At 56.0% G+C, this 55,560-nt stretch overlaps 2 protein-coding genes across 5 annotated transcripts; both read right to left on the reverse strand.

Moving 5' to 3' along the window:
• Positions 1–322: 322 nt before the first annotated feature.
• SLC35F6 (solute carrier family 35 member F6) lies at positions 323–8,760 on the reverse strand. 3 transcript variants are annotated; one of them, XM_064411487.1, is made up of 6 exons: positions 8,604–8,760; positions 6,913–6,985; positions 4,977–5,146; positions 4,658–4,845; positions 1,516–1,626; positions 323–1,407 (listed from the first exon to the last, which is right to left on the reverse strand). In XM_064411487.1, exons 1-6 carry the CDS (start codon positions 8,744–8,746, stop codon positions 908–910), a joined length of 1,185 nt encoding a protein of 394 aa, XP_064267557.1. In that variant the 5' UTR covers positions 8,747–8,760; the 3' UTR covers positions 323–907. The 3 variants fall into 3 exon arrangements, with proteins under 3 accessions (XP_064267557.1, XP_064267556.1, XP_064267558.1); XM_064411486.1 differs by having other exon boundaries at positions 4,658–4,870; positions 4,969–5,146; XM_064411488.1 differs by lacking the exon at positions 8,604–8,760 and adding an exon at positions 5,876–5,945 and having other exon boundaries at positions 4,658–4,870; positions 4,969–5,146; positions 6,913–6,931.
• Positions 8,761–13,266: 4,506 nt separating this feature from the next.
• On the reverse strand, positions 13,267–34,467 carry KCNK3 (potassium two pore domain channel subfamily K member 3). 2 transcript variants are annotated; one of them, XR_010357840.1, is made up of 3 exons: positions 34,093–34,467; positions 14,360–15,863; positions 13,267–14,105 (listed from the first exon to the last, which is right to left on the reverse strand). XR_010357840.1 is itself a non-coding variant. In XM_064411489.1 (2 exons), the coding sequence occupies exons 1-2, from the start codon at positions 34,373–34,375 to the stop codon at positions 14,995–14,997; spliced, it is 1,152 nt and encodes a 383-aa protein (XP_064267559.1). In that variant the 5' UTR covers positions 34,376–34,467; the 3' UTR covers positions 13,267–14,994. The 2 variants fall into 2 exon arrangements, 1 of the variants encoding a protein (XP_064267559.1); XM_064411489.1 differs by having other exon boundaries at positions 13,267–15,863.
• Positions 34,468–55,560: the final 21,093 nt, after the last annotated feature.

Here is a 55,560-nt window from a genome sequence, read left to right on the forward strand (position 1 = left end):
TCCCAATCCAGTCTCAATCCCATTCCAATCCCCTGGGAATGGGGTAGAGGCTCTGGCACAGCCGTCTGCGGCCCCAATCCCAATCCCAAGGGAATGGGGCAGAGGCTCCGGCACAGCCGGCTGTGGGTCTGTATCCCACCGGGAAGAGCTGGCACAGCCTCTCCACCCCTGGCTGACATTTTCTGCGGGGACAATTCCCAATCTCAATCCCTGGGGACAATCCCAAGGGCACATGCTGATGGGACACCCTTGGGGACAGTCCCTGTCCTCTGCCATCCCTGAGAATTCCCAGATTTCTGCAGGATCCCCCCAGAGCTCCCCATGGAATGGGCAGAGAGGCTTTATTGGGAACATGGGTTGGGAAGGGAGTTGATCCAGGCTCAAACCCATCCCAATCCCAAACCCAATCCTAATCCCAATGCCATCCCAATCCAGGCCCAAACTCATGCCACTCCCAATCCAGTCTCAATCCCATCCCAATCCCCTGGGAATGGGGCAGAGGCTCTGGCACAGCCAGCTGCGGCCCCAATCCCAATCCCAATCCCAATCCCAATCCCAATCCCAATCCCATCCCAATCCCCTGGGAATGGGGCAGAGGCTCTGGCACAGCCGCCTGTGGCCCCAATCCCAAGGGAATCAGGCAGAGGCTCAGGAGAGCTGGCTGCGGCCCCAATCCCAATCCCAATCCCAATCCCAAGGGAATCGGGCAGAGGCTCAGGAGAGCTGGCTGTGGCCCCAATCCCAATCCCAATCCTCTGGGAATGGGGCAGAGGCTCCGGCACAGCCGGCTGTGTGTCTGTATCCCACCGGGAAGAGCCGGCACAGCCTCTCCACCCCTGGCTGGCATTCCCTGCAGGGACAATTCCCAATCCCACTCCCCGCCACGCCGATCCCAAGGAACACCCGCTCATCCCTGGCTGTTGTCACCGTCCCCATCCCCTCCCAGCAGCGCTTCCCTCTCCTGGCCGCTGTCCCCGCTATTCCCGCTGTCCCCGTTATTATTCCCGGTGTCCCCGTTATTCCCGGCGCCGTGCAGGGCGCGGTGCAGGCCGTTGTAGAGCGCGGCTCCGGCCAGGAGCAGGGCGAACCCCGGGATTTGGAGGGCATGGAAGCGCTCCCAGCTGAGCGCCAGGCTGAGCGCCCAGACCAGCAGCGTGCGCAGGCTGTCCAGCACCGTGCGCGTGGTCGCGCTCAGCTCCCGCGTCACGCTGAGCCCCGCGAAGTTGAAGAAGGAGATGCTGCCCACGTTGGCCAGCAGCGGCGCCAGGATCCGGGGATCCCGGCGGATCTGGCACCAGGCGTCCGCGGGATCCTCCAGCGCGCCGCGCGGGTTCCCGGAGAGCCGGCCCGCCGGGATGAAGGACAGCGGCGCCAGCAGCAGCGCCAGGATGGAGAAGCCGAAGAGACCTGCGGGGAGTTTCGCGTCTTTTCCGCGGATCTTTTCCGCGGATCTTTTCCGCGGAATTCCCGCTGGAGGGGATTCGGGGATTTCGGGGAGCGGGGCGGATCGCGGACCTTCGGTGCCCACGGCGCGCAGCGGGTGGACGTCGTGGCTGAAGATGAATTTCTCCTCCAGCACCATCTGGATGGACACGATGCCTTGGGCCAGCAGGATCAGGAGGTCACCTGGGAAAAGAGGGAAAAACGGGGTAACAACGGGAAAATCGGGATAACAACAGGGAAAAGAACGGGGAAAGCAACAGGGAAAATCGGGATAACAACAGGGAAAAGAATGGGGAAAAGAACAGGGAAAATTGGGATAACAACAGGGGAAAAAAAAACACGGAAAAGAACAGGGAAAACAACAGGGAAAATTGGGATAACAACAGGGGAAAAAAAAACAGGGAAAAGAACAGGGAAAAAACAGGGAAAACAACAGGGAAAACAACAGGGAAAACTGGGATAACAACAGGGAAAAAACACCAGGGAAAACAAGGATAACAACAGGGAAAATCGAGATAACAGGGAAAACAACAGGAAAAATAGGGATAACAACAGGGGAAATCGAGATAACAGGGAAAACAACAGGAAAAACAGGGATAACAACAGGGAAAAAACAGGGAAAACAACAGGTAAAACAACAGGGATAATGACAGGGAAAAATGGGATAACAACAGGGAAAATCAAGATAACAGGGAAAACAACAGGGAAAACAACAGGTAAAGCCAGGATAGCAACAGGGAAAAAAGGAAAAAACAACAGGGAAAATTGGGATAACAACAGGGAAACTAGGATAACAACAGGGATAACAACAGGGAAAAATGGGATAACAACAGGGAAAACAACAGGGAAAACAATAGGAAAAACAGAGAAAACCAGGATAACAACAGGGAAAATAGGATAACAACAGGGAAAACAGGGAATAACAACAGGGAAAACCTGGATAACAGCAGGGATAACAACGGGGAAAACAGGGAAAAGGAAGAGAGGAGGAAAGTGGGGGAAAAATGACCCCCCCATTCCAAGGAATGACCCCCCCTCAACTCCATGGAGTGATCCTGCGTTCCAAGGAGTGACTCCCCCCATTCCATGGAGTGATTCCCCCCATTCCAAAAAGTTTTCCCCCCATTCCAAGGAGTGATGAGCCCAGGGTCCAGCTGGAAATGTAATTAGGCTAATTGAAAAGCGCAGGTGAGTGGAGGGGCCGGCTGGAAATACAATTAAGACAGTGAAATACCGCATGTTTTAGTTAAGATCGTTAATGAGTTAAGTGAGAAATGTCTCTGGCAGGAATCTCGTACTCTGGTTAAAGAGCAACAAAAATATCAGGAAAACTAAAACTAGGAGCGACAGGGGACAGATGGAGTGTGGTAAAAGGGCAGGAGCCATAAAAAACCCGGCCTTAGGAATAACCTAAGAGTTAGGACGGGCTTAGAGCGTGACCAGCAGGTCAAAAGGTCCGACTGGCCGTGGGTGAAGAGTTCACCGTGAGGAAGATGATTTTTTTCCTCCCACATGCTTTGTCCCTCATTTCAAACCCCACCGACCCAATCAAGGGAGAACAATTATGCAGCCGTAATGAATATTCAGCTAATTACAGTACAAAGCAGGCAGGTAATTAATACGTATTATGTGTCCTTAAAAACCTGGTGGATACGTAAAAACATTTTTGGATAAACAGAGCAGGAGTCTGTGACTCCCCACCATGGCTTTGGGAAATATTCCAATATTCCACTCGTGCCCACGCTTCTTTGCAGCTTTAATTAGTTGGGAAGTCGTTTGTCTGTGCTTAAGTGATCCCACCAATCCTTGGAGTGATCCCACCAATCCATGGAGTGATCCCTCCATCCCAAGGAGTGATCCCACCAATCCTTGGAGTGATCCCACCAATCCTTGGAGTGATCCCACCAATCCATTGAGTGATCCCACTAATCCATGGAGTAATCCCACCATTCCAGGGAATGATCCCCCATTCCAAGGAGTGACCCCACCGTTTTCCTGCCATGCCAAGGAGTAATCCCCCATCCCATGGAGTGATCCCACCAATCCATGGAGAGATCCCACCAATCCATGCAGTGATCCCACCAATCCATGCAGTGATCCCACCTTTCCATGGAGTGATCCCACCATCCCATGGAGTGATCCCATCATCCCAAGGAGTGATCCCACCAATCCATGGGGTGATCCCACCAATCCTTGGAGTGATCCCACCAATCCTTGGAGTGATCCCACCAATCCATTGAGAGATCCCACCAATCCATGGAGTGATCCCACCAATCCATGGAGTGATCCCATCATCCCAAGGAGTGATCCCACCAATCCATGGGGTGATCCCACCATCCCATGGAGTGATCCCACCATCCCAAGGAGTGATCCCACCATCCCAAGGAGTGATCCCACCAATCCATTGAGTGATCCCACCAATCCATGGAGTGATCCCACCATCCCATGGAGTGATCCCTCCCAATTCCATGGAGTGACCTTGCTATTCCAAGAAATTTTCCCACCATCATATAGAGTGATCCCACCATTCCAACGAGTGATCCCACCATTCCAGAAGTTTTCCCACCATCCCATGGAGTGATTCCGCCACTCCAAGGAGTGATCCCAGCATTCCAAGGATTTTTCCCGTCATTCCAAGGAGTGATCCCACCATTCTAAGGAGTGATCCCACCATTCCAAGGCCATCCCACTGCCCCGGCATTCCCGGGATACTCGTGATGCCAGCCCTTGTCCCAGTGCCCCGGCATTCCCGGGATACTCGTGATGCCAGCCCTTGTCCCAGTGCCCCGGCATTCCCGGGATACTCGTGATGCCAGCCCTTGTCCCAGTGCCCCGGCATTCCCAGGATACTCGTGATGCCAGCCCTTGTCCCAGTGCCCTGGCATTGCCGTGATGCCAGCCCGTGTCCCAGTGCCCCGGCATTCCCGGGATACCCGTGATGACATTGGCCAGCCCGTGTCCCGGTGCCCCAGCATTCCCGGGATACCCACAGTGCCAGCTCGTGTCCCGGTGCCCCGGCATTCCCGGGATACCCGCGGTGCCAGCTCGTGTCCCGGTGCCCCGGCATTCCCGGGATACCCGTGATGACATTGGCCAGCCCGTGTCCCGGTGCCCCGGCATTCCCATGATGCCAGCCCATCTCCCGGTGCTCCGGCATTCCCAGCATTCCCGCGGTGCCAGCCCGCGTCCCGGTGCCCCGGCATTCCCGGGATACCCGTGATGACGTCGGCCAGCCCGTGCTCGGTGCCGCCGCTGCCGCGCAGATCCGCCAGCCCCACCAGCGCCAGCCCCAGGATGGTGAGCAGAATTCCCGACCAGTGGCTCCACTCCAGCCGCCGGCCCAGGAACGCCACGGACAGGAGCCCGGTGAAGATGATGAGGGAGCCCCGCAGCATCTGGAAGCTGGAGGCGCTGGTCATGTTCAACGCTGCGGGAAAAGCGCTCAGGGCCCGGCGGAAACTTCCAGAAATTCCGCGGTTCACGGGATTCCGTCGGATCCCGGCGGGAATCCCGCGGCGGACTCACCCACGTACATGATGCTGGTGCCCGCCATGTCGCACAGGGCCGGGGGCAGGAACAGCAGCGGGTGGAAGGGTCGGGATGGGGACGGGGCCGGGGTGGGAGCCGCGCGGCGCCGATCCCGCAGGAGCAGCAGGTGGAACACCGGGAGGCAGGAAAGCTCCCCCAGGAACATCCCGGCGGCCTGGGGGATGAGGGACACGGCGCCGGCTGGGAATGGGGGCTGGGAGGTGGGAAAGGGATCGGGGGTAGGAATGGGGGGGGAAATGGGAATAATGGGGTACAAGTACAGGAATGGGGCTGGAAATGGGAATAATGGGGTACAAGTACAGGAATGGGGCTGGAAATGGGAATAATGGGGTACAAGTATAGGAGTGGGGCTGGAAACGGGAATAAGGGGATACAAGTATAGGATTGGGGCTGAAAATGGGAATAATAGGGTTCATCCACAGGAATGGGGCTGGAAATGGGAATAATGGGGTCCACCTGTAGGAAAGGGGGCTGGAAATGGGAACAATGGGGTACAAGTACAGGAATGGGGCTGGAAATGGGAATAATGGGATTCACCTGTAGGAATGGGGCAGGAAATGGGAATATTGGGGTTCATCTGTAGGAATGGGGCTGGAAATGGGAATATTGGGGTTCATCTGTAGGAATGGGGTTGGAAATGGGAATAATGGGGTACAAATACAGGAATGGGGCTGGAAATGGGAATAATGGGGTACAAGTACAGGAATGGGGCTGGAAATGGGAAAAGGGGCTGGAAGCTGGAATGGGATTGTCACTTACAGGAATGGGATTGGAAGCAGGAAATGGGGCTGGAAGCTGGAATAAGGGGGATCACCTGCAGGATTGGGATTGGAAGCAGGAATGGGATTGGAATCGGGAATGGGGCTGGAATTGAGAATCTCACCTGCAGGAAGGGGTGTTGGGATTGGGAATGGGGCTCAAATCCAGAATGGGGCTGGGATCGGGAATCTCACCTGCAGGAAGGGGCGTTGGGATCAGGAATGGGGTTGGGATCAGGAATGGGGCTGGGATCGGGAATTTCACCTGCAGGAAGGGGTGTTGGGGTCGGGAATGGGGCTGGGATTGGGAATGGGGCTGGGGTCGGGAATGGGGTCGGGATTGGGAATGGGGTTGGGATCGGGAATCTCACCTGCAGGAAGGGGTGTTGGGATCGGGAATGGGGTTGGGGTATCTCACCTGCAGGAAGGAGTGTTGGGATTGGGATCAGGAATGGGGCTGGGGTCGGGAATGGGGTCGGGATCGGGAATGGGGCTGGGGTCGGGAATCTCACCTGCAGGAAGGGGTGTTGGGATTGGGAATGGGGTTAGGATTGGGAATGGGGCTGGGATCGGGAATCTCACCTGCAGGAAGGGGTGTTGGGGTCGGGAATGGGGTTGGGATCGGGAATCTCACCTGCAGGAATGGGGCTGGGGTCGGGAATGGGGCTGGGGTCGGGAATGGGGCTGGGATTGGGAATCTCACCTGCAGGAATGGGTGCTGGGATCGGGAATGGGGTTGGGGTATCTCACCTGCAGGAAGGAGTGTTGGGATTGGGATCAGGAATGGGGCTGGGGTCGGGAATGGGGTCGGGATCGGGAATGGGGTTGGGGTCGGGAATCTCACCTGCAGGAAGGGGTGCTGGGATAGGGAATGGGGTTGGGATCGGGAATGGGGCTGGGATCAGGAATGGGGCTGGGGTCAGGAATGGGGCTGGGGTCGGGAATCTCACCTGCAGGAAGGGGTGCTGGGGTCGGGAATGGGGTTGGGATCGGGAATGGGGCTGGGATCAGGAATGGGGCTGGGGTTGGGAATGGGGTCGGGATCGGGAATGGGGCTGGGATCGGGAATCTCACCTGCAGGAAGGGGTGTTGGGGTCGGGAATGGGGCTGGGGTCGGGAATGGGGTCGGGATCGGGAATGGGGTCGGGATCGGGAATCTCACCTGCAGGAAGGGGTGCTGGAATTTGTGCTCCGCCGTCCCATCGCAGCCGGGAGCGCTGAAGTTGTCTGCCCACCTGGGAGGGGCCAGGGCAGGGATCGGGATCGGGATCATCCCGAAATAATCCCGAAACGCGGGGCCGAGCCCTGGGCCAGCAGCGCCCCCAGGTGACACCTCCGGGCCGGGATGTCCCCAGGGAAGGGGACACCGCTGGGGCTGCCCCGGCCTGAGCCAGCCTGGCTGGGATCCCGGGACTGAGCGACAGCCGGGAACGGGACACCGGGAACGGGACACCGGGACTGAGCGACAGCGGGAACGGGACAGCGGGAATGAGTGACAGCCGGGAACGGGACAGCGGGAATGAGTGACAGCCGGGAACGGGACACCGGGAACGGGACACCGGGAATGAGTGACAGCCGGGAACGGGACACCGGGAACGGGACACCGGGAACGGGACAGCGGGAACGGGACACCGGGAATGGGACACCCCATGTCCCAAAACTACGGATCTGGGATCCCAGGATTGAGTGACAGCCGGGAACGGGACACTGGAAAAAGGACATCCCATGTCCCAAAACTCTGGATCCTGAGTGACAGCCGGGAACGGGACACCGGGAATGGGACACCGGGAACGGGACACCGGGAACGGGACACTGGGAATGGGACACCCCATGTCCCAAAAATCCGGATCTGGGATCCCGAGACTGAGTGACAGCCGGGAACGGGACACTGGAAAAAGGATATCCCATGTCCCAAAACTCTGGATCCTGAGGGACAATGGGAACAGGACACCGGGAACGGGACACCAGGAATGGGACACCTCACGTCCCAAAATTCTGGATCTGGGATTGAGGGACACCAGGAATGGGACACTCCCCGTGTCCCAAAACTCCGGATCCTGAGGGACACCAGATCCATAAAACCACTGGATGCCCCAGCCCAAATTTGGGCTAAATCCCCCCCTTTTTTTTTTGGGTGCTCCAAACCCCTTTGGCCAAAGCGGGACCCTTTGGATGCGGCTTTCCCTTTCCACAGACCCCAGATGTCCCCAAACCCAGCCGGGAATGTCCCCGACCCCCTCGGGACCGCTCCCATCCCGGTTTTGCGGCAATCCCGGGGCGCTCGGGGCTGACTCATTCCCGGGGTGTCGCAAGAGGCTTTTTTGGGACCTCACGTGTCCCCTCCGCCTCAGTTTCCCTTTCCGGTGCTGGGATCGGCCGGGATCCGATGGGATCGGCCGGGATCAGCTGGGATCGGCCCGGATCGGCCGGGATCGGCCCGGATCGGCCGGGATCCGATGGGATCGGCTGGAATCTCGCCGGGATCGGCCGGGATCCCCGCGGGATGAGGATGAGCCGGCCCGGCAGGTCCGCCCTGCCCGGGCGGATTTTGGGATGGCCGCGGGTTGGCAGTGACGTCACCGCCGCGCTCCCCGGGATTTTGGGGCGCGGGAGGAGCCGCAGAGGGAGCCGGGCGGGCTCCACCCCAAAACGGGCTGGAGGAGCCCAAAATTCCTTCCCCAGCCCCGAAAGGAGCCGGGTCCCCCCAAAAGGATCCCCCGCCTTGGGGGTGGGGACAGCGAGGTGACCCCAAAGCCCCGGGGGGGGCGGGGAGGGGACAAACCGCGGGGCGCCGGGCTGGGGGGCGGGGCGCGGGGGATTTTGGGGGGATTTCGGGGGATTTTGGGGACTCACTTGGCCGCCAGGGTGTTGATGGAGCCGGTGAGCAGCATGAGCGCGGCCAGGCCCAGCTGGTACCGGGACCACGCCATGGACCCCCGGCACCGCCGGCCGCGGGACACGCCCCCGGACACGCCCACAACGGGACACGCCCCCATGACACGCCCACAGAAAGGGCACGCCCACCGCGCGCGCCCCCAAAGCGGGACACGCCCCCAATGGGAAAAACTCCGCCCCTGCCCGAGCTGGCCACGCCCATAGGGCAATGGGAGGGAAGACTGTGTGGCCACGCCTACGTATTTGCATAGCCACGCCCCCACCCCCTCCTGCCGCTCCGGTGCTGCCGGTCCTGGGAATTCTGTCCTGGAATTCTGTCCCGGGATTCTGTCCCGGGATTCTGTCCCGGGGATTCTGTCCGGGGATTCTGTCCCGGGAATTCTGTCCCGGGAATTCTGTCCCGGGAATTCTGTCCCGGGGATTCTGTCCCGGGATTCTGTCCTGGGGATTCTGTCCCGGGATTCTGTCCCGGGAATTCTGTCCCGGGATTCTGTCCCGGGATTCTGTCCTGGAATTCTGTCCCGGGATTCTGTCCTGGGAATTCTGTCCCGGGAATTCCCATCCCGGTGGTTCTGTCCCGGGAATTCCCATCCCGGTGGTTCCTGTCCCCGTCCCTTGTCGCGTGTCCCCGCGCGCCCGGCAGGTGGCGCTGTCGGAGCGGGGCCGGGATCCATTCCCGGGAATCGGGACCCGCAGGGCCAGCCCGGGATAAACCCGCACGGGATAAACCTGCCCGGGATAAACCCGGGGTAAACCTGTCTGCGATAAACCTGTCTGTGATAAACGCAGCATAAACCTGTCTGATAAACCCGGGATAAACCTGTCTGCAATAAACCCGCTCAGGATAAACCTGCCCAGGATAAACGCAGCATAAACCTGTCCGGGATAAATCTAAGGTAAACCTGCCTGGGATAAACCTGCCAGGGGTAAACCTAGCTGAGCTAAACCCAGGATAAACCTGCCTGGGATAAACCTGGCTGAGATAAGCCTGGCTGAGATAAACCCAGGATAAACCTGCCCAAGATAAATCCAGGATAAACCTGCCCGGGATAAACCTGTCTGCAATAAACCTGCCTGAGGTAAACCTGTCTGGGATAAACCCAGGATAAACCTGCCTGAGATAAACCTAGCTGAGATAAACCCAGAATAAACCTGGGATAAACCTGTCCGGGATAAACCTGGGATAAATCTGTCTGCAATAAACCCACTCAGGATAAACCTGGCTGGGATAAACGCAGCATAAACCTGTCCAGGATAAATCTAAGATAAACCTGCCTGAGGTAAACCTGCCTGGGACAAACCTGGCTGGGATAAACCCAGCATAAACCTGCCTGGGATAAACCTGGCTGAGATAAACCCAGGATAAACCTGTCTGGGATAAACCTGGCTGAGATAAACCCAGGATAAACCTGTCTGGGATAAACCTGGCTGAGATAAACCCAGGATAAATCTGTCTGGGATAAACCTGGCTGAGATAAACCCAGGATAAACCTGTCTGGGATAAACCTGCCTGGGGTAAATCTGGGTTAAACCTGGCTGGGATAAACCTGGCTGAGATAAATGCAGAATAAACCTGCCTGGAATAAATCCAGGATAAACTTGGCTGGGATAAACCTGGCTGAGATAAACCCAGGATAAACCTGCCCAGGATAAATCCAGGATAAACCTGCCCAGGATAAACCTGTCTGGGATAAATTTGTCTGGATAGACCTTTTCAGGGTAAACCCAGGATAAATCTGACCAGGAAAACCTGTCCGGGATAAACCTGGCTGAGATAAATCTAGCTGAGATAAACCCAGAATAAACCTGCCTGGGATAAATCCAGGATAAACCTTCCCAGGATAAACCTGTCCAGGATAAACCCAAGATAAACCTGCCCGGGATAAACCTGCCCAGGATAAACCTGCCCGGGATAAACCTGCCCAGGATAAACCTGCCCAGGATAAACCTGCCCGGGATAAACCTGCCCGGGATAAACCCAGGATAAACCTGCCCGGGATAAACCTGCCTGGGATAATCCCAGGCAGCTTCTCTGTGCCCCCGTTCCCCCACTCTGGGCCTCCCCAGCAGCCAGTGACGAATTGTTCTTCCATCCCTTTTCCAGCTCCTTTCCATCCCTTTTCCCATCCCTTTTCCATCCCTTTTCCATCCCTTTTCCATCCCTTTTCCATCCCTTTTCCAACCCATTTTCTACCCCTTTTTCCACCCTCTTTCCAGCTTCTCTCCATCTCGTTTTCAGCCCTTTCCTAGCCCTTTTCCATCTGTTTTTCCACCCCTTTTCCATCCCTTTCCCATCCATTTTCCACCCCTTTTCCATCCCTTTACCCACCCCTTTTCCATCTCTTTTGCAGCCCTTTTCCCACCCCTTTCCCATTCCTTTCCCAGCCCTTTTCCATCCCTTTTCCATCCTTTTTTCCATCCCTTTTTCTAACCCTTTCCCAGCCCTTTTCCAGCCCTTTCCCAGCCCTTTTCCATCTGTTTTTCCATCTCTTTTGCAGCCCGAGAGATCCAGATGGATGGATGGATGGATGGATGATGGATGATGGATGGATGATGGATGGATGGATGGTGGATGGATGGATGGATGGATGGATGGATGGATGGATGGATGGATGATGGATGATGGATGGATGGATGGTGGATGGATGATGGATGGATGATGGATGGATGGATGGATGGATGGATGGATGGATGGATGGATGGATGATGGATGGATGGATGGATGGATGGATGGATGGATGGATGGATGATGGATGGATGGATGGATGGATGATGGATGGATGGATGGATGGATGGATGGATGGATGGATGATGGATGGATGGATGGATGGATGGATGGATGGATGGATGGATGGATGATGGATGATGGATGGATGGAGGGATGATGGATGGATGATGGATGGATGGATGATGGATGGATGGATGATGGATGGATGATGGATGGATGGATGGATGGATGGATGGATGGATGGATGGATGATGGATGGGTGGATGGATGGATGGATGGATGGATGGATGATGGATGGATGGGTGGATGGATGATGGATGGATGGATGGATGGATGGATGGATGATGGATGGATGGATGGATGGATGGATGGATGGATGATGGATGGATGGATGGATGGAGGGATGATGGATGCATGGATGGATGGATGGATGGATGGATGATGGATGGATGGATGGATGGATGGATGGATGGATGGATGATGGATGGATGGATGGATGGATGATGGATGGATGGATGATGGATGGATGGATGGATGATGGATGATGGATGATGGATGGATGCATGGATGGATGATGGATGGATGGATGGATGGATGGATGGATGGATGGATGATGGATGATGGATGGATGGATGGATGGATGGATGGATGGATGGATGATGGATGGATGGATGGATGGATGGATGGATGGATGGATGGATGGGTGGATGGATCCGTGGATGGCTGGGTGGATCCATGGATGGATCAATTCATGCCCCTCCAGCGGAATTCCAGGGGCAGAAATAAAGGAGGGACATGGAGCTGCTCTGGATGCAGGCTGGGAGAGCTGGGAATGTCCAACCGGAGAAGAGAAACATCCCGGGAATCCTTGGAGCCCCTTCCCAAGCCTAGAGGGTCTCCAGGAGAGCTGGAGAGGGACTTGGGAAAGGGCTGGAGGGGCAGGACAAGGGGAGGGGACCTTAAATCCCACCCCATTCCAACCCCAGCCCTTCCCTCCATCCCAGGTTGCTCCAAGCCCCGTCCAGCCTGGCCTTGGCCCTGGAGTCCCTTTTCCCGAAGGATGCCAAATCCCTGGATGAGCTCCGAGCCCCATCCTCTCATCCTCTCCTCTCCCTCATCCTGGGAAAAGTCAGGATTTGGGTAGAGCCTTATCCCAGAGGAAACCCGGGGTTTCCTGGTCTCTGCAGAGCAGAGGGAATGGATCGGGAGTGTGGGGGATCCCAGAGGATCCCGATCCTCGTGTTCTTGCCTGCAGATCCTGAAGAATCTCCTCCAAGGTCCTGGGGATCAGGATCCTCCTTTTCTACATCCCGAGGAAAGAATTTCCTCCACGGTCCCAGGGATCACGATCCTCCTTTCCCAGATCCCAAGGGAAGAATCCCCCCAAGGACCCAGGGGGTTGGGATCCTCCTCTCCCAGCCTTGCTTCCTCTCGTGGATCCCAAGCGAAGGAGCTGGGATCCCACAGGATCAGGACCTTCCTTTCCCAGATCCTGAGGGAAGAATCCCATCTTCCAGAAGATTGGGATCCTCCTTTCCCAGATCCCAAGGGAATTACAGGAGGCAAAGCCAGGATCCCAGAAGATCGGGATCCTCCTTTCCCAGATCCTGAGGGAAGAACTGGAGGTAATTCCCAGATCCCACAGGACCAGAACTCTCCTCTCCATGATCCCAAGGGAACTACTGGAGGCAAAGTCGAGATCTCAGAGGATCAGGATCCTCTTTTCCCAATCCTCACGGGAAGCAAAGCTGAGATCCCAGAGGATCGGGATCCTCCTCTCCCAGATCCCAAAGGAATTACTGGAGGCAAAGTTGAGATCCCAGAGGATCAGGCTCCTCCTTTCCCAGCCCCTCCTCCCTCTCAACATCCCTCGGGAAGATCCCAGACACTCCCGAGCTTCCAACAATCCTTTATTTCTCTCTCCAAGGAATTGAACCCTGCGGGACACATCGGCTTTGGCATGAGAACCAGGGAACCCTTCCTGGCGGGAATTGGGCACCCCTGGACGAGGAAGATGCAGAAATTCCTCCCTGGAATCGTCGGGAAGTGTCCCCCGAGCCTCCTCTCCGATGGATATTTCTGGAATTCCGTGGATAGCGCCGTTGGTAGTAAATATCCTCTGGAATCTGACAAATGTGCATCTCAAGGATCAGAAATCCATGGATTTTTCCTCTCTGGAAAGGTGACAGAACATCCCCAAAGTCCCCCCTGCCACCTCCAGGCCCCCAGGAGGGTCCCCCCCGTGTCCCCTCTGTGTCCCCTGGGGGGGCCTTTGGGTGCTGGGAGGGGAAAATCCCGTCCTGGAAAGGTGGGAATGGGAAAGGAGGGAAACTTTCCTTCCCAGCTGGGGTGGTGGTGACAGAGGTGTCCCCCGGGATATCACCGGGAATTCCGGGAGCGTCCCCGGGTGAATGTGGTAGTGGGAAGGGTTCTGGAGGAAAGGATGGAGAAGTGTTGTAAAATCCCAGATTTCCCCCAAAAACCTCTCTGAGGGAAAAGATTCCATCCCCGGAAGATGGAAATGGGGATCCCAGGGGATAATTGTCCCCAAAATTCCTCCCTGAGGGAAAAATTCCATTCCCAGAGTCCCAGTGAGGATGGAGATGGGGATCCAAGGGGAAAATATCCCCAAAAAAAACCTCCCTGAGGGGAAATAATTCCATCCCTGGAGCCTTGGGGAGGATGGAGATGGGGATCCCATGGGAAAATATCCCAGATTGTCCCCAAAATGCCTTCCTAGGGGGAACAATTCCATCTCTGGAGCCTTGGGGAGGATGGAGGTGGAGATCCAATGGGAAAATGTCACGAATTTTCTCCAAAATACCTTCCCAGGAGGAACAACTCTATCCTCAGAACTTTGGAGAGAATGGAAATGGGGATCCCATGGGAAAATCTCCGGGATTATCCCCGAAAAAACCACTCAGAGCCTTGGGGAGGATGGAGATGGGGATCCCATGGGAAAAATCCCAGATTGTCCCCAAAATACCTTCCCAGGGGGAACAATTCCATCCCTGGAGCTCTGGGGAGGATGGAGATGAGGGTCCCATGGCAAAACATCCCAAACTGTCCCCCAAACACCTTCCCGAGGGGAACAATCCCATCCCCAGACCCTCGGCACAGAGGGATGTGGAAATCCTGTGGGATCAACCAGACTCCCACGGATGATTCCCGCTAAATCCCGAGGACTCCCAGCTCTGCCCCGCTACGAATTTGGGTTAAGACAGCCCCAAATCGCAGGGTTTGGAGCAGCCTACGTGACTCCCGGCTGCTTTTCCGGGCGGCTGATGTGGAAAAGCTCCGGCTAAGCCCCTCTTAGCCTGATTTCCGCGGCCATCGGGTCCCTCTGCGCTTCCCGGGGAATTCCCGAGGATCCGGAGCATGGAGAGGCCACAGTGGGAGATGCTCCCCAATCCCACCGGATTCTGAGGCTCTCCTGCTCTCCCAAGTTTCACATTTTCAAGGAGTGGGGGAATTTTTTGTGTGTGAAATTAAAATCCAAGAGGTTTTAAATTAAAATCCATTCTGGAGCGAACCGGGACAGCCCCGCTCCGGCGTCGTTCCCGAGTCCAGAGCGGCTTCCTCCCGCTCCGGGAGTGATCCGGGCTGGGGGGCGTGAGGGGGCTACACGGAGCTGCGGCGCTTGGCGAATCCCGGGAACGCCGCCAGGCTCTGGAGCCCGGTGGACACGGAGCTGATGGCGGAGCGCCGGGAGCGGCAGAAGCACCGGTGCTCAGGAGTCTCGGGACAGCGGGCGGGCGAGGAGTGGCTGCGCTCCACGCCCGTGTCCGAGCTGGACAAATCCCTGGGAATGATCATGGGGATGGAATACTGCAGCTTCTCGCGGCTCTTGTACCACAGGCACGAGCACACCGACTGGAAGTGCAGCACCTCGGCGTAGACGTTCCGGAAGCCGCTGTCGGCCGGGGCCACCGCGGAGGCCTCGGGGACGGCGGCCACGGCTCCGGAGCGAGCCCCCCGGCTGAGCAGCGCCCGCTGCTCGGCGTCGCGGCGCTCGTCCTCGGCGTTCATGGTCATGAAGCGCAGCACCACCAGGTTGAGGAAGGCGCCGATGACCGTCAGCCCCGTGAGGATGTAGACGAAGCTGAAGGCCACGTACTGCGGCTGCGTCTGCAGCGCCTCGTCCTTCTGCAGCGCCACGTAGTCGCCGAAGCCGATGGTGGTCAGCGTGATGAAGCAGTAGTAGTAGGCCTGGAAGAAGCTCCAGTTCTCGTAGTGCGAGAAGGCGGCGGCGCCGATGCAGAGCGTGCTGACACACGAGAAGAAGCCGATGGTCACCATGTTGGCCATGGACACCTCCGGCCGCCGCATGCCCAGGCGCTTCTTGAGGCGGCGCAGCAGCGAGCGCACCAGCGTGTTGATGCGCTCGCCCAGGCTCTGGAACATCACCAGGGTCAGGGGGATGCCCAGCAGCGCGTAGAGCATGCAGAAAACCTTCCCGCTGTCCGTGCTGGGCGCCGCGTGCCCGTAGCCTGCGGGGAAAGGGAGAGCGGGGTCGGATCCGTGATCCCGGCGGGAATCGGGAGTGGGGAATGTCGGTGTGGGATCCCGAAGTGGTTGGATGGGAGCAGAGCTTAGAGCTCATCCCATTCCAAGCCTGACACCTCCAATGATAGCAGGGTGCTCCAGCCTGGCCTTGGACACTGCCGAGGATCCAGGGATTCTCTGGGAATTCCAGCCCAGCCGGGAATTCCTTCCCAAGATCCCACCATCCCAAGCTCCCCTTTCCCACTGGAAGCCATTCCCTGGCTCCTGCCCCTCCAGCCCTTGCCCAAATCCCAGCTCTCCTGCAGCCTCTGGAAAAGGCTCCAAGGATTCCCTGGATCCTTCCCTGATCCAGCTGCACATTCCCAGCTCTCCCAGCCTGGCACTGGATCCATCCCCACCCCGATTCCTCCTTGAGAAGGATCCAGGGGCTTCACTGGGAATTTAGGACTCCAGGAAGGATCTCCCACCCCTTTTCCTCCCTTTTCCATCCCTGACTTCCATAAAAATCCCTCGGGATGGATTCTGAGTGTCCTTTATCATGGAATCATGGGGCGGTTTGGGTGGGAAGGGATCTCCAATCCCATCCTATTCCAACCCCAACTCCTTCCACCATCCCAGCCTGCTCCAAGCTCCTTCCAGCATTTCCTTGGACACTCCCAAGTCTCCAGGGGCAGACACAGCTCCTCTGGGAATGCTGTGCCAGTGACAATGTTTGGGTGGACCCTTGGGTGGAGGCACCTACCCCAAGCCTGGGTTTGGGAAAATTCCCAAAATTCCCGTCCCAGACTCGCTGGAGATGGGGATAACCAGGATTGTGGCTGTCTCCAGGGCCGAGCGCTCCGTCTGTCCCCTGTCACCCCCCTGTCCCCGTCCCGGTGCCCCAGTTCCTGCCACCTGGGGGCTGCATCCGCATCCGGCCCCGGGAACAGCTGTGCTCCCGTAATCCCCCCTGCTGCAGATGGGATTTATCCCGCCCCGTGCCCCCGGATCGGCTCTCCCGGATGGACCCCGGGATGCCGCGGGCATGGGGGCCTTGGTGGGGGTGGCAGGAACCAGCTGCTCCCTGTCCCTGTCCCTGTCCCTGTCCCTGTCCCTGTCCCTGTCCCTGTCCCTGTCCCTGTCCCTGTCCACTTTTTCCTTTTCCTTTTCCTTTTCCTTTTCCTTTTCCTTTTCCTTTTCCTTTTCCTTTTCCTTTTCCTTTTCCTTTTCCTTTTCCTTTTCCTTTTCCTTTTCTTTTTCCACCCTTTCCCTCTTCCTTTCCAATCTCTTTCCTTCTCCTTCTCTTTCTTACTTTCCCTTGCTCTTTCTTCTTTCTCATTTTCCTCTTTTCCATCTTTTCCTCCCTTTCTTCCTTTTTCTCTTTTCCCTTTTCCTTTTTTCCTTTGCCTTTTTTACTTTTCCTTTTCCTCCTTTCCCTTTATCTTTCCCTTTCTTATATTTTTCCCTTTCTCTTTTTTCTTTTCTTCCTCTTCTTCCCCTTTTCCTTTTATTTTTCAATTGCTTCTCCATTCCTTCTCTTTCTTAGTTTTCTCATTTTCCTCTTTTCTTCCTTTTCCTTTTTTTAAAAATTTCCTCTTTCCTTCTTTATCTTACTTTTCCTTCCTCTTTCTTTTGCATTTTCCTCCTTTTCCTTCTTTCCCTCCTTTTCTTCCTTTCCCTTTTTATCACTTTTTTTTTTTTTACTTTTCCTCCTTTTCCTTTCCCTTCTCCTTCCCCTTTTCCTTTCTCTTTTCCCCTTCCCTTTTCGTCTCCCAGGAAAACCAGGAGCGGGCAGGAACAGGAAGGAAACTCCAAACCTCTTCCCTTGGACTTGGAGCATTCCTGGGCTCCTTTTCCAGGGCCTATCCCAGCTGTGATCCCAAACCTTTGGGAACACTGAGAAGGGCTCATCCCGTCCCTAATCCCGATCCTGTGTGCTTAATCCCAATCCTGAGTCCCTGATCCCGATCCTGAGTCCCTAATCCAAATCCTGTGTCCCTGATCCCAATCCTGTGTCCCTTATCCTGATCCTCTGTCCCTTATCCTGATCCTGTGTCCCTTATCCTGATCCTGAGTCCCTAATCCCAATCCTGAGTCCCTGATCCCAATCCTGTGTCCCTTATCCCGATCCTGTGTCCCTTATCCTGATCCTGAGTCCCTAATCCCAATCCTGAGTCCCTGATCCCGATCCTGAGTCCCTGATCCCAATCCTGAGTCCCTGATCCCAAGCCTGTGTCCCTTATCCTGATCCTGTGTCCCTTATCCTGATCCTGAGTCCCTTATCCTGATCCTGAGTCCCTAATCCCAATCCTGAGTCCCTGATCCCGATCCTGAGTCCCTAATCCCAATCCTGTGTCCCTGATCCCAATCCTGAGTCCCTGATCCCAATCCTGTGTCCCTGATCCCGATCCTTTGTCCCCCTCACTGCCACCCTTGGGGGGACACGGATGGAGCTGAAGCGAGGGGGAAATTTGGATTGTGGGATCTCCTCCAAGGAGGAGCTGCTGTGGGATCTTCTCTGTGGGGAGGGAATCCATGGAGAGGGAATCCATGGGATGGAATCCATGGGAGGAAATCAATGGGAAGGAATCCATGAGAATTAATCAATGGAGAGGGAATCGATGGGAGGGAATCGATGGGAGGGAATCGATGGGAGGGAATCCATGGAGAGGGAATCAATAGGAGAGAATTGATGGGAGGGAATTGATGGGATGGAATCCATGGAGAGGGAATCCATGGGGGGAATCGATGGAGAGGGAATCCATGGAGAGGGAATCGATGGCAGGGAATTGATGGGAGGAAATCCATGGGAGGGAATGCATGGCGGGGAATCCATGGAGAAGGAATCCATGGGGGGAATCCATGGAGAAGGAATCCATGAAGAGGGAATCGATGGGAGGGAATTGATGGGATGGAATCCATGGAGAGGGAATCCATGGGGGGAATCCATGGAGAAGGAATCCATGGAGAGGGAATTGATGGAGAGGGAATCCATGGAGAGGGAATCCATGGAGAGGGAATTGATGGAGAGGGAATGCATGGAGAGGGAATGCATGGAGAGGGAATCATGTGAGAGAGAGCAACATCTGAGAGTGGCATCTGAGAGCATCGCTGGAGAACACCTGAGCATCACCAAAAATCATCACCAGAGCAGCACCTGGGAAACACCTGGGAATCACCTGGGAAACACCTGGGAAATACCTGGGGAATACCTGGGGAACACCTGGGAAACACCTGGGGAACACCTGGGAAACACCTGGGAATCACCTGAGAGCATCATCTGCACATTGCTGCAGAGCAACACCTGAAACCATCCCCTGAGCATCCCCTGAGCATCACTGGAGCATCACTGGAGCATCACTGGAGTATCACCTGACAGCATCACCTGAGAGAATCACCTGAGCATCACTGGAGCATCACCTGAGCATCAGCTGGCAGCACCCCCTGATCCATCCCTGCCCTGTGTTCCTCCTCCCTGCTCTGAGTGTCCCTGTCTCCCTGTTCCTTGTGTCCCTCCCTGCCCCTTGGGTCCCTCTCTCCCTGTTCCTCATGTCCTTCTCACTCATGTCCCTTCCCTGTTCCCTGTGTCCCTTCCTTGTTCCTCGTGCCCTTCTCTCCCTGTTCCTCATGTCCCTTCCCTGTTCCTCATGTCATTCCCTGCTCCTCGTGTCCCTTCCCAGTGTCCCTCTCTCCCTGTTCCTCATGTCCTTCTCACTCCTCATGTCCCTTCCCTGCTCCCTGTGTCACTTCCCTGTTCCTCGTGTTCTGTCCAGTTCTCCGTGTCCCTCTCTCCCTGTTCCTCATGTCCCTTCCCTATTCCTTGCGTCATTCCCTGCTCCTTGTGACCCTTCCCAGTTCATTGTGTCCCTTCCCTGTGTCCCCTCTCCCTGCCCCTCCTGTCCCTCTCTCCCTGCTCCTCCTGTCCCCCTCTCCCTGCTTCTCATGTCCCATCCCCGTGTCCCTCTCCCAGCTCCTCCTGTCCCTCTCTCTGCTCTTCACGTCCCTCTCTCCCTGTTTCTCGTGCCCCTCTCTCCCTGCTCCTCATGTCCCTCTCTCTGTTCCTCATGTACCTCTCTCCCTCCTCCTCAGCCTCCTCATGTCCCTCTCTCCCCGTTGCTTGTGTCCCTCTCTCCCAGCTCCTCGTGTCCCATCCCTGTGTCCCTCTCTCCCTGTTCCTCATGTCCCTCTCTCCCAGCTCCTCATGTCCCTCTCTCCCTGCTCCTCATGTCCCTCTCTCCCTGTTCCTCATGTTCCTCTCTCCCAGATCCTCCTGTCCCATCCCTGTGTCCCTCTCCCTGCTCCTCATGTCCCTCTCTCTGCCCCTCATGTCCCTCTCTCCTTGTTCCTCATGTCCCTCTCTCCCTGCCCCTCATGTCCCTCTCCCCGTTGCTCCTGTCCCTCTCTCCCTGCCCCTCGTGTCCCTCTCCCCGTTGCTCCTGTCCCTCTCTCCCTGTTCCTCATGTCCCTCTCTCCCCGTTCCTCCTGTCCCTCTCTCCCTGCCCCTCGTGTCCCTCTCCCCGTTGCTCCTGTCCCTCTCTCCCAGCTCCCCATTCTCCATCCAGCCTCACATCCCGATCCCTCATCCCTCCCCTCACCATCCCCATCCCAGGAATTCCCAACCCTCCCCATTCCGGCTGTCGGGGTGGATTTTGGGATGGGCCCTGCGGCGGTGCCCGGGCTGCCTTTCCAAAGCCTCCCTGGGCACCTCCTGCCCTCTCCAGCCCCTCCGTCCCTCGCCGGCCTCCCGGAGCTATTTTTAGCGCTCTTTCCCGAGGGAAGGGAGTTTATGAGCTCTCCAAGGCCGCTCAATCCCCCGATCCCCCCCCGTGCCCGGTTTTAGCTGGAGCTGCCTGAGCTCCGGCACGTCTGAGCCTGGGGGGAAGGTCGGGAATGGCAGGAGAGGGAAAACCCCGGGAAAAGGCACCGGGGGTGACCCCCAAATCCCTCTGGGACCCGCGGGTGGCGAGGGGTTGTGTTGGAGAGGAGGGCACGTCCCAGCGGGGAAATCCGCCGGGAATAACCCCTGGAATCCCGGCTCCTTTCCCGCCTCCGGCCCCCCGGCCCTTCCCGGTGTCCCGGGGGTGTCCCGGGAGCCGAGGGGCGGCGGGGCCGGGATGAGCCGGGATCCCGCTCCGGGCAGGGCCGGGAGCCGGGATGGCGTCCCCGGGGAGGGAGGATGACACGTCCCGCAGGAACGCGGCCGATCCTGGCCTTTTTAGGGCCGGAGGAGCGGGGCTGGACCCGGCCCCGGAGCAGGTGCAGGGCTGGCCCCGCGCCTGGAGCGGATCCCGGCTGTCCGAGCCGCGATGGATGGCCGGGATTAGCGGGACAGCTGCGGGAACGCGCCGGGAACGGGCCGGGGGGAGGACGGCACACGGCCGGAGGGCCGGGAGGGCAGGGAAGGATCCTCGGGAATGGGGCTGGAAGGGTGGGAAGGGGATGAGGCCGCCGGGAGGGGCAGGGGATGGGGCAGGGATGAAGGGAGTGGGGCAGGGATGAAGGGAATGGGGCAGGGATGCAGGGAATGGGGCAGGGGGTGCAGGGAATGGGGCAGGGGGTGCAGGAATGGGGCAGGGATGAAGGGATTGGGGCAGGGATGAAGGGATTGGGGCAGGGATGCAGGGAATGGGGCAGGGATGAAGGGAATGGGGCAGGGATGAAGGGATTGGGGCAGGGATGAAGGGATTGGGGCAGGGATGAAGGGATTGGGGCAGGGATGCAGGGAATGGGGCAGGGATGCAGGAATGGGGCAGGGATGCAGGGAATGGGGCAGGGATGAAGGCAATGGGAAGGGATGAAGGGAATGGGGCAGGGGGTGCAGGGAATGAGGCAGGGATGCAGGGAATGGGGCAGGGATGAAGAGAATGGGGCACGGGATGAAAGGAATGGGGCAGGGATGAGGGAATGGGGCAGGGATGAAGGGAATGGGGCAGGGATGAGGGAATGGGGCAGGGATGAAGGCAATGGGGCAGCGATGAAGAGAATGAGGCAGGGATGCAGGGAATGGGGCAGGGGGTGCAGGAATGGGGCAGGGATGCAGGGAATGGGGCAGGGATGAGGGAATGGGGCAGGGATGCAGGGAATGGGGAAGGGATGAAGGAGTGGGGCAAGAATGCAGGGAGTGGGGCAGGGATGCAGGGAATGGGGAAAGGGGATAGAAGGAGCCTCCTCGTGCCAGCCCTTCCTTATATCCCACTGCTCCCAGTAAAGACCAGCATCCTGCTCCCAGCAGGGATCACTGTCCCACTGTTCCCAGTAGGGATCCTTCTGTTCCCAGTAAAGATCCCGCCGTTCTCAGCAAGGATCATTATCCCACAGTTCCCAGTGAGGATCCCGCTGTTCCCAGTAAGGAACCTGCTGTCTCCCAGTAATGATCCCGCTGTTCCCAGTATGATCCCACTATTCCCAGTATGATCCCACTGCTCCCAGTATGATCCCTCTGTTCCCAGTAAGGATCCCATTATTCCCAGTATGATCCCGCTGTTCCCAGTGCTGGGACTGAGCCGGGCCATGCCAGCTGTCCCCAGGCCGGGGGAGGGGACGCAGCTGTCCCCCGGGAGACCCCCGCATTCCCGGGAGCAGCAGGATGGCGGCTGGGAACGGCAGCAGGTGCTGGTGGCCGCGGAATTCCAGCCTGGCCCGGAAAAACACGGAGGGACACCGAGGGACACGGGCAGGGACACGGGCAGGGACACGGGCAGGAGACACGGGCAGGGGACATGGGCAGGGGACACGGGTGGGGACATGTGGAATGTCCCGAGGGGTTGGGCAGGGGGACACGGGCAGATGACACGGGCAGGGGACACAGGCAGGGGACACCTGGGTCCTGCAGGGCCACCAAAATCCCTGGGTGGGGCTGGGGGACACAGGAGGGGACATGGGGACACCAAAATCCCTGTGTGGGACTGCGGGCAGCAGGAGGGGACACAGGGACACTTCCTGCAGCCGGAGCAGAGGGATGGGATCTGGGACGGGCTGAACTGGGAATGAAGAGATGGAGGAACCCCTGGAACTCCCAAAATCCCGACTGCCCCTGTCCCAGCTGTTCCTTGAATCCACCCATCCACCATCCATGGATTCATCCATCCATGGAACCATGGTTCCATCCATTGAGCCATGGTTTCATCCATCCATCCATCCATCCATCCATCCATCCATCCATCCATCCATCCATCCATCCATTATCCATCCATCCATCCATCATTCATCCACATCCATCCATCCATCCATCCATCCATCCATCCATCCATCCATCATCCATCCATCCATCCATCATCCATCCATCCATCCATCCATCCATCCATCCATCCATCATCCATCCATCCATCCATCATCCATCCATCATCCATCCATCCATCCATCCATCCATCCATCCATCCATCCATCCATCCATCCTCCATCATCCATCCATCTATCCATCCATCCATCCATCATCCATCCATCCATCATCCATCCATCCATCCATCCATCCATCCATCCATCATCCATCCATCCATCCATCCACCCATCCATCATCCATCCATCCATCCATCCATCCATCATCCATCCATCCATCATCCATCATCCATCCATCCATCCATCATCCATCCATCCATCCATCCATCCATCATCCATCCATCCATCATCCATCCATCCATCCATCATCCATCCATCCATCCATCCATCCATCCATCCATCCATCCATCATCCATCCATCCATCCATCCATCCATCCATCCATCCATCCATCCATCCATCATCCATTCATCCATCATCCATCCATCCATCCATCCATCATCCATTCATCCATCATCCATCATCCATCCATCCATTCCTCCATGGATCCATGGATCTCTCCATGGATCCCTCCATGGATCCATCCCTGGATCCGTCTCTCCCTCCATCCCCCCCTCCATCCCCATCCCCAAATCCCCTCTGCTCTGTCTCCCCCCTTCTCCCACATTCCCCCCGGAAAAGGGGGATGCCATTCCATGGGGATCAATCTGGGATCCCCCCACAGGATCCCAAGGCTCAGGGACGCCCAGGACCCCCCATTCCCAGTGGGATTTGTGTGGGGGGGGTTGGATGTGGGGAAGACCCTGACTCCCCCTTTTATCCCCCATCCCCCAGACTCCTTCGCCATTCCCAAAGGGACTCGGCTCCACAGCGGGATCCCCCCCCGGGATTTTTTTGGGGTGTGGGGGGTGCCTGATTACCCCTCCCCCAGCGCCTCCCGCCGCCGGGGGGGTCGGGATGGAGTCATGGAAAATCCCGGCGCCGGCCAAGCTCCCTGTTTGCGCCAAAACTGGCAATTTTTCCTTGGATTCTGGGGCCCCGCCAGGCCCCTTCCCGCCCCCCCGTGCCGCCTCTCCCTGGAAAAGGGGGGGCCCGCAGCGGGAGGGGGGGTCCGGAGCTCCGGGATGAGGTGGGATACCCCGGGAACGGCACGGGGCACCCCAAGGGGGGCGGCCCCCATGTCCTGGGGGGCACGGCTCCAGCGGGAATAAAATCCCTCAGGGATTTTAGATTTGGGGTGGATTTTGGGGGCGGATTTGGGGGTGGATTTTGGGGTGGATTTGGGGGTGGATTTTTGGATGGATTTTGGGGGTGGATTTGGGGGTGGATTTGGGGGGTGGATTTGGGGGTGGATTTGGGGGTGGATTTTGGGGGTGGATTTTGGGGTGGATTTTAGGGCAGATTTGGGGGTGGATTTTGGGGTGGATTTGGGGGTGGATTTTGGGGGTGGATTTTGGGTGGATTTTGGGGTGGATTTTAGGGCAGATTTGGGGGTGGATTTTGGGGTTGGATTTTGGGGTGGATTTGGGGTGGATTTTGGGGTGGATTTTGGGGTGGATTTTGAGGTGGAGTTGGGGGTGGATTTTGGGATGGATTTTAGGGTAGATTTTGGGATGGATTTTGGGGCAGATTTGTGTCCCAATATGGACAGGGATTGGTGTCCAGGTCCTTTCCAGCCAATGGGATCCTGTTCCAGGCAGGGAATTCCCGCCTGGAGCATCCAGGGGGTCCTGAGCCCCTCTGAAGGGGGACAGAGCCCCCAGACCCAGGCAGGATTCCAAAGGATCCCGGGAATGGGGATGGGGATTATGGCACGGGGATGTGGGATGGGGATATGGGATATAGGGTGAGGATATGGGGTGGGGATGGGGATATGGGGTGGGAATGGGATATGGGGTGGGAATGGAATGGAGATTATGGGATGTGGGATGGGGATATGGGATGGGGACTGGGATGGGAATATGGGATGGGAATGGGGGTGGAATTTATGGGATGGGGATGTGGAATAGGAATATGGGATGGAGATGAGGAATGGAGATTGTGGGATGGGGGTATGGGTGGGGACTGGGATGGAGATTATGGGATGAGGATCTGGCACTGGGATATAGGATGGGGTTATGGAATGGGGATTGGGGTGGAGATTATGGGATGGGAATGGGGATGTGGGATAGGGATGAGGGATGGATATTATGGGATGAAGATGCGGGGTGGGAATGTGGGATGGGAATGGGGATGTGGGACGGGATGTGGGATGGGGATATGGGATTGGGATGTGGGATGGGGATGCGGGATGGGGATGGGGATGCAGGACAGGAGTGAGGAATGGATCCCGTCCTTTTCCCCTGGGAGCTGCTGATTCCATCCATCCATCCCAGAAATCCCATTCCAGGCTCTCGGATCCACCCCGAGCCCGAACCCCCAGCATTTTAAAAACCGGGAAAAACTCCCAAACCTCCAGAAATCTGGGATGGCTTTCCCTGGCCCTGATCCCCCTGGTTCTCATTCCTCACCCCCAGTCAGGATTTGCTGGGATTTCAGGAGGAATCAGCTGGGAAAGGCCAGGAGCGGGAATTAGCGGGAATTAATTAATGGTGTCACTCCTGGGTGGAAAAAAGCTGGGAATTTATGGCCTGGGAGGGAGAGGGGGATGGGGAGGGAGGATCCAGAGGGGCCCTGATCCCGATCCTGATCCCAACCCCGACTCTGACCTCGATCCCAATCCTGATGCCAACCTGCCAATCCTGATCTGGATTTCAATCCCAATCCCAATTTTGATCCCAATCCTGATTCTATTCCAATCCCAATCCTGATCATGACTGTGATCCTGATCCTGATCCTGATCCCAATCCCAATTCCCATCCTGATCCCAATCCCCATCCCCATACTGATCCCAATCCTAATCCAATTCCAGCAATTCCTGGGGATGGGATGCCCCAACAACCCCCGGGATCGGGATGGCCAGGATGGCTTTCCCGGGAAAACCCAGGAGGGAATTCCAGGAATATTTCCCCTTCCATCCAGTTAATTCCAAAGCCTGTGGATGGTTTGGGAGGTGCCAGCACGGATTTCCATGGAAATGTTTGTTTTTGTGGAATGGGAGCAGGAATGGCCGGAGGGGTTGGGAGGAATTCCTGCCCTGGAATTGGGGCAGAGTTTTCCCCTTTCCCTGTTGATCCCAAATCCCGTTCCCTGTTCCCAAGGAGCCACCAGCAATTCCCATGGAAATGGGTTTTTTTTGTGGAATGGGAGCAAGAATGTCCCGAGGGGTTTGGGAGGAATTCCAGCCCTGGAATTGGGGCGGGAATTCCCTGGAATTCCCCTTTCCCTGATGATCCCAAATCCCATAGCAAGGAGCGATTTCCATGGAAATGTTTTGGGTTTTTTTGTGGAATGGGAGCAGGAATGTCCCGAGGGGACGGCGCGGCGGGAGCTCCTTATTCCAGCAATTCCCAACAATTCCCGGAGTTTCCACCCCCGAATCCCGGGAATTTCGGTGCCTTTCCCGCCGCCACGGAAGTGACAGGAGGGGACAGAGGGACAGAGGGACAGGGGACAGGGGGACAGAGGGACAGAGACACATGGGGACAGAGGGACAGGGGGACAGAGGGACAGAGAGGGGAGTGAGGGGATTGAGGGGACAGAGGAGACAGAGGGACAGAGGGACGGGGGGACAAGGGGACAGAGGGACAGAGAGGGGACAGAGGGACAGAGGGGACAGAGGGACTGAGGGACTGAGGGACAGAGGGAAAGAGAGGGGACAGAGGGGACAGAGGGGACAGAAGGAGGACAAGGCGGGTGACAAACGGGGACAGAGGGACAGAGGGACAGGGGGGACACGGGGACGGAGGGCACAGAGGGGTCAGGGGGTGACAAACGGGGACAGAAAGGGACAGGGGGAGGCCGAGGGGGACAGCGGGTGACAAACGGGGACAAAGGGCCCGGCCCCTCCCGGCCGCGCTCCGGGCGCTGCTCCCGTGACAAAGGCCCGGCGGTGACAGATGGTGACACCGCGGTGGCATTTGCCACCTGCTCCCTCTGCTCCCTCCCCGCGCGCGGCCGCGGGGGAGGGGGTGGGGATCGGGACTTTCGGGATTTTGGGATCGGGGTTTTTGGGGTTTTTGGGGTTTTTGGGGTTTTTGGGATCGGGGTTTTGGGGGTTTTGGGATCGGGGTTTTTGGGGTTTTTTGCATCGGGACTTTTGGGATTGGGATTTTGGGATCGAGGTTTTGGGGTTTTTGGGACAGGGATTTTCGGGATCGGGATTTTTGGGACCGGGGTTTTTGGGATCGGGATTTTTGGGATCGGGGCTTTTGGAATCGGGATTTTTGGGATCGGGATTTTTGGGGTTTTTCGATCGGGATTTCTGGGAGCCATCCAGAGCCAGCGCAGCCCGCTCTGGCTCGGGACAGCGGCAGAGGTGACCAGGGACACTGCCACCCCCCCGGGGACATCCCTGCCTCTGGAATTGCCGGATGGGGACAGAGGGGACATCCCTGCCTCTGGAATTTCTCAGGAACCGCGGGAAAGCTTTGGAGCAGCGGCGGGAGCTCCTCTCCCGTTTTTTTTCATGGATAAAGGGGGAAAAAAATCCCAAATGGATTCAAACTTTTCCCAGCGGGATCTGTAATCCCGGATTTTCCCCCACCGGGATCTCCCCCGCCTCAGGAACCACTTCCCAATCCCAGTCCGGCATTTCCCTGTCGCACCAAGAGCTGGGTGGTGAATTCCTGGAAAAATCCCTCTTTTCCTGCCCTGGAAAACCCAATTCCATGGGAATCATGGGAATTTCTCCCCCTTTTCCCTGGATTTGGAGCAGTCTCCTCTCGTTCCAGCCCCATCCCAGAACTGCTGCCATATCCAGCCACCCAAATTGTGGATTTTGTGGGATTGTGGGATTTTGGGATCTTCCTGGTCATGTCCCAGCCCCTTCCCCACATCCCTGGAAATTCCAGGAAAACCGGGCTGCATTCAGGGAAAGCCATTTGGGGCCATTCCCTCTGCAATTCCCACATTTGGGATGCTGGGAATCCTCATCCCAATCCCAAAACTCCCATGTGGAGCCCAGCTCCAGGATTTAAGGTTGGGAGCACCGGGAGCAGCTGGAATTTTTGGGATGCGACCTTTGGGTTGGGATCAGCCCCGCTCCAGCATTCCCAGCAGTGGGATTGGGAATTCTGGGTTTGGGAATGCTGGGAGAGGCCGAGCGGGATCCCACTCCATCCTTGGGGTGGATCCCAGCGGATCCGTGTCCCTCTCCGGCATTCCGGGATCCTTGGGATGGGCTGGATCCCGCTGGATCCCGCTGGAGATTCCCAGATCCCCCCTTCTGTACTACACCGGGGAATCGGACGCAATTCCAGAGTTTTTTCCAGCTGCTCCTGGCAGCCGGGAGAGGCCAGAGCCGGGATAATGGGAATGGCAAACACCGGGATAATGGGATAATGGGAATGGCAAACACTGGGATAATGGGAATAGTAAACACTGGGATAATGGGAATGGTAAACACTGGGATAGTGGGATAATGGGAATGGCAAACACTGGGATAACGGGAATGGCAAAAACCAGGAAAATGGGAATGGCAGACACCGGGATAAGGGGATAATGGGAATGGCAAACACTGGGAGAATGGGAATGGCACACACAGGGATAATGGGAATGGCAAACACCGGGATAAGGGGAATAATGGGAATGGCAAACACTGGGATAATGGGAATGGCAAACACCGGGATAACGGGAATAATGGGAATGGCAGACACTGGGATAATGGGAATGGCAAAACCCAGGAAAATGGGAATGTCAAAGACCGGGATAATGGGATAATGGGAATGGCAAACACTGGGAAAATGGGAATGGCAAACACCAGGATAATGGGATAATGGGAACACTGGGATAATGGGATAATGGGAATGGCAAACACTGGGATAATGGGAATACTAAACACTGGGATAAGGGGAATAGTAAGCACCGGGATAATGGGAATAATAAAGACCGGCACAACAGCCCTGGGAACAGCAAACACCCTGACACCGGGATCATGGGAATAACAAAAACTCCAGGAATAATGAAACACCCTGACCCTGACACCGGAATAAGAACTCTGGGAATAGCAAACACCCTGAGAGTGGGAATAACAAGTCTGGGAATGACAAACACCAGGATAACAGCCCCGGGAATAGCAAACACTGGGATAAAAATCCCCAGAATGACAAACGACCTGATACCGGGATAATGGGAATAATGAACATTGGGAAAACAGCCCCGGGAATAATGAACGCCCTGAGGGTGGGAATGACAAACACCGGGATAACAGCCCTGGAATAACAGCCTGACACCGGGATAAGAGCCCCAGGAATAAGGAACACCCTGAGAGTGGGAATAACAACTCTGGGAATGACAAACACCAGGATAACAGCCCCGGGAATAACAGACACCGGAAAACAGCCCCGGGAATAACAAACACCCAGACACCGGGATAATAGGAATAATAAACATTGGGAAGACAGCCCCGGGAATAATGAACGCCCTGAGGGTGGGAATGACAAACACCGGGATAACAGCCCCGGGAATTGCAAACACCGGGATAAAAGCTCCGGGAATAACAAACACCCTGACACCGGTTTAATGGGAATAATGAACATTGGGAAATCAGGCCCTGGAATAATGAACACGGGAATGACAAACACCGGGAATAAGGAACACCCTGAGAATGCAAATAACAACTCTGGGAATAACAAACACCGGGATAACAGCCTGGGAATAATGAACACCCTGACAATGACACCGGGGTAATGGGAATGACAAACACCGGGAATAAGGAACACCCTGAGAGTGGGAATAACAACTCTGGGAATGACAAACACCGGGATAACAGCCTGGGAATAACAGACACTGGGAGAACAGCTCCGGGAATAAAAACCAGCAGGATAAGAACTGCGGGAATAACAAACACCAGGATAACAGCCCCGGGAATACCAAACACGGGGATAAAAGCTCCTGGAATAATGAGCGCCCTGAGGGTGGGAATGACAAACACCGGGATAAGTGGAATAATAAACACCAGGATAACTGTGCCGGGAATGACAAACATCGGGATAACAGCCCCGGAAATAATGAACACCCTGAGACCGGGATAATGGGAATGACGAACACCGGGATAGCAGCTCCTGGAATAACAACCTGCCTGTGGGATAAAAGCTCCAGGAATAAGGAACACCTCGAGAGTGGGAATAACAACTCTGGGAATGACAAACACCGGGATAAAAACCCGGGAATGACAAACATTGGGACAAGGGCCTCGAAAATAACAAACACCCTGAGACCGCGATAATGGGAATGACGAACACCGGGATAGCAGCTCTGGGAATAACACCGGGATAACAGTCCTGGGAATTATAAACACTGGGAAAACAGTCCCGGGAATAATGAATGCCGTGAGGGTGGGAATGACAAACACCGGGATAATGGGAATAATAAACACCGGGATAACAGCCCAGGTAATAACAAACACCAGGATAAAAGTTCCGGGAATAACAGCAGGATAAAAGCTCCGGGAATTCCAAACACCAGGATAAAAGCTCCGGGAATGACAAACACCGGGATAACAGCCCGGGAATGACACCGGGATAAAAGCCCGGGAATAACACCGGGATAACAGCCCGGGAATAACAAACACCAGGATAACAGCCCGGGAATGACACCGGAATAAAAGCCCTGGGAATAACAAACACCGGGATAACAGCCCGGGAATAACAAACAGCAGGATAACAGCCCAGGAATAGGGAGCACCCGAGCCCGCTGTTTCAGCTCCGGGAATTCTTTTGCCTCCCCACACCGGGATTTCGGGCCTGGGAAACATCCCAGTATCCACACCCCAAAATCTGGGAACCCATGAGCCCCCCGATAGCCGGATCTGACCCCGGGAACCAACAGGCACCCCGGAATGCCTGTCCCCATCCTGGGAACGCAGGGACACCCCAACATCCGCGTGACACCCTGGGGACACAGGGACACCCCAAAATCTGTTTGACACCCCAAGATCAGTGTGACACCCCAACATCCACGTGGCAACCCTGGGGACACAGGGACACCCCAAAGTCCGTGTGACACCCCAAGATCAGTGTGACACCCCAACATCCGTGTGACAGCCCTGGGGACGCAGGGACACCCCAAGATCTGTGTGACACTCATGGGGACACAGGGACACCCCAACATCCGTGTGACAGCCCTGGGGACACAGGGACACCCCAAAATCTGTCCCAAAGCTGGTGTCCCCCATCCCACTGTGCCATTGTCCCATCCCTCTCCTCTCTCCGTGGGACCCGTGGGAATGGTCACCAGGGCCCTCTGTCCCCTCACTGTCCCCTCTCTGTCCCCACCCCTCAGGCCCTCCCTGAGGCTGAGCTTGGGGGGCAGTTGGGGGCCAGAGGACAGTGGGTGACCCCCAAGACCAGAGGGGTGACAGTGGGGGTGACAATGGGGGTGACAGTGTGGGTGACAGTGTGGGTGACAGTGTGGGTGACAATGGGGGTGACAATGGGGGTGACAGTGTGGGTGACAGTGTGGGTGACAGTGTGGGTGACAATGGGGGTGACAGGGGGGTGGGTCCCAAAGGGGGAACCCCCAGTGACACTTCCCAGGGTGGGGACAGGGCTGGGGACATCCTTGAGCGTGGGGGACAGCGGTGACACCCCCTGGGAGAGCCTGGCAGGGTGGGGACACGTCCCTGTCCCCTGCCCTGGGCTGGGGGACCCACAGGGACATGTCCCTGTCCCCGTGGGGCTGGGGACCCTGCAGGGACATGTCCCCAACCCGGGGTCCCACAGGGGGGTCCCACAGGAGCAGCAGAGCCACTGGCGGGGGGTGACAGCGCCTTGGGGACACATCCCGGGGCCGGGAGCATTCCCGGATCCCGGGGGGCGTGCGGGGGTTTCCCGGTGGGAGAGGTGACAGTGTGGGTGACAGTGCGGGTGACAGGGGGGTGACAGTGTGGGTGACGGGGGGGACAATGTGGGTGACAGGGGGGGACAATGTGGGTGACAGTGTGGGTGACAAGGGGGGACAATGTGGGTGACAGTGCGGGTGACAGGGGGGTGACAGTGTGGGTGACAGGGGGGGACAGAGGGGTGACAGTGTGGGTGACAAGGGGGGACAATGTGGGTGACAGTGTGGGTGACAGGGAGTGACAGTGCGGGTGACAGGGGGGTGACAGTGTGGGTGACAGTGTGGGTGACAGGAGTCCCGGCACTGCGGGATCAGGGATTTGGGGGGGCTCTGCCGGGGAATCGCCCCCAAAACACCGGGATGGGAAACGGGAATCGGGGCAGGGGGATCGCCCCAAAACACCGGGATGGAAACAGGGGGATCATCCCCAAAACACCGGGATGGAAATAGGGGGATTGGCCCCAAAACACCGGGATGAAAACAGGGGGATCATCCCCAAAACACCGGGATGGGAAACGGGAATTGGGGCAGGGGGATCGGCCCGATCCCACTGGGGTGGGAAAAGGGAATCAGGGCAGAGGGATCATCCCCAAAACACCGGGATGGGAAACGGGAATCGGGGCGGGGGGATCGCCCCCAAACACCGGGATGGAAATAGGGGGATTGGCCCCAAAACACCGGGATGGGAAACGGGAATCGGGGCAGGGGGATCGCCCCAAAACACCGGGATGGAAACAGGGGGATTGGCCCCAAAACACCGGGATGGAAATAGGGGGATTGGCCCCAAAACACCGGGATGAAAACAGGGGGATCATCCCCAAAACACCGGGATGGGAAACGGGAATCGGGGCAGGGGGATCGCCCCCAAACACCGGGATGGAAACAGGGGGATTGGCCCCAAAACACCGTGATGGAAACAGGGGGATTGGCCCCAAAACACCGGGATGGGAAACAGGGGGATCATCCCCAAAACACCAGGATGGGAAACGGGAATCGGGGCAGGGGGATCCCCAAACACCGGGATGGAAACGGGGAGATCGTCCCCAAAACACCGGGATGGGAAACGGGAATTGGGGCAGGGGGATCGGCCCGATCCCACTGGGGTGGGAAAAGGGAATCAGGGCAGAGGGATCGGCCCCAGAACACCGGGATGGGAAACGGGAATCGGGGCAGGGGGATCGCCCCGATCCCAAGGGATGGGGGAGAGGGGGGGCCGGGCAGGTTTTTCCCGGAGGCGGAGAGGGATCGCCCCGATCCCCCTGGGATGGGACACAGGGGGGTCCTGCAGGGTTTTCCCGGAGCCGGAGGAGCCGGGGAGGGATCGCCCGGATCCCACCGGGATGGGAAACAGCGGGGTCCGGGCAGGGGGATCGCCCCAATCCCAAGGGATGGGAAAGAGGGGGATCAGGGTAGGGGGATGCCCCCGAAATTACGGGGATGTGAGACAGGGGAGTTCGGGCAGGTTTTTCCCGGTTCCGGAGGAGCCGGGGAGGGATCGCCCCGATCCCAAGGGATGGGACACAGAGCACGGAGGGTTTTTCCCGGTGTCGGAGGAACGGAGCAGAGGGATCGCCCCGAAAACACCGGGATGGGAGAGGACAGGGGGGTTCGGGCAGGGGGATCGCCCCCAAAACACCAGAATGGGACACAAGGGGGTCCTGGGTGGTATTTCCCGGTCCCGGAGGAGCCGGGGAAGGATCGCCCCGATCCCAAGGGATGGGACACACAGCACAGAGGATTTTTCCCGGTTCCGGAGGAGCCGGGGAAGGATCGCCCCGATCCCAAGGGATGGGACCCAGAGCACGGAGGGTTTTTCCCGGAGCCGGCGGAACGGAGCAGAGGGATCGCCCCGGTCCCAGCGGGACGGGCGGCGGCGGCGGGGGGGTCTCGGGCGGCGAAAGCGCCGAGCTCCCGATTTCCCCGCGCTCCCTCGGGGCCAGGCGGGGCTTTCCCGGCGCTTCCCGGGTGGATCCCCAGATCCCGGCGGGATGGAGCCGGGCGGGGCGGGGGCAGCCGGTACCTATGGTGGTGATGACGGTGATGGCGAAGTAGAAGGAGCCGGCGAATTTCCACTGGACGCCGGCCTTGTGCGGCTTGAGCTTGAGCACGACCCGCTCGAGCTCGCCGTAGCTCTCGGCGCTCAGGTTGTACTTTCTCTTGAGCTCGTCGCTCTTGGCCTCCAGCCGCCGCCTCTCCGCCGTCTCCGCCTCGGACTCGAGCGCGTCGAAGACGGCGGCGCCCACCAGCAGGTAGCTGAAGGTGCAGACGATCAGCGCCAGCGTCCGCACGTTCTGCCGCTTCATGGTGCGCCGGCGGCGGCTGCGGGGCGCGGCGGGGCCGGCTGGGGCATGGCGGCAGCGCCCGGGCACGGCGGGCGGCCGGGGGAGGCGGCCGAGGCGCGGCTGCGGCGGCCGCGGCGGCGGCGGAGGAGCGAGGGAGGGAGGGAGAGGGAGGAGGGAGGAGGGAGGGAGAGGGAGGGGGAGGGAGGGGGAGGGAGGGGGCGGAGCTGTCCTTCAGCACCAGCGCCCCCGGGACCCCCCGAGAGTGGCACCGGGCGGTGTCACCCCGCTGGGGACAGCGCGGGAGCCGCGAGGCGCGGCCGGACCTGGGAGCCGCGGGGACAGGTCCCAAAGGGCAGATCCCAACTCTGGGAACAGATCCCAAAACCCAGATCCCAGCTCTGGGAACAGGTCCCAAAGGGCAGATCCCAATTCCCAACTCTGGGAACAGATCCCAAAGGGCGGATCCCAATTCCCAGCTGTGGGAACAGATCCCAAAGCTCAGATCCCAACTCTGGGAATGGATCCCAAAACCCAGATCCCAGCTGTGGGAACAGGTCCCAAAGGGCAGATCCCAATTCCCAACTCTGGGAACAGATCCCAAAGGGCAGATCCTAACTCTGGGAATGGATCCCAAAACCCAGATCCCAGCTCTGGGAACCGATCCCAAAGCCCAGATCCCAACTATGGGAACAGATCCCAAAGCTCAGATCCCAATTCCCAACTCTGGGAATGGATCCCAAAGGCCAGATCCTAATTCCCAGCTCTGGGAACAGATCCCAAAACCCAGATCCCAATTCTGGGAACCGATCCCAAAGCTCAGATCCCAATTTACAGCTCTGGGAACCGATCCCAAAGCTCAGATCCCAATTCCCAACTCTGGGAACTGGTCCCAAAGGCCAATTCCAATTCTCAACTCTGGGAACAGATCCCAGAACTCAGATCTCAATTCCTAATTCTGGAAGCAGCTCCCAAAGACTAAATCCCAATTCCCAGACCTGGGAACACCTTCCAAACCCCAAACCCCAAATCCCAACCCTGGGAACAGCTCCCAAACCCCAAAGCCCAAATCCCAGCCCTGGGAACAGCTCCCAAAACCCACATCCTAAATCTGGGACCAGCTCCCAAAACGCAGATCCCAAATCCCAACAATGGGAACAGGTCCCAAAACCTCAAAACCCAACCCTGGGAACAGCTCCCAAACCCCAAACTCCAAAACCCAATCCTGGGAACAGCTCCCAAACCCCAAACCGCAGATCCCAGCTCTGGGAACAGCTCCCAAATGCCGAAACCCAAAACGGAAATTCCAAACTCCAAATCCCAACCCTGCCCCAGAGACGTGTCTCCACCTGCATCCCATCCCATCCCATCCCATCCCATCCCATCCCATCCCATCCCATCCCATCCCATCCCATCCCATCCCATCCCATCCCACCTTTCCTGGGACACTCCCAGGGATTCTCTGGGAATTCCAGCCCAGCCAGGAATTCCTTCCCAAGATCCCACCATCCCAAGCTCCCCTTTCCCACTGGAAGCCATTCCCTGCCTCCTGCCCCTCCAGCCCTTGCCCAAATCCCAGCTCTCCTGGAGCCTCTGGAAAAGGCTCCAAGGATTCCCTGGATCCTTCCCTGATCCCAGTGAACATTCCCAGCTCTCCCAGCCCTGAAGCAGCTCCGTGCTCTCCTCTCCATCTCCTTGCCCCACAAATTTTGGGATCCCGGAGCTCTCACGCGGGCGGAATTCCCGCTTTTCCCGCTGACGGATTTCAGGATCACCCCGGGATCCCTGTGGGGCTGGACGGCAGCACCCTCTGGAGCAGGGAATGTTCTCCAGCCCGGGACAGGCTCTGCCAGCTGCTGTCACCCGAAACCCGGGACAACTGTCCCTCGCACGCGTGCTGGCACCCCAGCCCAGCCCGGATCCCGCGGGAATTCCAGGGTGCCAGGGAATTCCAACCGGGGAACTCCAATTCTCCCCGGAGCTGATCCCGTCCCGTCCCCCCATCCCCGAGGTGGCTGCGGAACCGGGGTGACACCAACCCTGTCCCCAAGGGGCTCGGAGGGGGTGGCACCGCTGGGGGAGCTCCGGAGGATGGGAATGGTGGGATGTGGGATTGGGATGTGGGATGTGGGATAGGGGATGTGGGATATGGTATATGGGATGTGGGATAGGGGATATGGGATATGGGATAGGGGATAGGGGTTATGGGATATGGGATATGGGATATGGGATGTGGGATATGGGATGTGGGATATGGGATATGGGATAGGGGATATGGGATATGGGATATGGGATAGGGGTTATGGGATATGGGATAGGGGATATGGGATGTGGGATGTGGGATATGGGATATGGGATGTGGGATATGGGATATGGGATATGGGATATGGGATGTGGGATAGGGGATATGGGATAGGGGATGTGGGATATGGGATATGGGATATGGGATATGGGATATGGAATATGGGATATGGGATATGGGATATGGGATATGGGATATGGGATATGGGATATGGGATATGGGATATGGGATGTGGGATTCAGGATATGGGATGTGGGATATGGGATAGGGGATAGGGGTTATGGGATATGGGGTGTGGGATATGGGATATGGGGTATGGGATATGGGATGTGGGATATGGGATAGAGGATATGGGATGTGGGATATGGGAGGTGGGATATGGGATATGGGATATGGGATGTGGGATGTGGGATACCCACGGGGATGATTGGATATTCCATGGTCATGTGGAATTTTCCCCCCTGGGAGCTTCCCGAGGGATCTTCCCCCATCCCAGCAGGGGGACAGGAGGGGACAGCTGCCCTCCTGTGTCCCCCGTGGTGTTCCTGTCCCTTTTCCGGGGTATTTTGGGGCTGGGTGGGTGCAGAGGGACGGGGAAGCAGCGGGAAAATCCCGAGTGCTCTGGGAAAAGTTGGGATCTGTGTTCCGGAACATTCCTGAAGGGACGAGGACATGGAGGGACCCTGGGGGACAGCAAGTGACCAGGATGGGGACAGGCCTGTGTGACACTGGGATGGGGACAGGGACAGAGTCAGGGCGTCACTGGGGTTATGGGGTGCGGGGTTATGGGTGTGGGGTTATGGGGCACAGCATCATGGGGTGCTGCGGGTTATGGGGTGCAGGGTTATGGGTGCTGTGGGTTATGGGGTTATGGGGTGCTGTGGGTTATGGGGTGCTGTGGGTTATGGGTGCTGTGGGTTATGGGGTGCTGTGGGTTATGAGGTGCAGGATTATGGGGTGCAGGGTTATGGGTGCTGTGGGTTATGGGGTGCTGTGGGTTATGAGGTGCAGGATTATGGGGTGCAGGGTTATGGGTGCTGTGGGTTATGAGGTGCAGGGTTATGGGGTGCAGGGTTATGGGTGCTGTGGGTTATGGGGTGCTGTGGGTTATGGGGTGCAGGGTTATGGGTGCTGTGGGTTATGGGGTGCTGTGGGTTATGGGGTGCAGGGTTATGGGTGCTGTGGGTTATGGGGTGCTGTGGGTTATGGGTGCTGTGGGTTATGGGGTGCTGTGGGTTATGGGGTGCAGGGTTATGGGTGCTGTGGGTTATGGGGTTATGGGGTAGGGGGTTATGGGTGCTGTGGGTTATGAGGTGCAGGGTTATGGGGTGCTGTGGGTTATGGGGTGCTGTGGGTTATGGGGTGTGGGGTTATGGGGTATGGGGTTATGGGGTGCTGTGGGTTATGGGGTGCTCTGTGTTATGGAGTGCTGTGGGTTTAATGGGGTGCTGTGGGTTATGGGGTGTGGGGTTATGGGGTGTGGGGTTATGGGGTGCTGTGGGTTATGGGGTGCGGGGTTAATGGGATTCTGTGGGTTATGGGGTGTGGGGTTATGAGGTTCTGTGGGTTATGGGGTGCTGTGGGTTATGGGGTGTGGGGTTATGGGGTGTGGGGTTATGGGGTGCTGTGGGTTATGGGGTGCGGGGTTAATGGGATTCTGTGGGTTATGGGGTGTGGGGTTATGAGGTTCTGTGGGTTATGGGGTGCTGTGGGTTATGGGGTGTGGGGTTATGGGGTGTGGGGTTATGGGGTTCTCTGGGTTTAATGGGGTGCTGTGGGTTATGGGGTTCTGTGGGTTTAATGGGGTTCTGTGGGTTATGTGATGTAGTGTTATGGGGTTCTGTGGGTTTAATGGGGTGCTGTGGGATCCGGGAGTGTCGGGATCTGGGAGCTGTGGGATCTGGGATCTTTGGGATCCCCTGGAATTCACCTCGGCAGGGAGCGGTATTTTGGGAACAAGGATCCGCGGGATCCTTCCTGGCTGGAGAAGCTGCTCTGCCTTTTCCCGGCTCCCGGGGAGCGGCAGCTGCCGCGACAGCTTGTGCTGGATCCGGCTGCTCCGGCTGGGCTCGGCACGGAGCGGGAAACCGGGAACGGCCTGGCAGCCACAGGAAACACATCCCAAATATCCCATTGATATTCTTGGAAACACATCCCAAATGTCCCATCGGCATTCTGGTAAACAAATCCCAAATATCCCATCAGCATTCTGGTAAACAAATCCCAAAAGGCCCACTGACATTCCAGGAAACAAATCCCAAATATCCCTGACCCACAGAATCCTGGGAAACACATCTGAAATATCCCATTGACATTCCAGGAATCGCATCCCAAATATCCCAAAAGCATCCTGGGAGTCGCATCCCAAATATCCCTGACCCACAGAATCCTGGGAATTACATCCCGACCATCCCTGATCCAGTTTCCCTCTCCCCATCCCATTTCCCCCTTCCCCATCCCAGTTCCCTCTCCCATCCCAGTTCCCCCCTCCCCATCCCAGTTTCTCTCTCCCCATCCCAGTTCCCTCTCCCATCCCACTTTCCCTCTCCCCATCCCAGTTCCCTCTCCCATCCCAGTTCCCTCTCTCCCATCCCACTTTCCCTCTCCCCATCCCAGTTCCCCCCTCCCCATCCCAGTTCCCCTCTCTCCCATCCCACTTTCCCTGTCCCCATCCCAGTTCCCCTCTCCCCATCCCAGTTCCCCTCTCCCCATCCCAGTTTCCCTCTCCCATCCCAGTTCCCCCCTCCCCATCCCAGTTTCCCTCTCCCATCCCACTTTCCCTCTCTCCCATCCCAGTTCCCCTCTCCCCATCCCACTTTCCCTCTCCCCATCCCAGTTCCCCTCTCCCCATCCCAGTTCCCCTCTCCCCATCCCAGTTCCCCTCTCCCCATCCCAGTTTCCCTGTCCCCATCCCAGTTTCCCTCTCCTTGCCCCTCTCCCCTTTCCCGACATGAGTCATTCCCTGGCCCCCGGAGATTCCCCAACTCCGGCCGTTGCTGCCTCTGGAAAACCACAAATGGATCCGGGCTCCAGCCGGGCCATTTGCTCCCTCCCCGCTGCCAAAAATAAAAGAATTAAGTGGATAAAAAACCCCAAAAATCCACCCGAAAGTGCTCCTAAAAAGCCAAGCGCGCTCCCGCTCTTCCGCTGGCACTGCCGAGTCATTCCCAAAAAGCCTCGATTTGGGTTTTGCGGGATCCTAATGGATCTCAGCCCCGGCAGCGGCGGTTCCCGAGGGATTGGGGCTGGCTGACGAGGCTCCTGCAGCTTCCAGGGCTCCGTGTCCCGGCCCAGCCCTTCCTGACCCCCCATCAGGAAAATCCTGCGGGAATTTTCTTCCCGTCACCGCCCTTGGAGGGGCTTTGGGAGTGGAAAGGCGGGAATGGGAAGTGTTGGGAATTCCCTGTTATCCCATCTCCGAGTGGGGATTCTGGGATGGGCTCCGGGCCCCTCCTGGGAATTGGGATGAGGGTTGGGGTAGGAGCTCTGAAATTTTGGGATGCAGGGGCTTCACTGGGAATTGGGGACTCCAGGAAGAGTCTCCCTTCCCTTTTCCATTCCCAAATTCCATAAAAATGCCTTGGGATGGATCCTGAGTGCCCTTGATCCCAGAATCCTGTAATGGTTTGGGATGGGATCCATGGACCTTCAATCCCACGATCCCATGGACACTTCCCATGATCCCAGGGTGATCCAAATCCACCCTTGGACACTGCCAGGGATCCAGGGATTCTCTGGGAATTCCAGCCCAGCCGGGAATTCCTTCCCAAGATCCCACCATCCCAAGCTCCCCTTTCCCACTGGAAGCCATTCCCTGCCTCCTGGCCCTCCAGCCCTTGCCCAAATTCCAGCTCTCCTGGAGCCTCTGGAAAAGGCTCCAAGGATTCCCTGGATCCTTCCCTCATCCCAGTGAACATTCCCAGCTCTCCCAGACCTGGAGCAGCTCCCTGCTCCCCTCTGGTCTCTCTCCAGCAGCTCCACACCCTTGGGATGTTGGATCCCAGGCCGGGAGCAGCTCTGCAGCTCGGGAATCCTCAGAGCCAGGAATTTGCCTTTCCTCCATCCCAGCAGCACCAGCTCTGGGAATCGGGAATGTTCCTCAACCATAAAAATTTCTGATTTGGAGGACTTGACTTTGGAGCCACTTCCCAGGTTTCGGGGAGCTTCCGGGACCTCTGGGTGCAGCGGGAATGGGGCGGGAAAGGGAACATCCCCCAGATTCCAGCCGGAAAATTGATCCTGCAAATCCCTGCTGCTCATCCCACTGGGATATTTGGAATGTCTCAGTTCCTGGGAAGCAGCTGGGATCCATCCCAGTGGAATGTCCCAGTTCCAGGGGGGCAGCCGGGATCCATCCCAGTGGGATATTTGGAATGTCCCAATTCCAGGGAAGCAGCCGGGATCCATCCCAGTGGGATATTTGGAATGTCCCAATTCCAGGAGGGCAGCCGGGATCCATCCTAGTGGGATATTTGGAATGTCCCAATTCCAGGGGGGTAGCCAGGATCCATCCCAGTGGGATATTTGGAATGTCCCAATTCCAGGGAAGCAGCTGGGACCCATCCCAGTGGGATATTTGGAATGTCCCTGTCCCATGGGGGCAACCAGGATCCATCCCAGTGGGATATTTGGAATTTTACAATTCCAAGGAGGCAGCCGGGATCCATCCCAGTGGGATATTTGGAATGTCCCAATTCCAGGGAAGCAGCTGGGACCCATCCCAGTGGGATGTTTGGAATGTCCCTGTCCCATGGGGGCAACCAGGATCCATCCCAGTGGGATATTTGGAATATCTCAATTTCTGGGAAGCAGCTGGGATCCATCCCAGTGGGATATTTGGAATATCTCAGTTTCTGGGAAGCAGCTGGGATCCATCCCAGTGGGATATCTGGAATGTCCCAATTCCAGGGAAGAAGCTGGGATCCATCCCAGTGGGATATTTGGAATTTTACAATTCCAAGGAGGCAGCCGGGATCCATCCCAGTGGGATATTTGGAATGTCCCAATTCCAGGGAAGCAGTTGGGACCCATCCTGGTGGAATATTTGGAATGTCCCAATTTCAGGGACACCGTTCCTGCTGTTCCCACTGTCCCCAATGTCCCCTCTGTTCCCGCTGTTCCTGCTGTTCCTGATGTTCCCGCTGTTCCCGCTGTTCCCGCTCTCTCCGGCCATCCCGATTTAGCTCCGCTGAAAGCTTTGCTTTTCCTGATGTGATTCCTCCTGACGTGGAGCCCTTCCCGCCCTCCCTTCCCTGGGGATGGATGCGATCCCTGCGGATCTGACACTTCTGGGCCAGCCGCCGCCACCCCTCCATCCCCCAGATCCGACCAGGAATGCCAATCCTGGCCCTCAGAACGCCCCTATCCCAGAAAAAACCCCTCCTGAACGACCCCATCCCGGCCGGAGCCGCCCGATCCCGACAAAACCCAAGGAAAACACGGAGCTGCCTGTCCGTGCCATCTGGAGCACAAGGAAATGGAATTTTAATTAAAAACTCATGAGCTGGATGCTATAAATACCTCGGAGCGCTGGAAGTTATTCCCACGTCGGGAACACCGAGCTCCCATCCCGACCCCGGAGTCAGGAGCAGGGCTGGGATCGGGGTTTTTTATCATTTTTGGAGGTATTTGTTTGGTTTTCCCTCCTTTGTTTTTTTTTTTTTTCTGGGAGCACTCAGGGGTTGGGGGGAGCTTCGGGCTGGAGGCAGCAAATCCCAGGAATCCTCACTCCAGGGAATTAGAGGCCTGGATTTCCCAGCTATTGGAATAACATGGATGAAGCAGCAGCAAAGTTTTGGAGCATCCCCAAAATTCCAGGTGTGCTGCGCTCCCAAAAAATCAGCTGAAGGAAACTCAGATTCTCCAGCTGGAAAGGGAATCTGATCCTGGATTTCTGGGATGATCCCTGGAATTAACGGGAAAAGGGATTTCCCAACAGCAGCACTGGGTGGGATCCAAAATCCTCCAGCTCCAGGATTTTCCTGGAGAACAGGGATGGATCCAGACCGGGAGCAGGGCAGGGAATCCTGACCCCTGTCCGGAGAATTCTGACACCCGGAATCCACACACGCCCCAAATCAAATACCCACATCCCGCTGGGAATATTGGGAAAGGGGCTTCATCCCAGATTTCCCTCAGGGCTGGATCCCATGGATCACAGCGGGAATTTGGCCCTGAGCAGGAGCAGGGGGGGGATCCTGATCCTGATCCTATGGAATGCAGGACTCGGGATCTCCGGGAAGCTGTAGAACATCCTGGAAGTGCATGGGGGAAATCTCCGAGGGAAGAGGGGTGGGAATGATCCCAGGTCCCAGATTCCAGGTCCCAGATCCCAGGTCCCAGATCCCAGATCCCAGGTTTCAGATCCCAGAACCCAAGTCCCAGATCTCCAGTCGTAGGACCTGGATCCCAGATTCCAGGTCCCAGATCCCCAAGTCCCAGATCCTGGATCCCAAAACCCAGGTCCCAGATCCCCAGTCCCAAATCCCAGATCCCAGGTCCCAGGTCCCGGATCCTCCATGTCCACACAGCAAATCCTGTCCCCAAAAGAGCCCTTTTTGGGATTCCTGCTGGGAATTTCTTCCAGCTGCTCCCAGCCCATCCCTGCCTGCTCCAGGGGAGTCCCTGTGCCAAATTATTTGGGATCTGATCTGAGCTGTTTTCCAGGGAAGAGGGAACAGAGCCGGCCTGGATGGAACCCAAGAAGGAGCAAATCCATCCCACAGTCCCTGCTCCAAAGTTTTTATGGGAACAGGGCCTCCCCAAGGCTCGCCAGGATAAGGAGACCCCATGGATGAGGAATTCAGGGAAGGAATAATCCACTTTTAAAAACAATTAGCCAGGAAAACCTTTTATTCCTGGGAAAAACCTACAGAGCAACATCCATTTGTGATCCCTGCTGATCCCACAGGACATTCCCAGCCCCGTTCCTGTAGGAATTCTGGTTTCAGAGGTGCTGGGATGAGCAGGTACAAAACCATTTTCCAGGGGTTTTTCCCTCCTGGAGAGCTCCACATCCATCAGGAGCTCCAGCTCGTCAGGAATTCCCTTCCCCCTCTGCTTTTCTAGGAGCTGCTGGGCTCCGAACCTCGAAAAAGCGGGAGCCACCAGAAAACTGGGATGTGCTGGGAATGAATCCCTGCACATCCTCTCCCTGTCCCAAAAAAGCTGGAGCCGGGAATGTGGAGGCAGCCGGAGCAATGTAAACAAGGAGCTGCGCAGACAAAACACGGAAAATCCGATGTTTTTCCCGGTTTTTCAGGACACGGCCCCCGGAGGGAGAGCTGTGCCTCCAGGAGATAACCGGGATGGGGGAGGAATGTTTTCCCTTGGCTCCATGGGTGCCGAATTCCCAGGGCTGGAGCAGTGAGGATTTGGGGATAAAAGGAGAGGTTTGGGTGGAAGGGACCTCAAACCCCAGCCCAGCCCAATCCTGAAACCAATCCCAGGGTGATCCCACCTTTCCTGGGACTCTCCCAGGGTTTCTCTGGGAATTCCAGCCCAGCCGGGAATTCCTTCCCAAGATCCCACCATCCCAAGCTCCCCTTTCCCACTGGAAGCCATTCCCTGGCTCCTGCCCCTCCAGCCCTTGCCCAAATCCCAGCTCTCCTGGAGCCTCTGCAAAAGGCTCCAAGGATTCCCTGGATTCTTCCCTGATCCCAGTGAACATTCCCAGCTCTCCCAGCCTGGCACTGGATCCAGCCCCATCCTGACTCCTATCTGGGAAGGAATTTCAGGATCCAGGGGCTTCACTGGGAATTTCTGGGACTCCAGGAAGGGTCTCCATTCCCTTTTCCATCCTCAAATTCCATAAAAATCTCCCTAAATGGATTTGGAATGTCCTGGATCCCAGAATCCCAGAATGGTTTGGGATGGGATCCATGCACCTTCAGTCCCATCCCAGGGACCCTTCCCACCACCCCAGGATGATCCAAATCCACCCTTGGGCACTGCCAGGGATCCAGGGATTCTCTGGGAATTCCAGTCCAGCCAGGAATTCCTCCCAAGATCCCACAATCCCAAAATCCCACAATCCCTGGAGATGCTGCTCTGCATTTCAGAGATTCCCAGCGGAATTCCTTGGGCCTGGTGGCCACGGGCAGTTGGAATTCTGCCCCCTGGAAGTGCTGCCCGGCTCTCCTCCTTCCCCAGAGCTGCCGTTCCTCCTGGGAATTCCCTGTGCTCTGCACAACAGCCCGGCAGATCCCAACATCCCAGCAGGACCCAGCTCCCATCCCAAGGGCCCTTTCCAGATTTCCTCATGGAATTCCCATTTAAAAGTTCTCCTTAGCCTGAGCCAGTCTGTCCAGGGCAGGGATTGGCTGGGAAAACTTGGGAAAGGACCCAGAATCTGGGCTGGATCCAGGCTGGGAGAACTGGGAATGTGCAGATGGATCAGGGAAGGATCCAAGGAATCCTTGGAGCCTTTTCCAGAGGATCCAGGAGAGCTGGGATTTGGGCAAGGGCTGGAGGGCCAGGAGGCAGGGAATGGCTTCCAGTGGGAAAGGGGAGCTTGGGATGGTGGGATCTTGGGAAGGAATTCCCGGCTGGGCTGGAATTCCCAGAGAATCCCTGGCAGTGTCCAAGGAAAGGTGGGATCACCGTGGGATTGTGGGATTGAAGGTCCCTGGATCCCATCCCAAACCATTCCAGGATTCTGGGATCAAGGACACTCAAGAACAATCCAGAGGGATTTTTATGGAATTCGGGGATGGAAAAAGGAAGGGAGACCCTTCCTGGAGCCCTGAATTCCCAGTGAAGCCCCTGGATCCTGAAATTCCTTCCCAGAGAGGAGTTGGGATGGGGTTGAATCCAATCCATGGGAGCATGGAGAGGGATTTAGCAAAAGGGTCTGGAATGGCTCCCACCATGTCCAGAGGGTCAGGATTTGGGGATTTTGGGATCTTGGTAAGGAATTCCCAGCTGAAAGAGTGGGGAGTGCCAGGAGAGGAATTCCTAGAGAATCCCTGGATCCCTGGGAATATCCCAGGAAAGGTTGGAGCACCCTGGGATTGTGGGAGGTGTCGGGGCTGGACTGGGATGGGATTTGAGGTCTCTTCCCACCCAAACCCTTCCATGATCTGCTGGCTCCCTGCTCTGGGAATTCCCTGTTCCTCCCTTCCCAGCCCAGGTCATTCCTCTCCATCCCAGCCCAGCCTCCCACCGCTTCCCTCTGCCTTCGGAATCCGTGTCCCGGGATCTCCGCTCCAGGCAGAGCTGGATCCGACCATTCCCATTCCCAGTGGATCCTCCATGGGCTGAATCCCATCCCTTTTCCCACCCCAGCTCCATGAGATCCATTTTCGGGAATGATTCCATGCTCCGGGCCCTGCGTCAGTGGCTCCGGGTCCGGAATTCCCAGGAACAAAGGGCAAAGCCCCAATCCGTCTTTTTTTTCCCCAAAACTGGGCACGGGGCCAGCCCTTGGCACTGCTCCCCCCCTGCTCCGGCAGCAGCCAAGGATTGCACAGAATCCCTGGGAAAAGGCCCGGAAAAGGGAATGAGAGTCACTCCTTTTATCCAACGGGCACAGGCGGGAGAATTCCAGAAAAAATCCAGGCACAGGATCCAGGGGCACTCCTGGAATTTGGATTGCAAGCAGGGTGGGGGGATGTGGCCCAGGTGAGTCACATCTGGGACATTCTGGAATTGGGAGAAGGAATTCCTTGTCCGGCTCAGGGATGAGCTTGGGAATTGCGAAAGGATTCAGAGGCAGCATTGGGATTCTTTTTTCCCTTAAAAAAACGGAGGAAAATGAAGGAAAAAAGCATTATCCAAGGATACTGAGGGAAGTGGAGTCATTTTCCAGAGGGAAAGCTCCCAGTTAAAACCAAACCACAATCCCTGGAAACATGGGATGATGGATTGGGTCTGGATCCATGTGGCTCCAAGCAAACCCAAGGTGAGCTGGAAAACCCAGCAGGACCCATTTGGGAATTTTTCCCATTTTTCTGAGCATCTTTTTGCTCCTTCCTCTGTCGCTTTCCAGCACCTGGAAGTGGTTGTGGATTCCCAAGGATCCTGCCTGAATTCCAGCTGAGATCGCTCCAGGGATCATTTCCAGACCAAAGGTTGGAATTGGATAATCAGGGAATCATCAAATGTCCAGAATTTTGGGGATGATCCCAGGCTGGGATCCAGGTGTTCGGGCATTGATGTCAGGGTAACTTTGGGATGTTCCGGAATTCTGTGATAAGCCTGGAATGTCATGGATCTCCCATGGAAAATTGGGATTCGCATGCCCCAGGAATCCTGGATAACCTGTCCCTTCCCTGACCTTGTTTATCCTTCTGGAAAGATTTTCCTGAACTTTCCCCTCCTTTCCTGCATTTGGAGCCTGGAATTTTGCTGGCCACCAGGACACAGGGAGAATCTCTCCCCATTCCCTACTTTTCCCTTTGGAAACAGCAGCATCAGCCTGGCCTGGCCTCTTCCCTCCACAAAAAAACAATTCCAAATCCTCCCATCTGCTCCTGGAAAATCACGGGAAGCAAGGAAAGCAAAGACCCCAGTGAGCTGGGATCCGGGAGCATCTCGGAATGCCGGGAATCCGAGGCTGACTCCGGGAGCTGCTGGAACCAGGACACAACAACCCCGGGAGCGACCTGGAAAAGCCACAGGATGTGACAGGGAGAGAGGAAATCAGGGAAAATCCCATTTCCAGCACAAATCAGCCCTGACATGGAAGGAGGGAATGGAATGTTCCCAGATCCGTCGCATTCCCGGATCTGCTGCGTTCCTGGATCCATCGCATCCCTGGATCCGCTGCCTCTCCAGATCAACCCAACAGGATCCACAGTTGGGAAAAATGGGATCTGGAACTGTTCCCTGTCTTTCCTGCCCTTCCCAGGGCTTTTCCCGTGGTTTCAAATCCTGGCGGGAGCAGCCAGAGGAAGGATGGGAATGGGACACTGATCCCAGCCTTGGGACAGCGGGAATCTCCTGGATGCCAACGGAATCCAGGGAATGGAGCAGCTGTGGGGAGATTCCCCACCAAGGCTCTTCCAGGAAAAATCTTTGGGATCTCCCTGCCAGTGCAGATGGAAAAAGTGGGGAATTCCTGCTGGGAATGAGCCTGGAGAGGTTCCAGAGGAAAATTCCAGGCTCTGTCCCTCCTTTTCCTGGATCCAGCTGCTTTATCAAGGCTCTTCCCTGAGGGAATCTTGGAATTTTGGGTGGGAAGGGACCTCAAGACCCCTCCAGTCCATAGACAGGGACATCTCCCACTATACCAGCTGGATTTTCCCATATTTCCATCCGTGTTTCTTCTCCAGGACTGGGAATGACCAATCCCCTGGATGAGGCCTCTGGGAGAGGATTTTTTTCCATGGATTTTCCTTGCCTCTTTTCCCTGCCTTCTCTGCTGCTCCTGAACCCAATTCCCACATCTAAAACCTCTCCCAGCAGGATTTTCCCAGCCTGAATCCAGGGATTGCCACCAAGGCTGGATGTGGCCGCTCTTCCCTGGTGCTCTGCAGTGGGAATCTGGGAATTCCCGTCCCACCACACCCCCCCTTCCCCATTCCATTGGGATGGACGGGGCAGATCCCGGATCTCCAGGAGCTCAGGGGGTGTTTTTTTGGGAAAAGGCAGCGGTGGCCCTTGGGGACACTCCGCTGTCCCCTGGCGGTGTCCATGACCTTGGGAAGGGCAGCGCTGCCGTTGGGAACATTCCAATATTGACGTTTTCCTCTTCCGAGCCCTCGGAGCTGGGCTGTGGTCAGGGATGAGGCTCTCCGGCTCCTCCGGATCAATGGGAACACCACAAGGACCTCCCCGGTGTCCTTGTCCCCACTGTGAGATGGGATCATCCCAATCCTTGCTCTTGGGATCCTCCCAATCCCGGATTTTCTGCGTTCCCTTGGAATGTCCCACCCTGCTCTCCAGGAGCTCTGGGAGATCCGTGGAATCCCCTGGATCCTGAGAATGGTTTTCCATGAGGGTGGAAGGAGATGGGGAATGGAGAATGTAGGAGATGCTTCAAAATCCCAGGATTTTTGTGCCTAAGGGACAACGCGGGGCTGGGAAGGGCCCTCCTGGAATGTTTGGGAAGGACTCTGGAAGGTTCTCCTGGGGCTGAGTCCCCTCTGGGAGGTTTTCCTGACTCCATCAGCACATTCCTGGATGTCCCAGCCGGATGCATCCAGCCCCAAATCCATATCCGTGATGAATTCATCCTCATTGGTGGAATTTCATGGAATTCCAGCCTGGTTTGGGTGGGAAGGGACTTCAAATCCCATCTCATTCCAACCCCAACAATTCCATGGTCCCAGGGAACTCCAGCCTTTCCCTGGACACTCCCAAGGATTCTCTGGGAATTCCAGCCCAGCCCTTCCCAACCCTCCCAGCCAGGAATTCCTTCCCAAAATCCCACCCATCCCTGCCTTGTTCCTCCTTGATTCCAGCTGTGGAAAATCCTGTTCCCAAAGCCCAGAGCAGGATTTGGAGCAACTTCCGCCCCCTCCACTCCACCTGCAGAGGCAGAAGAGACAGGGGGAAAAGTGGTGAGGAAAATCCATGGAAAACACATTTCCCAGAGGGGTCAGCCTGTCCTCACCTGGAGGAGACGCACAGGCGGAAATGTGGGAAAAAAATCTGGGATAGTAGGATATGTCCGTGCCCATGGAAGGGAGTGGGATGGATGGGCTTTGAGGTCCCTTCCCACCAAAACCATTCAGTGATTCCCACAAAAACCATTCCATGATTCCCACAAAAACCATTCCATTATTCCTACTCAAACCATTCCATGATTCCCACAAAAACCATTCAGTGATTCCCACAAAAATAATTCCATGATTCCCACCCAAACCATTCCATGATTCCCGCAAAAACCATTCAGTGATCCCCACCCAAAACCATTCCATGATTCCCACCCAAACCATTCCATGATTCCCACCCAAACCATTCCATGATTCCCACCCAAACCATTCCTCGATTTCCACCCAAACCATTCCATGATTCCCACCCAAACCATTCTGTGATTCCCACCCGAACCATTCCCTGATTCCAAGGGATCCTGCACCCCCTGTGTCCCAGCTTATCCCTCATCCCTCCCCGGATCCTGCTCCGTATCCCCGGAGCCGGCAGCAGCCGGCAGCAAGGGCTGCCTTTGATGGTTTTCCAGGAAATCCGAGGACACAGAACGAGCGGGAGAGGCCCATTAGGGACGGCAGGTGCCTGATGGAAAACAGACACGGCCACAGGCGCTTCCCAAAATTCAATTAGGGATTGTAAACAGCTCTGCCGGGCTGGGCCTGGACACCGGGATAAACCCTGTGGAAAACGCTCCTGGGGGAAGGGAAAAGGGGGGGAAAGGGGGGGTTTTGGGGCAGCCCAGGGAGCTGGGGTGGGAAAATGGGACCAAACTCGGCTCAGGTCTGGATCCTCCTCTGTCCCAGTGATGGGAGAGGAGCTGAGGGGGGGAAAATGGGAAAAATCCAGGAGCCTCCGGATGCTGGTGTGGATTTGGGAGGTGACTTGGGACAGGGAAGTGATGCCATGGCCAGACATCCCACAGGGATACTCTGGATTTGGGTTCTGCGCCTCTGGGTTTGGGTTCTGCATTTCTGGATTTGAGTTCTGCACTTCTGGATTTTGGGTCCTTTACTCTGGGTTTGGGTTCTGCGCCTCTGGGTTTGGGTTCTGTAACTCTGGATTTGGGTTACTGCATTCTGGATTTGGATCCTCTACCTCTGGATTTGGGTCCTTCACTCTGGGTTTGGGCTCTTCACTCTGGATTTGTGTTCTGCACTTCTGGATTTGGATCCTCTACCTCTGGGTTTGAGTCCTTCACTCTGGGTTTGGGTTCTGCACCTCTGGATTTGGGTTCTGCACCCCTGGATTTGGGTTCTGCACCCCTGGGTTTCGGTTCTTCACCTCCATGTTCAAATCCTTCATCTCTGGGATTGGATCCTTGATCTCTGGGTTTGGATCCTCTGGATTTGGGCCCTCTACCTCTGGATTTGGGTCCTGGGATGACCTGGAATGCCACTGTCCCTTCCCTCCCATCCCGCTGTGCACAGATTCAGGGAATCCTGGACTGGTTTGGGTGGGAAGGGACCCTCAATCCCACCCCATTCCAACCTTGCCACCTTCCTCTCTCCCAGAGTTCTCCAAGCCCTGTCCAGCCTGGCCCTGGACACTTCCAGGGATGGCCATGGGATCCCAGCCAGGAATGTTTTCCTCATTTCCCTATTTCTGGGGGATCGGGACAAATTGATCCCTTTTTGTTCTGGTTTTGGGGGAGCTGGAGCCTTTCCCTGATCCCAGCCTCCTCCAGCTGCTCCTGATCCTGCACATCCCTTTTCCAGCCGGAGGTGGGATGTGGGAGCAGGACACGGGAGGAGGATGGAGCCTCAAGGGGCTGGAAAGGAGGACAAGGGCTGGAGGGCCAGGAGGCAGGGAATGGCTTCCAGTGGGAAATTGTGGGACTGTGGGATCTTGGGAAGGAATTCCTGGCTGGGCTGGAATTCCCAGAGAATCCCTGGATCCCTGGCAGTCTCCCAGGAAAGGTTGGAGCAACCTGGCATTTGGGGAAGTATCCCTGGGATGGGATGGAAGGTCCATGGAGCCCATCCCAAACCGTTCCAGGATTCTGGGATCAAGGACACTCAGGATCCATCCTGAGGGATTTTTATGGAATTCAGGGATGGAAAAGGGAAGGGAGACTCTTCCTGGATTCCCAAATTCCCAGTGAAGCCCCTGGATCCCGAAATTCCTTCCCAGAGAGGAGTTGGGATGGGGATGGATCCAATCCAGGAGAGCTGGAGAAGGATTTGGGAAAAGGGCCTGGAATGGCAGGACAGGGAATGGCTCCCACCATGGCCAGAGGGTCGGGATTTGGGGATTTTGGGAGTTTGGGATCTTGGGATGGATTTCTCAACTGGACAGGAATTCCTAGAGAATCCCTGGATCTCTGGGAATGTCCCAGGAAAGATTGGAGCACCCTGGGATCAGGGACGGTTTCAGGATTGGACTGGAATGGATTTAAAGTCCCTTCCCACCCAAACCATTCCAGGATTCCATGGAACATCAGGCCCCAGCATCCAGAGCAGCTGGAATGAGGAATTGAGGCTGTTCCCTGTTCCAAAGGCTGGAACAGAATGGGATCCAGAGCCTGGATCCAATCCAACCTGGACCTTTCCAGAACCAATCTGCAAAGTGGAAGATCCTGCCTGAGAGCCAACATTCCCAATCCCTCTCCCGGACATTTCGGATGGGCTCCCACCACCTCCTCCGCCTGTTTTAAATTTGGATTATTTCACCTTCAAGGCACCTTCCCGCTTTTCCATCCCAATCCCTGTTTTCCCCTCGTGTCGGATCCGGTGTCCCAAGCGTCCAGTGCCACCGTCTGCTTCCCAAAGGGACGGATAAGGAGCTTTTTCCCGGGAGATAACGGCATTAGGGAGTCTGCCGGGAATTAGGGAAGCGCTCACAGGATTTATTACGGAGCTTAATCCAATTCCAGCCGCAGGAGAGTTTGAGCTCTGCAGAACAGGCAAATCCAATTCCAGTCCCCTGGAAAACCTCGCACGGGGTGAGGGCAGCACCCCCGTGATGCTCCACAGCCGCGCTTCAGCCGGAGCAGGAATCCTTGGAGCTGGAAGAGCAGGAAAATCTGCAGGGCTGGGATCCAAACTGGGAGCGGGGTGCCCAGGGCAGCCAGCCTCAACATTCCCGATCCATGTCACCAACGTGAACATTCCCAGTCCAGGTCATCCATCTCCAACATTCCCGATCCATGTCACTCAGCCTCAACATTCCCGATCCATGTCACCAACCTGAACATTCCCAATCCAGGTCATCCATCTCCAACATTCCCGATCCATGTCACCAACCTGAACTTTCCCAATCCAGGTCATCCATCTCCAACATTCCCGATCCATGTCACCAACCTGAACATTCCTAATCCATGTCACCCAGCCTCAACATCCCCAATTCATGTCACCACCCCCAAAATTCCCAATCAATGTTGCCCAACCCAACATTCCTGATCCATGTCATCATCCTGAATCCATGTCACCAGCCTGAATATTCCCAATCCATGTCATCCTTCCCCAACATTCCAAATCCATTGCACCAGCCTGAACATTCCCAGTCGAGGTCATCCATCTCCAACACTCCCAACCCATGTCATCCAACCAAAACATTCCCAATCCATACCACCCAACATCAATATTCCTGATCCATGTCATCAACCCAATATTCCCAATCCATGCCACCTAACCTGATCATTCCCAATCCATATCATCCATCCCCAGCATTCCTGATCCATGTCACCAACCCAACATTCCCAATCTATGTCACCAACCCCAAAATTCCCAATCCATGTTGCGCAACCCAAAATTCCTGATCCATGTCACCAACCCAAACATGCCCAACCCATGTCACCAGCCTCAGTGTTCCCAATCCACGTGTTCCATTCTGAACCTTCCCAATCCACGTTATCCAACCCCAACATTCCCAATCCATGTCACCCACAGGGAAGAATTCCTTCCCAAGATCCCATCTATCTCTGCCCTTTCCCACTGGAAGCCATTCCCTGGCTCCTGGCCCTCCAGCCCTTTCCCAAATTCCAGCTCTCCTGGAGCCCCTTTGGGATCGGGAAGCGGCTCCAAGGATTCCCTGGATCCCATTTTTTTGTGCTTTGATCCCTCAGAGCTGCATCCCATGGGATTTGTCCGCTGGGAAATGGAATCCCAGCCCAGAGCCAGCCCGGCAGCTCCAGAGGATTCCGGAGTGGTTTAGGTGGGAAGGGACCTTCAATCCCATCCCATTCCAACCCCTTTCCCTATTCCAGATTGCTCCAATCCCATCCAACCTTCCTTGGACACTTCCAATGAGGGAGCAGCCCCAGCTTTTCCAGGAATTCCAGCCAGAGGAGTCTCATGTGCTTTTCCTGAATTTTCGCAGAATCCTGAAAAAATTCTGGAAAAACTGGAATTTTCCCTCCCGTTTTGACTCCAAATACAAATGGAACACCCGGAAAACTCAGCTCCATTAAAAAAAAAAAAAAACATCTCCTTTTTCCTTTTTATTTATGCTCTTTTTTTTTTTTTCTTTTTCTTTTTTTTTTTTTTTTTCATGTTTGTAGCTGTCCCCACTCCAGGAAAACTGCGGAGCAGGAAAACCAATTCCCTAAAAATCATCCAGTCATTTTTCAGCTGCTCCAGGATTTTCCTGCCTTTTCCCAGGAAAAGGGAACTCCCACGCTCCCGGTTAAATCCCGACCTTGTCCTGCCCCCCTCCCTCAGGGCAAATCCATCCTTTCCAGCAGAGATTCCTCCAGGATTTTCCAGGAAAACCCTGGGAAGGAGCTGGGCTGGGGTTGTGTGGCAAAAATTCCAAGATTTGGGATGGGTCAGTCCCACCTGAGCTCACCTGGAGACAAAAGGGGAAGGCCTAAAGGGGGAAAAGGGAAATTTTGGGGGGAAAAGAGGTGGGAAAAGAGGGGAAAAGAGGTGGGACAATAAGGGAATAAAAGGTGGAAAAAAAAGGGGAAAAGAGGTGGAAAAAGATGAGAAAAGAGGTGAAAAAAGAGGGGGGAAAAGGTGGAAATAGAGGGGGAAAGAGGGAAAAGAGGTGGATAAAGAGGGAAAGAAGAGGTGAAAAGGGAGGGAAAAACAGTGGAAAAAGAAGAGGAAAAGAGGGGAAAAAGGTGGAAAAAGGGGGAAAAAGAGGGTAAAATAGGTGGAAAAAAGAAGGGAAAAGAGGTGGGAAAAGGGAAAAAGTGGGAAAACAGGAACATAGGTGGAAAAAAGGGAAAAGAGGTGGAAAAAAGGGGAATAGAGGTGGGAAAGGAGGAGAATAAGGTGGAAAATGTGGGATGATAAGGAAATAAAATGGTGATAAAATAGATATAAAAGGAGGATGATAAGAGAGATAAAAAGATATAAAATTATGAAAAGAGAGGAGTAAAATCAGGATAAAAGGGGTTTAAATGGAGGGTGATTAGAGGTTTAAAAGGGGATTGATAAGAGATAGAAAAAGAAATAAAATGAGGTGTAAACTGAGGGTAAAAGAGGTGTAAAAAGAGAAGTAAAAGGAGGTAAAAGGAGGGTAAATTGGTTCTAAAAGGGAGGTGATAAGAGATAGAAAAAGGAATTTAAATGATGATAAAAGAAGAGGAAAAGGACTGGAGAAGAGGCTTAAAGAGGAGTAAAAATTGTTTAAAAGAGCAGTGATAAGAGGTATAAAAGGAGGGTGATGAGAGATAAAAAAGGAAATAAAACGATGATAAAAGAGGTGTGAACTGAGGGTAAAAGAGGAGTAAAAAGATTTAAAAGAGGAGTAAAAGAGGTGTAAAAAGAGGAGTAAAAGAGATGTAAAAGACAGGCAAAAAGGTGTAAAAATAGGAATAAAAGAGGTGTAAAAAGGGGGGGTAAAACCGTGTAAAAATAAAAATAAAAATGTTGTAAAAAGAGGAGTAAAAGAGGCGTAAAAAGGGGGGGGTGAAAACATGTAAAAATAAAAATAAAAATGATGTAAAAAGAGGAGTAAAACAGGTGTGAGAGGAAGGTAAATGGGTTCTGAAAGGGAGATGATGAGATAGAAAAAAAATGGCTTTTTAAAGGAAAATTTTCCTTTTAAAAATGAAATAAAATGCTGATAAAAAAAGATAAACTGAGATGCTTGTAAGGATTCCCAAAGGCTGGAAAATGTTGATAAAAGAGCCGTAAAAGGGCGGGAATGTGACCCCAAAATTCCGAGCACTCCCAGGGCCCGGCAAGCCTTGGAATTGTGCCATGGAATTGTGCCCCTCTCTGGATCCCATCCCGGACAGGGATCTGCGGCATCAAGGACAAATTAATGAGCGGCTTTAATTAATTATTCCCCCACCGAAGCGTGGGGGAGGGCGGGGCACAGATGTTGTCCACAGCTGGATATGGGAGATCCCAGTCCAGCCCCA

This window comes from Passer domesticus, chromosome 3 (genome assembly GCF_036417665.1).
Source record: "Passer domesticus isolate bPasDom1 chromosome 3, bPasDom1.hap1, whole genome shotgun sequence".
Taxonomy (NCBI): domain Eukaryota; kingdom Metazoa; phylum Chordata; class Aves; order Passeriformes; family Passeridae; genus Passer; species Passer domesticus.

Excerpts from the sequence above, each read along its gene's own strand:
- SLC35F6 (XM_064411486.1), bottom strand. The coding sequence starts at position 8,746 with ATGGGGGCGTGTCCCGTTGTGGGCGTGTCCGGGGGCGTGTCCCGCGGC. Across the intron at positions 5,147-6,912 it reads TCCAGCACCCCTTCCTGCAG|GCCGCCGGGATGTTCCTGGG; the intron begins GTGAGATTCCCG and ends CTCATCCCCCAG. Across the intron at positions 4,871-4,968 it reads CACCAGCATCATGTACGTGG|CGTTGAACATGACCAGCGCC; the intron begins GTGAGTCCGCCG and ends CTTTTCCCGCAG.
- KCNK3 (XM_064411489.1), bottom strand. The coding sequence starts at position 34,375 with ATGAAGCGGCAGAACGTGCGGACGCTGGCGCTGATCGTCTGCACCTTC. Across the intron at positions 15,864-34,092 it reads CACCGTCATCACCACCATAG|GCTACGGGCACGCGGCGCCC; the intron begins GTACCGGCTGCC and ends CTTTCCCCGCAG.